The sequence below is a fragment of the Haemaphysalis longicornis genome, unplaced genomic scaffold, assembly GCF_048455015.1.
Source record: "Haemaphysalis longicornis isolate Haplotype H1 unplaced genomic scaffold, Haemaphysalis longicornis Haplotype H1 scaffold_5, whole genome shotgun sequence".
Classification (NCBI taxonomy): Eukaryota; Metazoa; Arthropoda; class Arachnida; order Ixodida; family Ixodidae; genus Haemaphysalis; species Haemaphysalis longicornis.
Genome location: NW_027526385.1, coordinates 116,802,235 through 116,873,571, shown reverse-complemented (window position 1 = coordinate 116,873,571; position 71,337 = coordinate 116,802,235). Strand labels below are relative to the sequence as shown.

Sequence of the window (71,337 nt, the reverse complement as noted above, 5' to 3'; positions counted from 1 at the left end):
CTCAGCCAGCAGCGGCTGTAGTGGCAACCACGTCCGTTATGGATGCCGCTGCATCCACTGGTTCCTTTCTACCGGCCCAAAGCACATGCGAGGGCATGGAGACGATGTAGACAGACGCACCCGCTGCAGTTCCCACCACCGCCGCACCGCCTGTGACACCTGGGGCGCTCCTGACGCACTCGGGGGTCGCGGCTCGAACAAACAGCACCGGAAAGGTTGCCAAGACCGGGGGGTCCAGTCCGCCAGGTACCCCTTCGAAATCGAGATGATGACATTGATGTGGGACCTTTCCTGTCTGCTTTTCAGCAGAAGGAGCGGGTCCCTCCATCTAAACCTCCAGAGAAGGTAAAAGAACCCTCCCAAGAGTGCAAACCCCGAAAGACCTTACGTAAATAGTCACACTCTAGTAGCTGTAACACACCATAATGGGAAGAGAAAATATCATTCAGTGGAACTGGAGAGGCCTTCTGAATATTCTTGACGATGTTTACGAGATCCCGCATGCTAATCAGCCAAGTGTGATATGTGTACAGGAAACAGTTGAATTCCAATAACACAAATTTCTTGAATAGTTACATGGTGTTAAGAAAGGACAAGGATGGCTGCACACACTCTTCTGGCGGTTTGGCCATAATCGCATAGAAATACTTAGAAAGCCACCCTGTCCCTCTGAACACTGTCGCTGAGGCTGTAGCAATTCGAACAATTATATTTAATAGGTCGATAAAGGTATGCTCCATTTACATTCCTCCTGATTTTACACTTTCGAGCTCTGACTTCGAGACCCTGGTTGACCAGCTGCCCGAACCATACATCCTCACAGACAACCTTAATTCACACAATTCTCTTTGGGGCTCTTCTCGCACGAATGCCCGAGGTCGCCTGATAGAGAAATTCGTTACATCTTCAGGAGCATGCCTATTCAACAAACATAAGCCCACATACGCTAATATAGGACACAACACACACTCATACCTTGACTTGGCTATTGGCTCCGCAGTCATTTTTCCTCTTCTTGGGTAGGGTGTGGGCACTGGCCCATATGGCAGTGACCACTTCCCCACATCACTAACATATATAGGTAACGGCCCGCACAGTCCATCTTCCCAGAACAGGTTCAATGAAGCAAGATCTAACTGGAATACGTTTACAGGGACACTACACTACACAACCATAAGACACCTACACATTGAACAAACTTCCCAACTACTCACGGCGCACAGCCTCGACGCCGCCGGAAAGTCCATTCTCCACGCCTCTGTTGCCCCGCGCAATCAGAGGCCGTGGTGGAATGAGGACTGTAAGCAGGCGTGAGAGGCCCAGAGCAAGGCGTGGGTTATCCTTCGTCGGTACCCCACGTCCGGTAACCTTTTATTGTTGAAAAGGGCTAAGGCGATGGGAAAAACTGTGCGCCGTGAAGCAAAACGTTATAGTTGGCGCTCATTCATAACATCAATAAACTCCTACACCGACGCACGAAAAGTATGGAAAAGAATACGCAAACTAAAAGGACAACAGACACACAGTCTGCCCCTGGTTAGTACAACAGGCGACACACTTGAAGACCACGCTAACACACTTCCAACACATGTCCAGCTCAGCACATTACACTAACACTTTCAAGCAACACAAAACATCTGCAGAGAAAAAGCCGTTACATGCCAAAGACAAATCAAAAACTTCCTACAACTGTGAGTTCACACTCTATGAGTTCAGAGCTGCCCTGAGCACGTGCAAACCTTCAGCTTCAGGCGCAGATAAGATTACTTATACCATGATACACCTACACCCAGACACTCTTGAGACACTCCTACACCTATACAACAAAATATCACTTTCGGGGCAGCTTACAAGGTCTTAGAGGGAGGCCATTGTAGTGGCTTTTCTGAAGGAAGAGAAGGATCCTTCCTCTCCCGCCAGTTATCGACCCATTGCCCTGACCAGCTGCATGTGTAGGCTTCTCGAGAAGATGATCAACAGGAGACTCATGTACTTCTTAGAGTACAATGGTCTTCTCGAGAGCTGCCAGGCTGCCTTCAGGGTGGGGAGATCCACCAACGATCAACTGGTTGCGTTGGAATCATATATATAAAGGATGCCTTCGTTCACAAACAGTTCTGTGTTACTGTGTTTTTGGACATCGAGAACGCCTATGACACTGCTTAGAGTGACAGCATACTTAGTGACCTCAAGCCATTCGGTGTTTCGGGTAACATGCAAAACAACTTTATGAGTTACTTCTCGAAGAGAACATTTCGAGTGAGAGTCGGTAGTGCACTCTCAAAAGTTCATGTGCCAGAATATGGCGTGCAGCAAGGTGGCGTGTTGAGATGCACTCTTTTCATAGCCAAGATTAACTCTCTTGGGAAGGCGCTGCCACCTACAATCTCTTATTCAATGTATGTGAATGACGTCCAGATATCCTTCGTGTCGTTTAATATGTCAATCTGCGAATGTCAAGTCCAGCTTGGCGTCAAGAAACTGGCCGCCTGGGCAGACAAGAATGGCTTTACACTGAATCCTGCAAAACGCTCTTGCGTGGAGTTCTCCAGGAAGCTTGGGGTCCATGCGGACCCAGGCATTACTCTTCATGGCGTGTCCCTTCCTGTGAACAAGTAGCACCAGTTTCTGGGTGTTGTGTTTGACCAGAAACTCACATTCTTTCCACACATCAAATAACTTAAGCATAAATGTCTGAAAACAATAAATATCCTTAAGGTTCTCTTCCACCGATCGTACGGCGCTGAAAAAGAACTCCTGCTGCGCTTGTATACTGCTTTGGTTGGGTCTCGTTTGGACTATGGCAGTGTGGTGTGTGGATCGGCGACTAAAACAGCGTTTCGAATGCTTGACCCAGTGCTACACTTGGGGCTTCTTCTTGCGTCCGGTGCTTTTTGCAGTAGTCCGGTCCAAAGTCGAGTTTAAGAACACTTTAAGAACTAAAGGAGTCCCACCAATTCCCAAAGGGAATAGAAACCCTTGTCCCATATACGATTCCCTTTTCCAGCATCAGGCAACTCCCTTTTTAGCAGAATAGCCTTACCCTTCACAAGGGAGTCGCAGGCCTCTCGCGGAGAGGGGGTCGAGGTATTCTCACAGGAGTTGCGGGAACCGCGTCCGGCAATTCCCTCACCACGGGTCGAATAATTCCTCCAGTCAGGGAGTTATACAATTCTTTACCAGAATCTTGCTATACCTCTGCCAAGAAGGTTAACTTACACCCCTCAGAATTACCTTATTCCACCAAACAGCATTTTGCAATACTTCACCAGGAAGGGTTAGCGTACTCTTTTCAGAATCATAGTATTCTTTCAACCAGAGTCCCATAATGCCTCCTCAAGGAGGGCTAGCTTACTCTTTGACCGAACTAATGTATTCCTTTGAAGCACGATCTATGCACTACCTGCGAGTTGCCGAACTCTACTATTCAGAGGCATTACGATGTTACCTTTAACAAGACTACACTTTGGCATCCACAACAGCATTAGTGTCAGCCCTCTTTACTTCATGTTTACAAACTGAAATACAGTAAAATTACTTCACAAGTAAACATAGCAAAGCGTCTTTACAAAACAAGCTGTCGTTTGTGCTTAGCCAAAAAAAAATAAGACAAATCGTTTTCACACTGCATTTCATGCTTTATTTTGACATCCTCACACACGTCGCTCCACCTGTATTGCAGTTGCTGCTTTTATGACCGAAACCATCTGCTCTGTCGGTGGTAGGCCGAGCATCATCTCAAAAAGCAGACAGGTCCGCTTTGTCTTTGGGGCATACTGGATGTTGAAGGTCCAGTAGACCGCCAAAAGCAAAGCGAACCCGTCCACTATGTCCATAGCCGTCAGCTGGAGCTCTTCGAAGTGCACGGTCACGGCTCCAGATTTCTCCGCAGTTTGGCCCGAGAACAAGATCCGGGGGTAAGGGGAAGTCTCTCCTGGCTCCTGCATAAAAAGCACACAAATGCAAGTACCAGAAGAAGCACAAGTAACAGTATTTTGCTCTTCTTTCCTCAGTGGACACATTCACTGCATGACCTGCCTTACCCAACCACTGTACAAAGCGATTTTCAGAAAAACGAATCGCTAATTAGTAGTCTATATACTTAAAGCTAACAAGTTAGTGACTATGCTAACGATTCATCAATGTGACATTCACAATTGTCTACTGATGAGGCAAAATGCTCCCTTTAGCAAATTTGAATTGCTGTGATGGTGATTGCTGAGCCTGATTCACAAGTACTACACTGGATTTCACTTACTCAACATACAGAAGAAAAATATGCATACCAGCTTTGAGAGCAAGGCCTCTGGCTTTTCTTTCACCAGCACTGCCACTGAAAAACCATCTGAAAAGAACGAGAGCACGGATTAATTTAAAGCATCGGGGTCCTGATCCCCTATTCAAATTTTAAACCAACAAGGTCCTCCTCCTCTTTTTTTCCAACCACTTTCAGAAAAAGCAGCCAGACCAACAAGAGAACCTGCAACCTCAGGCCAACCTGCAAGTACTTGGTGTTATCAAAAAGGGTGGCTTGAAGACAAGCAATATTACAGCAAAACTGTCAGCCTCTCATTATTGGAATTAATCATGGGATCAGTGAACAGTAACAAGGCCGAATCATGGAGAGTAACAAGAGGCAAGCAGAAAATAAATGCCGCACAGCTGCTTACTAAATACAGCACCTAGCACCAGTTTTACCACATGTCCGCGTGAAAATATTCAGCCTAAAGTTCTAGCTTGTCAACACTCGCTATGAAACAAAACGTACTGCAGTATTCATTTTTCAATACTACGTTTTACGGTAGCAGTTACTTGGCTCTTTCTTGAGAAAACAGTACGGAATTTCACCGGAAATGGGCTTCACTCTTATTGCAGTCGCGCGAGGTAATAAGAAAAAAAAGTCCAATAGACAAAGCAACACGCCAGCGGTTCCGTGAAATTTTGTTGTGGCTACTGCAGCCACATAAACAATTATTCGCGATGAAATGTCCTGCCGTCAACGTTTTATTAGCGTAAGTATTGTTTTCTAACAACACGGGACCAGAGGCTACAAGGCAACGCACTACACAATGGGTTCGGAACGTACAAACGTTCACGTTTCTTTTTTTTGCGAGACATCTATGCCAACTTGGCGTTTGAATTGAAACCTTGTGACCTATGACTGCGTTATATTTTAAGGGGTAACCAAATAAAGTGACGCTACCAACCTAACTGATTGGGTAATAAACTGGTTACGGTGTTGCTGTCGCCGTCGCTCACTTCTGCCTCTTCAGAAGCGCCAGATGGGAACGGAACCGACGGATAAGCCCGGCGGCAGTGTAATTACCTTGTCGCTCGACAATATATTTACGTTGCTCAAGAAGATAATGAAACGAAAGCCTAATTTATAGCTAGAGGTTAAAGCGCTGGACACAGGTACGATTAGTACACGCGATTCGCATGCGACTGATCGTTACGATTGATCGTTACGATTGATCGTTACGATTGATCGTTAGGGCCTGTTTTGGGTCGTTCGCTGGTCCGAGGAGGCTCACGACGTGCGACTGGCAAGCCAGATGCAGTCGTGCCATCATTGCGATCGTCCTGAGGCCACAGCCAATGAGAGTCCGCTGAGCCCCAACCGCCCGCGACAGGCTTGCGTTGCTCGGGTCGGCTCGGGTGTTGGAAATTTTAGGCTTAGCATTCTGGCGGACATTTGATCGCCGCTATCTGTGCAACTGCGGATGGCAATCCGTAACACAACTTTTCACCACACTATCATCCTTTTTCTCGCATGTGAAACTTTATTTGGGGTATAACGGCCGTTTGAGCGATCGGTGACCAAGACATCTGCGTAGCCTGTTTAGATGCTTCCGCGCAGGTATCGCCATCTCTCGGCCGCTCGGCGCACCGCGCGCCGCGGCATCCACGGCCGCTCAGCGCAGGCTTGCATAGCGGCAGATATCTGATCGCCGCTTTTAAAATAAGCCCTGACAACAATCCCTAGCACAATTTTTCACCACATTAACACCTACTTTTTCGCATGTGAAACTTCTTCTTAGCGAACAGATTGATTAGGGAGAGCAGCGACAAGCGGTTGCTACCGTGGTCTGCGCCGGTTCGAGCCGCTGAATGTGTCGAGCTGGCAGGCGTGGCCGGCGTGAGCGCGGACTGTTTCCGAAGGCAGAAAACGCTTCAAGATTGCTTGCTTTATCAATTTCTTGCGAAAAAAACGCGCGGAATCTACAAATTCAGCTCAGCGATCGTCGTAGTTGACTATGCAGCAAAAACAGTGGGCGGAGCGACGCCGACGACACATCGCATGCGCGCATCGGGCCATGTGTCTCAAATTCACGCGTACGGCTACTCGTGGCGACAGTCGTAACGATCAGTCGCATGCGAATCGCGTGTACCAATCGTACGTGTGTCCAGTGCCTAAAGAAGCCAGCTTAATAAATCCGCAACTCATACTGCACACGAGTCTTGTTTCAACGCATGCTGAACGTCGTGAACCTGCGATGGATGGGAGCACGGCCGCTTGTTCGAAAAACACAAAGCCGGAAAAAGGATAGCTAGAACTGGTGTCACACAAATGAAAGGCATGTATGTGACCACTTAATTCTTCGCAAGAACCAACAACGCTAAGCAGTACTCACGAGCGCCAGTTGTTATAAATACAGCTGAAGTTTTGGCGGGAACGAGCGCGAGCTCTCCCGTACCGCGCAAGAAAAACTGAAATGGTGACTTACGTTTTCAGCGGCGGCCGCAGCAGCCAAACGATGTTATTCCACCAGTCAGGTATACTTCAAACACAGCCACCGACACCAAAACGCACCTCACAGACACGTACAGGAGTACAACGGCAGTTTCAATGCCACAAAAAAAACGGAGACGTCGGAGAGACGCGTCCGTCCGCCAGCCCCGCCGCGATGAAAAGACCGCGCAAAGGTACAACGCTCAAGTAGTCCGACGGACACCGTTGTGTTAGAACACACAAATGACCCATTCCTAGAGGACGTGTAACACTACCTCGCACGCTCTTTTGAATACGCTGCGCTTTATTTTAGGTACGCTTTGTTTTATGGCCCGGTGCTGTGGCTGTTTAGGTAACTACTTTTTCATACGATTTCAAAGAGTTCGCGTCCGCCATAGAGGTGTCTGCCTTTTTGCACACCTGAACGCGTGCAGCTGAAGTTGATAGAGTCGATATACTGTTTTATTCTCTCTCGCGGAGGATATACGAACTCCATCGATGCGAGACAGAGTCGGTACGCTGTTCTATTCTCTCCCGCGAAAGGGGTACAACCGCCGCTTAGCTTCATCAAGAGTGGGGAGAGTTCGCCAGCAGTTTTATTCTGGTTTCCTAGTAGAGTGAACACGCCATCTAACGCCACGCGTGGTGCGGACGGTGTCAAACGACCCTGGCAGGAATAGGAACGCTGTTTGATTCTTCAACTACTCCCCACATTTCTTAGAGTGAAGCAGAGCCTTGAGAACCAACGGACGTGCATGAATTTGCTTTATGCATTTAAAATTTCATTCCTGAATAACCATCCTTTTTATCCAGTCTTTAACAATACATCCACATATCTGCTGTTTCTAAATCACCCATCCCTTCCCCTGCCCTTTTCACTTAGAGTGAGAGAGCGAGCCTCGGATCTGAGTGCTTCGTTTTTAGATGTGTACAGATCATCCTTTTTAGACATTTTACGCCTTGGAACGTTTGCCCTGTGTCCTGCGACCTTTCTTTTATGACGCTTGGCAAAAGTCGGGTACCACGAGCTGCAATACTGCAGCACTTTCTGTCTCTGCAGTTTAAATACGCATGTGCAGATTTTTACAGAGACACTTCTAAAACCTCCACTGTGGTGTCCTGCGCTGCTCATGGTCCGAATTTCAATGTAGCCAGAACCATGAGCGTACACACAACTATTTTTTAAGCCGAAGCATATGAAATGTGACTTATCGTACAGCACATTTTTGTAAATCAAATTCCCAATTCCGTCATCTACGCAGATTCCTTGAGTGTTGTTCGCACGCTATCATCGCGCAAACCCCCATAAAACCGCATAGTTAATCTTGTTTTCATCACTATTATGTTTGTGTAAGCGCAAAAGCATGACCTGCTCCTCTGCTGGGTCCCAGGACACGCTGGGATCACTGGGAACGAGTTGGCAGACGATAGGGCCGCTGCTGCTGCACTCAGGAACACTGTAGACATTACAACGCTGCCCTATGCAGACCTCAAGTCACACATAAGACAACACTTGCATAGAGCATGGCAAGCACTCTGGAGTGAACACAGACAACAAACTACATGTAATAAAGCCACACTTGTGACGGTACACAGCTGACTCACACAACAGATACATGGAAGTCGCCTTGGCTAGGCTACGGACAGGGCAACGCACTCCTATCTGCTCAAGGGATCTTCCAGACCCCAGTGCAGCAGGTGCGGAGCGGCCCTATCCGTAGTTCACGTACTCATTCAATGCGAGGCTTTCGACACCACACGACGCAAACATTTTCCTGAACTGAACCGACCACACATCCCGCTACACCCATCACACTTCTTGGCCGACAACCCAATGTTTTCTAAAAAGCGTGTTTTTCAGTTTTTATCAGACGTCAAGTTTTTGCAGCTTCTTTCATGTCATGCATAATCACACTGGTCCTATACACCAGCCATATTCATGCATTTGCTTCACATTTGTTTTTACACGACAATTTAATATTTCATTGCACATCTGTCCTCATCAAATAACTGTCTTAGGCGCTCTTTGCTCTTGTTGGCCTTGCGCCATTAAACTCAAACCATCACCATCATCATCGATCCTGATTTGACATCGAGAAATGACTAGGGCATGGACGGTGTTACATAGCACTTTTTTGTGGCGGCGAAATGTCTCTGATTGGCAGAGGGCGCATCGTTACTATACCACTACTACACGAGGTTATCAGCGCTTAGTTCACACTGAGGTGTAGAAGGGAACCATGCATGAACAAAAGGGACGATACCGCAACGTGTGGCGATTATCACTGGATAGACACAATTCTGATACAGGATAATACTGTGATAATTGTACAGTTTGCGCCCGAGGACACACGAGGCTTCTTTTTAAATAGCTCTGCTGGAACTCCGGAAGGTGTAGGTCTTATTTTCTATAAAGTTCGCCGTTCATGGACGCTCATACAAATTTGCTGGTGAAGGTATACGGTATACTCTAGTTAGTTCAGACCTGTAAGCCTAGCCGTACACGAGTGCTGCTCGAGCCGGTGCCCCTACGATCGCGGTTGTCGTCCCGATCTTCCAGTTGGCTCAGCTTGTGGGACGGCATGACTTGCAAAGCACTCACTGGATGTTGAGGAATTGAGTAAAGATTGTTGTTCGCTTCCCCGAAGTCCGGTAGCGATCAGGAACCCAACCGCCCAGGCTCCGGTTGATTTGGCAGGAGGCTCGCAGAGCGCTGGTGTTGAAGTTCTCGGAGATGGTGGCCGAATTGATGAACTCGAGGCGTTTGTAGTTGATGAAGGGAAACGAGGAGTTTATATACAGCTATTTACAGTAGCATAACTGGGTACATGAGCAATAAAAGGAAAGACTTCAAACTTCAGTTAGACGCTAGCTCTAACTGCGTACAAGTCACTCGAGCTTCTCAACTCCGTCTAACTCTCCTATGCTCGGAGCGTACACAAACCGCTCGAGAAACGACGGCTGGAACTCAGTTCCCGCCGCAGGACCCGTCTAGTTGCCCGGTACACAGCTGTACCCTAAACTTCCGACGCGATCCTAAAGACTACCTTTCGCTTAGGGGGCTTAGAAATCCCAACCTAGCTAAAGTAGTCGAAACTCCTTGTCTCGCCGGGAACTGTCTAGCTCAGAGCTCAGACGAGAACGCTTTCTAACGGCCGTTTCAGCCTTATAACACCTCGGTATTGCTCTCTCTCGGGAATCCCCTCTACCTTTCGTACACGCGTAAGGAAGGGCCCAAATTCGCGTGGCCAGCTGTCACTCAGCCGTTTTCGGAATATTCAATAAGGCACCACCCCCTTCGGGTCAAAAGCCGGCGCGCGGGCGAGCAAGCGCGAGGCGTCGAATACACATGCCTCCGAAAATGGGGAGGGGGGGGGGGAAGCGGCGGCTTAGGGGCGTACGGCTGGGCCAGGTGGCGCGCCAGAGCGATACTAGCAGCGCTGCGCGCGGCGGAGAACCGCCCTAGATTGTCGTACGCGCACCGAGCTGCCGTGCGGCCGCTGCTAGTTTTCAATGGCGACTAACACGGCATTCTACTGCGGCTTCCTTCCTCTCGAAAACTGTGAGCTATTTTAAACGCATAGCATTTTAGTAACTCACAATGTCACGCGGCGTTGGCGTGCGCTGTCGTAGTCCGCATGCGCGCCTTGTCGTAGTCCGCAGCCAGGAAGAAATAACAGTCTCCGGCGCCCGGTTTCGAACCCATGACGCCGCGGGCGGAACGCAAGGTGCCCGGCGCACAACCGACCGAGCCACGAAACCGACACAGACTTCGATGCACCGAACGCGCCTTATATCCTTCACTCATTTCTCGTTTGTTTCGAAAGCGCCACAAGTTGTCCCGCGCTTCCAAAAGATGGCGACACGGGTCCCGCGATCAAGAGATCCGACTTGCCGGCGCACCCCCTCGGAAATGCTGTGCATTTGATCGTGCCCCTCGCGAGGGGGATGTCTTTTTTAATTAGGCGCCTCACGAGATCAGTACGGGGGGGCATTCGCAGAAACTGCCGTCGATGCGGATTCGACAGTGCTACGGCGGCTCTGCTCTGTAACTGTGATATCCCTCCGACGGTCACGTGGTCAGCTTTGTTCACACAAAATCCACAAAATCCATCGTTTCGCGGCACTCGCTGAAACCGAAACTGCGACTGGCCGCATTGAAAATGCCTCTAATTAAACAACCGTCGCACGCTGAAGCAAATGAGGTTTCTACAGGTTATAAGTAGGTCACTAGCTACTTATCGCAACAAAAAAAACAAGATCCAAAATTTTTTTAGGTAGGCGACCCTGAAGAATGGAAAGCTACTCGTGAAACATGTATTCGCGGTGGAGGAGATAATACAAGCAGACGAGCATCAGCTGAACGCCAAGTGCGTTTCACAAGTGCAAGACAACGTCGTCTACGATGTGCGTCTGAAGGTAAACGCTCTTTCTCTTTTTTGTGTTCTTTCTACCGCTCCTGTCGAATGTATTCGCGCTCAGAGGCTAAGTACACAAAGGTGGTGATACTAAATTGACTTGTCGCATGCAGATCTGCGCTCACACACGGTCCGTAGCCTCCGGGACGTGCTCTTGCAAGGCGGGAATAACCGGCCGCTGTAAGCATGCCGCGGCTGTGTGCGCCTACGTGAATGAGGCAACTGACGATACCTGCACAAGCAGACCCCAGCAGTGGGGAAAACCGTCGAAAAAACCCAAGCGGGACGTGAACAAGACCATCGCGGACCTGTTCCCAGGTATTTTGATTAGGAATGCATTCGCTCGATTCCTCTTATCACCGTGGTTTCGTGATTGATTGATTATGAGGTTTAACGCGCCGACGCTACACAGACGACGAGGCGCGCCGTAGTGCAGGGTTTTGACCACCTGAGGATCTTTAACGTGTGCCGAAATCTCGAACACACGGGCGTTTTGGCTTTTCGCCTGCGTCATAAAAGCGGCCGCCGCGGCCGGGAACCGAACCCGCTTTCTTAACATGCCCTGGTTTCGTGAACTTCAAAACTTATCCTCCTCATATTTCTACTGTTAAACCGAGTGAAAGCGAGCCCTGCTCCAAGGCTTTTGATTGCGCATCCGCTTCTGGCGAGCAGTTGGCCTCCGACGCGTTCGACAGCACGTCCACGGGTGAGGATTCCTCGGGCGGATGAGGTGACGTCAAATTTCTAGCAGCTGATCGATTCCGCTTTGCCCACCTGCGGTAAAAGCAGGGCGAGTATAAGTCAGTGCGAAATCTGGCTGATTCTACCGTTCATCTTACCTTTCGTGTCTCTCACCGCTTACCCGCCGCTTTTTGTAAACATCCGGAAACAGAGTCGGCAGGTAGGCTGGGTTGGCCTGGCTCTCGCTCTTTGCATTGTTCACGAAGTGCCTGCTGCATATTCGTGTGTTTTTTTGGGGGAGCCACGGGGAGCCATCAGAGCTATTAGAAAGTAAGGTAATTTAGTGCAGTTCAGCTACTAAATGACAGGAGAAAGGCAGAGAAACGGTCATTCACTTTTTCCGCCGCACAGCCCTAATCCAGGCTTCTCGGCGGTCTGTCTCGTACCACTTGCCGGGAAACGAATAGAACTTGACGATGGGCTCTTTTCCCTTCGTGTTTGTGACGCTGTTGTGGCACCCAACTACACAATAATATTTAGAGCCCTGTCTTTTCCTCTTAGGCGCGCTAGTTTTCATCACGGCGAAGCAGCAAGCAGCGTACTCCAAGCGAATCTGCGGAAGAGCGCACCCCGTGTGCGGCAATGAAATGGGAGCAAAGGCCGCCAGGGGAAGAAACGGCGCTGCATGCGCGCGGCGAAACTTGAGCCGTACGCCCCTAGCCGTGCCGACGAGGGCGCGTAACAATGGTATCTCGCGGACAAGCCCCCGCACCGCGCGGTCAGACGACGATCACTACCCCTCCGTTGCTCACTATGTCAACAAATTCTGGCAACTTGGCGGGCCGTCTGCATTCTTTTAGGAGATTATTCCCGCGGCATTCCTCCGCCCAGACAAGCCGTCTCCCGAACGCCCCGCGGCGAATTGTCGACGACCATGGTGTAGTGTCGGCAGTGCTGTGCCGCTAGATTGGGCGGCGGGGATCTTTCCTTTCAAACGCGCGGCTGGGGCGCCTGGCCGCTGACCTCATGGGTGGACCTTACAAATGGAGTAAAGGTGCCACGCGCTGGGGATCACGCCTTCGCCAAAATCTCAGCATTTGGCTCGAGAACACGTACGCCCAGTGCGCTGTGCGGCTTCAAGCTGCATAGTGGCTTCTAGCCGAACAGCTAAGCCATGGTTGCTAGTCAAATGAAGTTTCTTTCCCTGTCTGTTTTTGGAGGAATGTGGAGGAGAAACGGTTGAAATGTTTCTAGAAAATTTTGAACCAAAACTTTGCAGCCAGAAATGTCGCTGCACAGACTGTCCTACCAAATTTGGAGACGTAATGTTCCTAGCGTAAAAATGGCGTTTATAACATCGGTAGGCAGGAATAACTGTTCAATGTTTTTGATGAATTGTCAATTTGTCAGCGTTAATTGACATTCTGCTGCTCTGAAGAAAGTTCTCTCTCTCCTCGTGTGTTGCAAACTTGTGGGGCATACAGCTTGAAATTATCCAGATATGTAGGAAGCCGGCCAAAATAACAGAATCACCAGAAATACGCTTTTTAATGCACTACAGCATCAAAGCGGGCGATTTCTAGCGCAGGAACTGCTGCCCTCACACGCGAAGTGTAGCAGACGACAGTGGCGCCAGTTCCTAAGCCGACGTCAGAGCCAGGGGCGCCACTCAAACATCTAACCGCCAATACCTCTACCCCCAACGGTTTCATGTACGTTGGCAAAAACGCCAAGGCGCCAAGAATACCCTTATACAGTGCATGCTTCGCCCCTCCCAAGGTTTCAAGTTATTGGAGATAGCCTGAAATTTTCAATTGTTTGTTTTTCAACTTACTTGGACATTTTATATCCACTTAGGGCTCATATGAGGACTAAATCTGCTAACTTCACAATCATCCGTTTTTTGTTCAAGATGAAGGGCGTAACACGCTCGTTCTTTTTCGCGACATTTTTTTTCCCCGGGATGTTTTTCATGACTGTATCATTTTAGTCGGCGACGCAATATTTCTTTTAATTGGTAGGTTTCTGCTCAATATTTTAAAATTATTGATATATTTTTGTTTTCAACTACCATTCTCAAGAAACCTCCATTTACATTATTCCAACCAACAACTGTGGGGGCCCTCTATATTTTTATATGCAGAATTGTTTGTAATCAAAAAAAAATAATCAGATCAAGAAAATTAAATAACCCAACTAGGCCATTGTTGCATATTTTCATATATAAAGGAAATGTGTCGTGGATGGTTTCTCACGTTTTGCTTGTGTTTAAGGTTAGGTTAGGGCGGGGGGGGTGCTTTTGGACTTGGTTGAATAAGAGTAGTGTACGGAATAGATATTCTTGGTTTGGTTACTTAATATTTTATAATTTTTACATTCAGGTTCTATGGTTGTTTTTCAATTCCGGTCGACCAATTACTTTCGCGTACGCTATTATAATGAATTTAACGTGGTGAACTCTGCTAATCATGAATTTTTCCGCAGGTACAGGGGGTTGCATGGTGTACTGGAAGCGAATTCTTATGAAATAAAGCAACCCCCGAGGACACTACTAACAAACGCCATCACGATCATCCGGTTATGTTCACTGCAGTATGGACGGGTCTTCCATAGACCACAGACGGCTTCAATGCTGTGATCTGTGAAGCAGTGGACCCTAATTTTACCATTATGTCTGTATTCTCCGACTTGTGCTGAATAAAATTTCAATTCTTACATCCTTCCATCAGTCTCTTTGTCAAACAATCAATCACTCAATGAATCAATCAATCAATCAATCAATCCATCAATCAATCAATCAGAGGTTGTTAAATGGTCTGGGTGTGACAGCTGTTTTAAATAAAGAAATGTTATAATAACCACACGGAAGTGACATAAAAGGCTAATAAATTATAAACCCCGGGCCTACTCTGTACTCTACGGAAGGTGTTTAGCGCTTTATTCTTCAACCACGTGTATAGCGCCACATATTTCTATACGCTTAGGAAACGGTTCTTTTGAAGAGGTTATTTTTGCACTCACTCACTCACCCAGTTTTTGTTTAAGCAGCAACAGCGAATATACGGTTCCTCCCTATAATCAGAAATCGCAGATTTTCATAGACCATACCCTTTCTTGGGCAATTTAAACCTGAAAATTTTTGGACTGTCAGTCTGCATGTCTCCCTCGGTTTAGCATTGCAGCAAAAGGTTAAGGCGACACTCAAAAAAAACATTTATATCAAATATGCATCGTTGCTTGATGTTTAGGATAGGAGGGAGACCAGGAGGAGGAAACATTAAGAGGGCGAGCCTAAGGTGCTGATATCTGGGCATCCGCCCTGTGGGGGTTTCCTCTAGCCCTGGATACCGTGGCCTGCGCTTGACACCTGTCCCTTATTACCGGGCTACTCTAGGAGGAGACGTCGGAGCTGGTCAGCTATGTGCCAGCCAGTGCTCGTATGTAGCTTGGGGATTCGGGGTAAGAACGGGGTTTGTTGACACCCCCATAATAAATGGTATAGGGTTCCAGAGTCGGGGCAGTATTTGCAAAAGGCGGGGTCGACGGTGCGGTACATTTAATAGAGTAAGGTATTGTGAAGATAAGAGTTTGTCCGTAGTCGTCGGAATATGAAAGCTTGGGTTTTGCATAGTGTGGGTGGGTTGCTGGGTATTGCTGGCACCCGCGCCGCCAGTAGGAGAGTATGTCGGCGTATTTTTGCCGGCGCGTGGGCTTGAGGATGTGTTCAGCTTGTCGGTTGTCTCCCTTTTTGTAAATAGCCCTGTGTGTATGGGTGCTGGCCTCTGTGTGTGCCGAGTCATTTCCTTTGATGGATTCGTCGCCAGGTGGCCAGACAATCCACATTTCTGCAAGTTTATTGTGTTTTAGAACACCAAAAGCTTAAAGGGATATTCGTCCGAACAGGAAATTGCGGTGTGCGGCTAGGGAGTCGGTCAGTGTAGCTGTATATACTTCGCAAGTGGTTGCGGCTATAGTGAAAATAATAAAAAACAACACGTGTTGAAAATAATGTTTTGACCCAAAATACCCGAAGCGCTCCCGCCCGTGAATGGTGACTCATGGCGACATTCGAAGAAGCCCTACAGTATCGAAAGGTTCCAATAGATTGGGCGCAATCAGTGGTGCACGGGAAAATTGATTTGAAACAAACCTCCTCCGTGTTTATCCTGGAAGGGGGAGAAAAGGCGCGAAAGTTTGGTGGGGTGAGAGAAGAGTAGCGTTCCGGGGCAGCTGCAGCACAAGAACATCGTCCTTGGAAGACACTTTCAGCAAATTTTCTTCAATTGGTCATGATTTGAAAAAACCGTCAACAGTCCTGCATGCCGCTGATAAGAACTATGCCTAATGGAATGCATATAAATTATAGTAGGTAACTCTGCAACGCGAATTGTGGAGCGGTAAATTGAGAATAACACATGAAAGAATGTTCTGGACATCGCAGAATAAAAAATTCGCGTGTTATTTACAATACAAAACGGTAAGACAAACAAATGGTCCGGCAATAGAAAGTACGTCTCAGAATTAGGCTCGGAACATCAAATGATAACGTAGAAGTAATAAATTTCTTATTTCCTTGAAAAAGGTACCAATTGCCATTTTAGGGCTTATTTACACTCGCGTCGCTGGAATATGTCGATTGATTGATTGATTGTAGGGTTTAACGCGCCAACGCAACGGAGCCGATGAGGCGCGCCGTAGTGGAGGGCTCCGGATTAATTTTGACCACCTGGGGATCTTTATCGTGCGCCGAAATCTCGTACACACGGGCGTTTTTGCTTTTCGCCTCCATCAGAAAAGCGGCCGCCGCGGCCGGGAATCGAACCCGTCGCTGGAATATGTCACTGCCCACAGCTGATTTGTTTGACAAAAGTTATGCTCGAGTCAAAACAGAGTACATTGTCGGTACATTGGAATTGCACAAAAGGGACGATGCATTCAATGGTCTTTATTTATTTCTACGAATTTTCTGGAAGCCCCTAAGTCGCTATTATTCCTTAAGCTTTCTCGTTTTTTCATGATCCCTGCACCCTAGCAAAACTGTGATTTACCCGGCACAGTAGTTACGACCCCTCTGGGTGTACGGTCCTCGGCTGACACTGTTATACAGCGACACCCTAAGTATCAGAAAACAAGGCGAGTATTCAGTTACTCCGAAATGTTTTTGTAGTGAGTAATATATTCGCGTACAAAAAAGGTTATTTTGTTCCTGAGTTTTATGGCACTTTAAGATATTTGCTTTGTCGACGGCATTCCGTCCGAAGTAACGTTTACTAGTTACATGGCCAGTGCCTCCGTCAAGAAAGGGTACTGAGCTTTTAAGCGGTTCCGTAATTTTTTTTCATATAATATTTACAAGTTTTTTATTGCGAAACGCGTGTAGCGTGATTCTATGTGCTACGGTTTCCAGGCCGAAGACGAAGACAATACCCTTTAGCATGCGAGCTGTGCGCGCGCACTTTTTAATCGGCGTAGCGGACAATATATTGTCACGTTGACAATGACGGCGCAGTTGTCTTCAAGAAAAGCAAGTTTATTGGAGCGAACTTGCGCTCCCCTAACAACTCAAAGAATACAAGGCGGCGATACAGCAATCAACCAAGTGACGTGCGTAAAAATGCCGTGGCGTCTGGTCTGCAGGCTTTTATCTCTTGGCGCGAGTGTTTCTAGAAACGTCGATTTACATCCAGATTTACATCCAGAACATTGTAGATAAAAGAAGATCATTCTGGGCTAGTGATGTTAGGGCGAGACAGTCTGCTGCTCTGAATGTGATAGCCCGTGCGGCATAAAACTAAAGAATGGAAGACGCGCTTCGCTTGCGACGCAGATAACACAGCCGGGCTAGGCCGGGCAGCAAAACCAAATAAACTTATGCATGGGTCGCGGCATTACCCCCCCCCCCTCTAAGAGTGCATCGACCCGATGCTAAAATAAAAGACAGTCCAAACAACAACAACAAAAAAAGTCCGTCACCTTGCATAGTAAGGTTTCAAGCGAACCATGTGGACGCCTTCGGGCCGCGTGCGTCGTCGTGATGTTCCGGAATCACCATCGGGGATCACCTCGAAGGTAAGTTGGCTGGCACGCCGTAGAATCTGGTAGGGTCCAAAATACTGTCGCAGAAGCTTCTCACTTAGTCCGCGTCTTCGGATGCGAGTCCAAACCCAAACACGATCCCCTGGGTGTTACTCGACGTCTCGGCGTCGGAGGTTGTAGCGCCCGGCATCCACCAGCTGCTGGTCCGTTGTACGAACTCGAGCGAGCTGGCGGGACTTCTCCGCACGCTGAAGGTATCCTTGGACGTCGGGGTTGAGGTCGTCGTCTTCTATATGAGGATGCATGGCGTCAAGCATCGCAGTCGGCTGTCTTGCGTAGACAAGCTCGAACGGCGTCATCTGCGTAGTTTCCTGGATAGCCGTGTTGTACGCAAACGTGACATACGGGAGCACTTCGTCCCAAGTCTTATGTTCAACGTCGACGTACATTGACAGCACATTCGCGATCGTCTTGTTCAGACGTTCCCTTAGTCCGTTCGTTTGGGGGTGGTACGCCGTCGTTCTTCGGTGATCCGTGTTACTGTAGCGTAAAATTCCTTGCATAAGCTCCGCAGTGAAGGCCGTTCCACGGTCCGTGATAACGACTTCAGGGGCTCCATGTCGCAGCACAAATTCGTTTATGAAGAACTTTGCGACTTCTTGTGCAGTCCCCCTCGGAAGAGCGGCGGTCTTTGCGTAGCGCGTCAAGTATTCTGTCGCAACAACAATCCACTTGTTCTGTGGTCGAGAAGGTCCATTCCAATCTGTTGAAAGGGCCTCGACGCGACGGCGATCGGTTGCAGAAGTCCGGCGGGTCTTGTCGGCGGTGTTTTTCGTCGCTGGCAGTCACGGCAACTCCGAACGTAGTGGGTGACGTCGGATAGAAGGCGGGACCAGAAGTACTTCGCCTTGATTTTTGCTATAGTGCGAGCTGTGCCGAGATGTCCGGAAGACGGGTTGTCGTAGCACGTTACCATAATTTCGTCACGGAGGTCTGCGAGGACAACAAGTAAATAATTCATTCTCGTTCCGGGGCTGAAATTCTTCTTCACGAGGATGGAGTTTTTGAGGGTGAATGCTGGTAGGTAAGTTCCGCTTGAACGCCCTAGGCACATCGACATTGCGTCCTTCGAGGTAGTCTATTATGACGTGAAAGTCGGAGTCGGCACGCTGCTGGGCGGCTAGGTCGCTCTATAGTCACGACTCCGAAGAACGCGCTGTCTTCATCGGAGGCTTGTGGTGGTGGGTCGAGGGAGGCGCGGGACAGGCAGTTGGCGTCGGAGCGTTTCCTGCCCGATTTGTAGACGATTGTAACGTCGAACTCTTGCAGGCGCAAGCTCCATCACCCAAGACGGCCAGAGTGGTCCTTCCGATTGGCGAGCCAACACAGCGCATGGTGGTCTGCCACGACCTTGAATGGTCTACCATACACGTATGGGCGAAAGTTTGAAATGGCCTATATCATGGCGAGGCACTCTTTTTCAGAGGCTGAGTAATTTTTCTCCTCCTTTGACAGACCACGGCTGGCAAAGGCGATTACTTTTTTGCAACCGCATTGCTTTTGGACGAGAACGGCTCCCAAGCCTATATCACTGGCGTCGGTGTGCATTTCGGTTTCGGCGTTTTCGTCAAAATGAGCGAGGACAGGAGGGTTTTGCAGACGTTGTTGCAGCTCGCAGAATGCTTTTTCTTGGGCGTTTTCCCAGGCGAAAGAGGTGCTATCTTTTGTCAGGCGCGTGAGTGGCCCTGCAATGCGTGCGAAGTTTGCGACGAAGCGCCGGTAGTATGCGCACAGTCCGAGAAATCTTCGTACGGCCTTTTTGTCTTTCGGTCTGGGGAAGTTCCCTATGGCTGATGTTTTCGCCGGGTCAGGCAAGACTCCTGCGGCGTTGGCGACGTGTCCGAAAAACTTCAGTTCCTCGTAAGTGAAGCGGCACTTTTCAGGCTTCAGCGTAAACCCCGACATGCGAATAGCCTCGAGTACAGACTCCAATCTTGCGAGGTGTTCGTCGAAATTTCGGGCGAATACCACAACGTCGTCGAGGTATACGAGACAGGTGTACCACTTCAGGCCAGCTAACACAGTGTCCATGACTCTTTGAAACGTTGCTGGTGCCGTGCACGGCCCAAACGGCATCTCCTTGAACTCGTATAGACCATCCGGGGTATAAATGCAGTCTTCTCTCGGTCTGTCTCATCCACTTTAATTTACCAGTAGTCGGTGTTCAGATCCATCGATGAGAAGAACTTCGCATGGCAGAGGGGGCTGAGGGCGTCGTCGATTCGTGGTAGGGGTACACGTCCTTTTTGGTGAGTTTGTTCCGTCGCCGGTAGTCAACGCGGAACCTTAAAGTGGCGTCTTTTTCTTCACGAGCACGACCGGTGCAGCCCACGGACATTTCGACGGCTGTATAATGTCGTCGGTGAGCATGTTGTCGACTTGAGTCCGGATGGCTTCGCGCTCGTGTGAAGAGATGCGGTACGGTGATTGTCGGTTAGCTCGGGCTCCATCTTCGGGTATTATCCGGTGCTTCGCCAGAGGTGGCTGACGTAATTTTGAGTTCGACGAAAGACACTCGCTGTAGCGACGCAGCAAATCCAATAATTTCCGTTCTTCTTGCGGTAACGCCGGATTCACGTCAGGGATTCGGTAGCTTGAAGGTATCTTTGGGTGAGCGCTCAAAGTCGGCGACCGCGATCACGTCACTTGTTTCTTGCATTTCTTCTAGGAACGCAAGTGCAGCGCCCCTGTTTAAATGCTGGTGTTCCTCGCTGAAATTGGTGACCAAAACTTGGGATTCGCGTTCCTTAAAGCGCGCAGTGCCTCTTGCGACGGAGACACCGCGGTCGAGGAGCAACCTTTGATCACTCTCTACGATAGCGTCGACGTCAGGACCAGCATCTTCACAGTAAACCATGATCATCAAGGTTGCGCGGGGTGGCAGGGTGACGTGATCACCGGCGATCCTTATAGCAGCACGGTGTTCGGGGTTCGGTTCCGGCATCATGGAGTGATCGGAGGAAAAAGGTATAGGCTTGGCCTGTAGATTAATTATTGCACCGTTGTCCGTCAAAACGTCCATTCCAAGGATGACGTCACGGGAGCAGTTAGGCAAAATGACGAACGCCGCAGGGCACGTTGTGCCGTCTATGGTGACGCGGGATGTGCACGTTCCACTTGGCGTCACGAGGTGGCCTCCTGCTGTGCGAATGTGCGGACCATCCCATCTGGTCATAACTTTCCTCAGCTTAGACGCAAATGGTCCGCTCATTACTGAGTAGTCGGCTCCCTTGTCTATGAGGGCGACTACATCAAAGCCGTCGATGGACACCTTGACGTCAGATGCCGCCTTCCTCGAGTTCCGGGTGCGTGGGGGCGTCGTATCTCGGCTTGTGCGTGTTGTCGGTCGCGCACTGGGCATCGCCGTTGTCGTCTTCTTCTCAGTGCCAGGTTCAGTCATGTCGGGTACGCGTCACGCCGTGTGGCTGTCGTCGTATTCGAGAGTCTCGTCAGGGTTAGGTCGGGTAGTCGGGATGAGGGCATGTCGTGAATCACTGTCTTCAGCGAGTCGCTCCGTCATTGGAGGGTTTTCATTTTTCCGCCGTTGTGCAACTTTACCTCCCGAAGTTGCTGCTTTTAGTTTCCCCTGCGTGGGCTGGGGGACCTTCCACGTGAGAATTCAGAATTGCTGCGGCGGCTCGGCGATTGGTATGGGTAGGGCGACGGCGAACGGTTGAAACGGGCTGTGCCACGGCTGGTTTGAGAAAGGTAGTCGTCGATCTCACGTGGTCGTTGCCCAGGGAGAGGACGAGTTGCGTCGACGGAGAAACCACGCCGTCCGAGTCTCTTGTATGGGCAACGACGATAGATGTGATCGGCCTCTCGGCAGTGGTAGCATAGCGGACGATTACCGGCGGTTCGCCAAACGTCCGTCTTTCTCAGCGTCTGGTTTTGGGCGGTGGACGGCGGTACGGTGGATGGCGGCGACAGTGGGGACCGCGGCGAGAGTGGACGGCGGTACGGCGGAGCTACTTGTAGATGGTCTGGAGCAATGCGGGGTCGACGAACAGCAGTGGTGTAGGTCATTGCCTGTGGCTCGCGGGGTGCCTCAGATGGCATAGAAGTGCCCAAAGCGTGTTGAACCTCTTCGCGGATGACGTCAGTCAGGGGAGCCACTCGAGGTTGCGGCGTCGTCGGAAAAAGCTTCCGAAGCTCTTCCCTGACCGCTGCTCGGATGGTCTCGCGCAGTGTGTCGGAGCTTGTAGCCCCGGCACCGATCGTCTTGGAAAGCAGCGCGTTGACCGGGCGATCGTACTGCCTCGTTCGAACTTCCAGCGTCTTCTCCATCGCGGCCACCTCATACGCGAATTCGGTCACCGTGTTAGGAGGGTTGCGGACAAGGCAAGCAAAAAGCTTCTGCTTTACCCCTCGCATGAGAAACCTTCATTTCTTTTCTTCTGTCCTCTCCGGATCCGCATGTCGAAACAACCTCTTCATCTCCTCAACAAGATCACTACCCCTTCGTTGGGGGGTTGCGTGCGCGTTTCTAGCAAAAGTGCGGCTCGTTCCTTTCTCACGACGGTGGCGAACGTTTTAAGGAACTCGCTCTTGAAGACAGTCCAGTCAGCCAAAGAGCTTTCATGGTTCTCGAACCAAGTTTGAGCTGCATCCTCCAAATAGAAGAAGACATGCTGAAACGTTTCTTCGTTATCCCATCTGTTGAAGATCCGAACACGCTCCACTTTCTCCAACCAGTCCTCAGGATCTTCTGTGGGTGATCGATGAAATGATGGTGGTTCACAGGGTTGCTGCAGAACTACAGGATGGCTCGTGGTCATCGTGGATGCGTTGTTCATGGCAACGGCCTTGACGTCTTCCTCCTTCAATTTATCTGGCAGTAGTCCAAACTCTGGCTCTAGGCCTTGCTGTCGGCGGCTGGCACGAGTTGGGCTTGCTTGACGACTTGAAGAGGGTTGAGGGTGCATGTACCCCGCACCTCTACCAGATGTCACGTTTCCAAGGACTACGCAGTTGTCTTTAAGAAAAACAAGTTTATTGGAGCGAACTTGTGCTCCCCTAACAACTCCAAGAATACAAGGCGGCGATACAGCAATCAACAAAGTGACGTGCGTAAACTGGTGTCGGCGATTCGAATGCCATGGCGTCTGCTCTGCAGGCTTTATGCCTTGTCGCGAGTGTTTCTAGAACCGTCGATTTACATCCAGAACATTGTAGATCAAAGGCGATCATTCTGAGCTAGTGACGTTAGCGCGAGACAGTCTGCTTGTCTGAATTTGATAGCCCGTGCGGCATAAAACTAAAGAATGGAATACGCGCTTCGCTTGCGAGGCAGATACCACAGCCGGGCATGGCTGGGCAGCAAAAACAAACAAAAACTTATACATGGTGCGCGGCAATATCCCAACGATGCTCCGTCCAACCCTTATCTAGCAGAGAAGGTCCTTTAAAAATCAATGTTTCGAACCACAAAAAAATTCCTGTTTGGTTAAGGTTCGCGTTCGGGTGAATATATTTCATTCCGGTTCAGTGCCCGTTCGGTTAAATCGTGTCCCGAACCGCTTCGCGAACCGGTTCGGAAGCTTTGAACCGGTTCGTGAGACGGTTCGACCACATCAGTTATAAGCGAAGGGAAACAATATTTATCAGTACATAAAACCCTTGCAAGACAATACAAGAAACAAACATTGAAAGTAATGTTTTCCCAATGACATTGGCGCAATCTTAAAAACAACATAAACAATTCGGCCTTATATTAGGCAAAACAGGTGACGATGCACAAGCCACTTTGTCGTCCGTCCTAACTCCTAGGGAAAGCAGGAGAAAAAAAATTACTTGGGAAACAGCGATTGAGGTTTGGCTACACGCGGGTCCCTCCTTCCATAGCCTCGTTTTCTTCCGCTCCTCTCTATAGGCTCAAAGAACCAAGTCCCCTGAACCCCAGCGTTGTAGCTTGTCAGAGCTGTCTCCCATAGCTCAAAATCATTTGAGGTGTTGGGTTCTGAGGGCCATATGATGGGGCCGCCCCAGGTTGCGTTTGACAATTTCGCTGGTTTTTCGCACTTATTGCATTTCTTGTCGTATATTGTCGAAACACCTGCGCAAGCCTTGTTTTACTAGTGAAGGCGTTGGTTTGACTCTGCCGAGGTAGGTGAGCTTCGGTGGCCGTGAGACGTTTGTCAGTCTTAAGGAGAGAGGCTCGAGCTTGTCTTTGGATCATAATTACAAGTGATCCCCGGGACTGGCAAGACTTGTTGAAGGTGTTTTCACGCGAGATTGAAAAGGTGTGCAGCGTCGACGTTTCTATATTACCGATGAAAAAGGACCATGTAGCTTTTTGCGGGCAGAGAAGATGCTATCTGGAGTTACTTTGGAGGAAAACGTTTCCCTTAAAAATATTCAAAGCTTTCCCAGGCGAAATTCACGCGAATTTTGATACTTTTGCCTCTGTAGAGCAGGAACTATTCCAGCTATCACCGGAAATGTGTTTTTCTGTCCAGGTTTGCATACTTCTAGATGAATGATGCTGCTTAGTTTTGGCTTGCAGCAAGGACTCTTTCCGATAAAAATTACGCCTGTCTCATCTTTGAAAATTACCAAAACGCCGGGTGTTGTTCTGCATCTAAACAAGACAGTGTGGTAAAGGTTTTTTTTATTTTTGTCTATCATTATTTCTTTGTGCCACTTTTGGTTCACATAAAATATGTCTACAACCCACGCTGTCAAGGTGATTGGAAAGCAAAGCTTCAAACGACACCCACAACCATTGCCCATGCGACGCCACTTGAATTCACACACGAGGCACTACAAAGGGTGAAAGCTGAGCTTCTTCCAGCCGTTTCCTGGAATTCGCAGGGGCGGCGTCCTGAACGCAGCAGCAGCGTCGGCCAAGGCCGGGATAGAGTGGCGAATGCCGCCGCTTAGTCCGGCCGTGAGCCCAGGGAAAGAAAATGGAGAGGACCGTCTTTCGAAAGGGGAGGCAGCGGAACCTAGCCATCCTGATGTGCTAGCTTGTGGCTACAACACCGGGCCACACAAGCGCACACATCGAAACAATTCGGCATGTGAGCTTAGCGATTCCCATTTACACCGATTTCAACTAGTTAGTTTTGTAAGTTTGAGAATTGCGAGAAAGCTGACGGAACTTTAATCATCGCTAGCTACCAGAACCAGTTGCTACTTCCGCCTTTCGTAATGCCTCTTATAACATAACCGAATTGGTATTCCCCAAGAGTCAAAACGGAGTCCCACTTGGGGCAAGCAGTGCGCAAAAGGTAGCGTTTGTCGAGCGTACAGATGTATGTAGGTGGTTTGTAGGTTTTGCTTTCCCGACTTGTAAACCAATCCTTAAGGTATGTTTGCTGTACGACTACTTAATTCCGTCGGGTGCGGGTTACTCTGGAGGTGCTGCCGAACAAGGTAATCAAGCCGTGCGAAGGCAGCGCGCAATGGACTCGAAGTTGCACCAAAACAGGCCCAAAACAACCGTCGCTAAACCAGACGACAAAGTCGTACCGCCGACGCCGACGCCGGCGATCAGGCACTTCCGCGCCGGGAACGCTGGGTGAATTCTCCACGCCATCTACAGTGTGCTCGGTGGTGAAACCCTCCACCCCCAGCCCTTCCTTCCGCTGCCTCCTCCTCCGCCGCGTTGGGAGTTTGTTGTCCCGTACGCCTCGAATGAACCGTTGGCTGGTAGAGCTAGAATGCTTTGCTTTAGAACTTTAACCTGAAAAGTGTACTGAGTTGAGGTAAGTCGTCAATTTCACTGAAATTTGATATCGAATATGCAAAGGCCATCCTTCATTTTTTTTCGAGGTTTCACATATTAAACACCGGGTTGTTCTTTACTAAAATTATACCAAAATGTTTCATTATTTGTGAAGTTTTATAGCTACAAAGCACAAAATATGACACTCCTGGCAGTATTGTGGTGACATGATGGTGTGGTTAGTAACAAACTTCCGACGTGAACGCAAGACGAGAAATGGCAGGTACCGACTTGTCCCCTCAACCACTCCTTAAAAACTAACTAATATATCAGGCATGATGACGCTCGTTGCCTTCATAGCGAAAAAGATTCGTTAAGCCAGATATCGGACATGGCACAGGACTTCTATAAAAAAAATTACACCATCTTCCCGTAGGGGAACCCTGAGTAGTATGCAAAGAAGCCATGGGGTCGATTCAAGTGCCCATTAGTTTTCAGTTCGTCGTTTCCGTTAGGTTGAGGTACGTAGGTACCGTTATATTTACAGTTTGGTTTCTATGGTAACTACCACACTTTTCATGTACCGGAGCTACAAAATGGGAAATTGCGTTGACCCCATGGCTGTTTCGCATACTACTCAGGGTTCCCCTACGGGAAGATGGTGTAATTTTATTCGATTCGAAGGGGCTATGTCCCTCCCTTGTCGTTGTTGCGCCGTCCACACCCCCACTGCGCATGCTCGGCTTGCTGAACGCCCGGTGGTGTCTTACCCTTTAATGGCTCCTGGAGCGACAGTGTTACCGGTGTCTTCCTGGGCCGGCCCGAGATGAGCCGAGCATGCGCAGGGGGGGTGTGGACGGCGCCACAACAAGGGAGGGACATTGCCCGGACCATGAGATGCTGGAGCGACAGTGTTCCCGGTGTCTTTCTGGGCCGGCACGAGAGGAGCACGCTTCCCCTAAAGGGCTCCTGGAGCGGCAGTGTTGCCGGTGTCTTCCTGGGCTGGCGAGTGGATGGACGACGGACGACGAAGCCGAGAGCAAGAGGTGCTTTGCATCTCAAAAAATTAGCGCGGCTTGCACTAGTCCTAGAACGTTGAAAAAGAGTGGAACTGGCCTACAGGCGGCTCCCTTAATAGGAGACCCCGCTGTTGCACCTCACATTTATTTCCCAACTTGCCGCTGAAAGTTCCCTATTACTGGCAGGCCCGGATCGTTTCGTCCGCAGGCTTTCATATCTCTCCCAAAGTGGACCTCGCAGCACGCGGTAAAACCAGCGCCCAAGACCACAGCGAACGCCCTCGCTACAATCCCAAAGGAAATGCTGCGGGCTCGGAATGCCATGATAGCTCAGTGCGAAAGACGCGCGTTTCATAAGGTGAGGGACCCAGGTTCGACTCCGACCACGCGAAGCATATGTTTTCTACATGTGCAATAAGCAATAAAGTGTCCATGTTATTGTTCCCCGCAGCTGCTTACCTCGTACCCCTCAGGCCTTTGGGGTGGTCGAGTAGTCATGCCGCCGGTTACTTGGCGTAAAGGTCCCGGATTCGATTCCCAGGACCTCCCTAACCAAATTTTCTCTCGAGGCTTCGATTTTTTTTTTTTTTTTTTGGTGCACCGGACGGAAAAAGCTCTGCCTAAACAACTCTGCCGTTAAAATCTACCGCTTAGTTATGTGGTTCTTTATTGGCTGAAGGCAGCAAAAAAGAGCCGATAATATTCGTGTACGTGCTTTGCACGGAATAATTTAAAGCCTAGGAGATAGGCCTTTTTATTTCTTGTGTTCCAGCGGAAACAAACATTCTAAAAAATATTGGCACGTTAATCCCAAACGCTATGCCTCTGCTGTGTGGCGCACTGTATATCACAGGGCGGCAAAGCATACAGCCGCAGTGAAAGGTGGGCAAAGGCGATATTTTATATCACCTGCAAGATGAAAAAGTGTGCCATTTCTTTCGCTCAGTCTCGCATTCTGCACGCGTAGACAGTTGCAACATACCAATGCATCGCGGCTGCGTATACGTGTCCACATGTTACGACCACACATAGAGGGTTGGCAGTGTTGTGATTGCTCTGAAGCAAAAATAAGCGTGAGAAGTTACACAGCTGATGTTAAATGATGAAAAAAATTTGAATGACATTGATAGAGCAGTCTCAAGCGCCTGTGGTCGAACCGTTTCCTCGTAAACCGGTAACCGTTATTTATTTCTTGGCTTCTATTCCGGTTCGGGTGTAGCCGGCTCAAAAAATAGCGGTTCGAGTTCGGGTTCAGTAACGGCAAAAATACAGGTTGGGTTCCAGTTTTCAGTTCGGTTCGGTTCCAGCCGACACCCTGGTAAAAATCTGGTTGGGGATACCAGCCTCCGCCGTCTGTTTCGTTCTTCAACGTCACAAGAATAAAAGCGAATAGTAAGTGAAGTTAGTACCGAAATCGTGCCTGCGTCATGCCAAAACTGAGCAATAAGATACAACGCGTGGGAATCGCGCAGACAATAATTAGAGTATCCATTGCCGTACGTTTAATATGCGTCAGCGCATCGTTCTTATCCCGGGTGAATTTAAGGATCCGTCCTATGCCCGCGCCTTGATCGGTTTTTAAAACTCCCCAGTACGGCGTTTCTGCCACGCCGATCCAACATCATGCCAGTCGGGCCCTGCGCTTTATGAACATGCACTAATCATGGTAGCCCGGTTATTGCCTGCGTGTCGTTCATTTCCGTTGTCCACCAGTATTACCATTTCATGCAAGTGATAATCTTAGCTTCATCTTAGCCCCCTAAACCGGCTGCTGACTGTGTTTTAGAACGCGGAAAAGCAGTCACTGGCGCCACGAAAACCGTCGACACGGCGTATGACGCGCGCTTCGCATTGGCAGGGGCGAGCGAAGATTCCCTTGACGTCTCGTCTCCATGGGAAAGTCCTGAGCGGTGCCAAGGCAACGCCACCGTAGCCATGTGCGCTCTAATTTACTGTTTTTTTTGCTCTGATAATAAAATGGCGCCCATATTTTTTGCCGCCACGCCGCAACTCTCGCTCACACTAAAATAACCGCATTTGCTCACCCACGTACCTGTAATACGCTACAGCGCAGTCTCATCTAAGTAGTGCCTCGCAACCAATACACGGTTGGTTACTAGGGTCAAATAAACAATCAAATATTTACTTTTATCACTTAACCTTCCCGAACCGGTTGACAAATGTAGGAAAGAAAGTATTTTATTCTATCACTTAACCCTTGCTGGGGTGGTTTTGATCATCCCAAAAATAACCGCCTAACATGTTGTCACCGGTTTCGAGAAAAGAACAGTAGCCTAAGCACTAAGACTGAGGAGAGCCAACAAACCCCACCGAATCGACAGGGCACAGGTGACAAACGGGGTGGCCGTCTGATGTGCGGCTTTCGCCGACCAGAGCGGCAAGAATGAGCAAGAGCCTTGCAGGAAAACAGCACAAAGATTTATATTTAAACAGGCAAAACACTGCACAAGCAGGAGGTAACGAATCGATAATGGCAGACTTCAAATGCAGAAAACAGTTCAAAATTAGACAAAATGGTACAATCAGGAGCGTTAACAAATGGGTATTACGAAGGGGAGCAGTTAACAAAAAAACGAACAGTTCGATGCATATGAGAGACAGAGTCCCACAATATTCACCGACCCGGCCGGACGATGCACCGCTGTCGGAGGCGATTCGGCTACCTGGGAAGCGTGGCTTCATTGTAGGCCAGGCCGTCCGAGACGATCACGGTAATTCGAGGCCCGGGAGTACGTTGGAGTCCTCCAGGGCACGTTTCTCCGATGGTGCGATGCACAAACTGGCAGGTGTCGTTGTCACATCACGACTTCCACACGTAGCTGGTTTGCTTAGGCGCGGCTTCTCTTTTTATAACCGCGCCGGCGCGGAGAGAGAGGGCACAACACACAACGGGCTCGCCGCCGCCAGTGAATAACTTCCCTCTTTCTCCCTTCTAGAATCATCGGAGCGCCTTAGCACTGGCAAGGCCCCGCGTGCCTCCTCGAAAGTGCTCGAAGCTTCGGTGTAAGCTGAGGGGCGGAGCTTTTATTTTGGTATTTTCTTGCCGGCGAGCCGGCGAGTGGTCGTGTTACCGCCTCTTCGTTCGAGAACGTTCCAGCATTGTTTACGGGGCGAATAGAACCGAACCAAACTGAATGAATCGGGCGACTGTAAAAAGAATTAGGCGCTGTACAATAAAATCAAAAATTTATACGATACTTTTAGACGTCCTACGCTCGAGTTTGTGAAACATGCTCTTGTGCGAACTTTTTCGGCTAAGCTGCCTGTCTGGTTCGCGATTATAAGGTGGCCATTTTTTATGAAAATATTATATTCTTAGCTAGTAGTCGTTGAAAGCGGAGGGTGTGAGTGCGTGGTAGGTTGCCAGAAATAAAGGGTCAGATGGCGCTCTAGCATTCATGATGTTTGTGAACAGGAAAATGTATTGATTGTTACATATGCTTCAGATTGTGACAGCAACGGTAAACTTTAGCATTGGCTTGGTGCCGAACAACCAAAGCGAACTTTGTGATCGTGGAAGTGACATTGTTTTTCCATACAACACTATGTTGCCTAAAGTAGACCACCCAAAGATTTTGTACAGGGCTCAGTTGAATGCGGACGTATCCCTGTTGATCGACTTTCTTGACGGGATTTTCAGAGTTGTATTGTTTCTGAAAACATGTGCACAATACATGCGATAATTCAAGGCATGGCTTTACGCGGGAAAATACTGGAAGGTTGACTGATATTTTGAATGTTGGATATAGAAAAATTTTCATTATGGGTGCAAAGGTTTACCATTTAGCATTTCTCCTCGGCGACTGTAGGAAGTGTTGAGCCCACAAATCAAAAAAGTCTCGCCTCTGACGTTACCATAAACAACACATTAGCATTTCTCCTCGGCGACTCTAGGAAGTGTTGAGCACACAAATCAAAAAAGTATCGCCTCTGACGTTACCATAAACAACACAAACAAGAGAATATCAATATTTATTTGTTTACAAGGCAGTGACGAGCGACGTCAACGTCCTGTAAGTAATTGCTCATTGCAATTTTTTACGCACATTCAACGTTTTGATATTTGTGCAAAGACACACGTCAAAGCATTACTGCGAACTTCAGCATAATCAGTGCACACTCAAGTGTCGTGTATTTGTACTGACAATAATGGAGCTCCGTTCTCCAGCATTACTCGTAACGTCATTGATACCACTTCTGTGCCATGTTGTGATATCACTTATACTGAACGAAGAACTTTATCTGATATTAGTCACGAAGTCATCGATTGTGTCTGTTGCCGATTTCTGTTGTCGATCGGCAGGAGACCGCGTGAAATAGGCGTACGCCCTATCGATGGTGGGGCACGATTGCTAATGGTCGTGAGTTAAATTTACCTGCAGGAGCCGACCGGAAGCAGGAAACAGTCATCCCGTTCACATTTCACCTTAGTGGGTCGTAACAATGGAGAAAATAACCAATGAACTATTGATGTATTGGTTCGAAAGTCAACATGAGCTACCAGGAAAAATGTCGGGCCTCCGCATAGGGCGATTTAACATGGACAGCATCACAAATTTGGTGACATTTTTTGAACACGAAAAGTCCAAAGGCGACATTACGGTAGCCATATTTCTAGTGAGAGAGAGAGAGAGGGAGAAAAACGTTTATGTTCAGACGTATTGTGTACCTATGATACGACTAGCCACGTCCACGTTTTGGAAAAATTGGCCCTATTAGGACCTGCTTAAAAGTAATGCCTCACAAGAACTGCCACCTGTCACATGTATAGTGTATGACTAGAGCTAGATTTTTTTAAACAAGCGGACGCACTCAGGCAAGCTCTCTTGCGTCCCTTGTCGCAATCTGTCCGTGCCGTCTTGTTAGACAACAGGAACTGCCCGTTATATTTGTAGCGATCGTATGACGAAGATTTCAAATTAACTACCGTAACTAATGTCAATATTAGGGGCCGAGAATATGAGCTTTTTAAGTTCTGTTTGTGGTTAGGTGGTGTATGAGATGGGATTCATCCTGGGGCGGCTTCTTTTAGGGTTTCTTCAAGCTGGAACACTCATGGGGTGGTAGGGGCTTGCGTTCTCTTTATTTAAAGAAAAACTTCTAGTATGTGTCAATACCAGGTATTTCCATTGAGCAAGGGAAGGCCGCTCCACGCCGTTTAGTACTTTGTGAGCGCTCCTTCGTCGACTGGACTCAACATGACTGACATAGCGCAGAAGTCACCTCCATTTTTTCCGGACCCGGGGAGGCCGGGCATTCCATGGAGCGAGGGGCACCGCTCGTCCAAAACGCTTCTTATCGCAGCAGGGCACAAAACTTTGACACCGCAACAGCAAGCAGCACCTGTGAAGTCTTTCTTAGGAGATGAAGCAGATCGCATCGCTCACATGATCGAGTCAACCGGACCGACGCGCAAAGATGCCCCCAGCAAGTATGACTACCTTGTTCACGGCCTCGCGGCTCACTTCGATGTCGCGGCATCACTGCGCATCAACCGCAAACAATTCTAAAGCTTACGGCAAGAACAGACCGAATCGGTGATCGCGTTTGCGCGTCGAGTTCAATATTTGGATCGACAATGCAACTTTGGCTCCGAAGAAGCCTCATCAATCATGGATCGACTCGTCGTGGGACTTACGTCAGATCGCACCGGGGAATGCGTGCTGGTACAAAGCACTACCCGGACGTTTCCCAAAGCCATCCGAGTTATCCAAAACGTAACCGAAGTCCAGGATGTAATGCACGATATCGACCACCTGAAGAAGGAATAGTTCAAGCGATCGAGGGGACTCAAGGAACTCGACCGGTTCAATTTCCACGTCGCAAATTTCAATCCACAACCTCCAAAACCAGCAGCCGATACTCACCGCGGTAACATGTGGTCGTTGTGACAGGACACGACATTCACTTCAACAGTGCCCAGCCTTCGGGAAAACGTCATTTAAGTACGGTAAACAAGGCCACTTCAGGAACGCCTGCCGTACCCCGCGTCCTGCAGCCACGCATACCAGTTCACCTCAACATCGTGCCCAAGTCCATCCTCGACCACGGATGCGACACCTGGGTACTACAATCGACTACGACGAGGAACTCGTGCTCGGATCGTCAATCAGCCTGGTCAAGATTCATCTCCATCATATCGCGGATTCTACGCCGACGTGAGGGTGAATGCAACTTAGCTTTCCCTTCTGCTAGATACAGTTCATACTTAATCACAGCGCGAAGGACGAAACAGACAGAAAGAACAACCACTGGACAGGCGCTGAGTCCAGTGGTTGTTCTGTCCCGTCTGTCGCGTCCTTCACGCTGTGATTAAGTATGAATACGTACCAACTCGCCCAACTTGCAACTGTGCTAGATACAGTATCAGCTGTTTAAATATTGTCCGAAGACATATTTCAGACGTACATTGTTTTAAATAGGACTTAAACTTTATCTAGAATCCTAAAGAACTACGCCGGTCGCATCATGCTAGTGTGTGGACGTTGTACAGAAAAGGTCATATCTCAAAATCGCCAAGAATCCCTACTATTTTATGTTGTACCAGTTATGTTGACATTGATACAATTTCTGCTCTCCAGTTCACTCTCGGAGAAGACCAGCTCCGATATTGGCAAACAGCTACAGAGAGCCAGTCTGAAATTAACCAACTGGGCGAAGTGGTTGAACAACTCCGCCTTGATCTACAGGGTCTTGTGTCTGATCTAGAAGAAAGCATACGGATAGAAGCGCAGCTTGCGGAAGAAATACGGCTGCTAAAATTGTAGCTGTCAATCTTCGGGAGAAACTGTAATACGAGCGAACGCGTCTGAACTTGAGGAGAGCAAAGTGAATCTCGAGAAGTTCAGTCGGTGAGGTTTCAGATGGATGACCAAGGTTCGCTGGCGACACAATGCAACGTCTTGAAGACGGACACAGAACACAACATGATGGTTACAAAATACGGAAAATCATAAACGGAACAAGGCGGCAATAATCTCTTGGAACGCTGCGCGACTACAAAAGGACGAGGAAATGAGTCCGCTGGCAGAAGGGACGCAGTTTGAAGTGTCTCAGCTGACTTCTGACGTTTATCAACTTCGCAAGTAAATTAAAACCAACTTATTTCAGGTGGAGGACAGCCGACACACGGTATCGCAGCTCATACGCGATGCACGTCCCCAAAGGACAAGAAGCCCCTCACGCCGGATAGACTACGTACGGCCATCATCCAAAACCAAGACCCACAACGAGGATAAGAAAAGTGGAATAGGTGTTATATGGGATCAGGGGGCGTGTCTGCAGTTATAACGGTGGGGGAAGTGGTCAATTCCTTGACGTGAAATACAAGTGAAGTTAAGAGCAAATGAAGTGAAAAAATGTACCTCTAAGGGTACTTTAAACTCTGCAACGGGCGGCTAGCTAACTGTCCCCGAAAGCAGGGTAGACAGAGAAGAGACTATACTGCTATTATGAACTCTTGTAGAGGCCATGATTTGTATCATGCATTGTCGTTGTTCGGAATCATGTTGACCTTTGTCTGTGCTCAGTGTACTTTATGTATGTTGGTGTTGTTCACACTTGTTACTTCGTTTCCTGTATCTGGCCTTTCCTCACAAGGGAGAGTTTGTTTCAGGGGAGAGGGGGGGGGGGTATGATGTAGTATCCCGGATTTCGCATCTCGGCGGTTCGGTGGTTCTACTACCACGGGTCTACGCCGGATGTAAAAAAGTGACGTCATCTTAAATAAACTCTCTCTCTCTTCCCTTCCATTCTTCAACGCGAGTACGCTTCTCTGCTTCGCCCCCTTCGGGGCCATCGACGATGCGACACTACAGGTAGCATCTGACTGTCTTGTGAATACTTTTAGGTGAAAGCCTCAAGTGCCCCATCGGGGCGAAGCTGTCGTTGTTGTAGCAGTTCACGACATTCACTTGTTCAGCAAAGCTTACCAGCGCAAATATACAGAGAACTTCGAGTTCGCTAAAATTATTCATCGTCTAAACATGCCTAGGTCCGTCTGTGGCTTCAACCAAATCACGGAGGCTAAATAAATTTTTCCAGTCCAACAATCGATCTCAGCTCCGCTGTAACGTAGGAATTGTATATCAAAGGTTTCTTGGAACGGGAAGCAAGTGGGCTGGTTATTGCATGTTAAAAACGTGGAAAGCAGCGCGAATTAATGGTGCCCAGAGTAGAAGACACGCACACCGCGCCGTAAGTGTGTCTTCTACTCTGCGTGTTCTACTCTGCGTCCCGTTATTTCGCGCTGTTTTCAACGTTTTTACCAAAGGTATCTTAATGGTTATGCTTCGCCACCACAGATAATTCCGTCCGGAAGATCTTTCACTCCGCAAAAATGTCGCGAAACAAATGCTGACAGCACCTAAGCCCCACCCCCCCCCCCCCCCCCGGGACAAAAACAATAAATTTTTTGATCCCACTTGAACAGATTTGAGTCGGAGGCAAGTTTTGAAAGACAGAAAGAATGAAAGAAAAAAGAAAGAAAGCAAGAGAGAGAGAGAGAGAGAGAGAGAAAGAGAGAGAGAGAGAGAAAGAAAGGGAGAAATAAAAAAGAAAAAAAGAACAAAAAAGAAAGAGAGATAGACAGAAAAAAAGAAAACAACAAAAGAAAGGAAGAAAGAAAGAAAGCATCACTGATAACCAAAACTGCGGCCCCAGTGTCCACTAACGCTGTTTCCACGATGTTTGCACTAACGTTGACTTTGCTCTTCGGCATTGTTACTGGTGAAAGAATAGGTGAAAGTCACCGTCCCGACCTCGCCCCATGGGTCGCAGCAGCTACTTTTGCAATGGCGGCGAGGTTGGTAAGACTTGGTGCATGCGTGGGAGACAGAAATAGCGGTCGGGCACTTTCGAATCGTTTTGCGTGTTTCTCCATTGGTTTAACCAATAGGAAGCAGAAGTTGGCACAGTTTTGTCGTCAGGCAGGCTGCTGTGCATTGCCGTAGATGATCCTCCAAAGGGCCCTTGAGGCTGCTGTTGGAAATCGTAACAAAATGAGGATATATGTTCGCGGAGACAGCAGGTGAAACAGACAGACAGCACACATGGCGAAAACAATGCGAGAAAGGTCGTCTGTACTCAGCACGGGCTCGGCGGACATTGTTTATTGTTGAGTAATGCACACGTCCGTGACTGGTACCGGTACGCGGCGCCCGGACAGCGTTTTTCTAATCGGCTGGCACCTCAAACTTGTGTACACCTAGACTTTCAAGACTCGTCTGGTGACCATTGCAATACGAACTGATAGTAGACGGAATGGACTGGAGCGACGCAATGGCGGCCCGGCAGATCTCATCAGGCACCCCTCTTGCTGGCCAAACTGTTTAATGTACTACAAATCAACGACGCAATCTCTCCGGAAAGACTGGAATCGAAGTCCGCGCTCGCTGCGGTAATGGCATTTTCCAGGCGGCAAAACATGGGTGAAGTGCGCCGCATTTTTAGTGCATCAATTCTGTGCAGTGGGCAACTGCGTCTTGTGGGGGCGCAAGGTCTCCCTTCGTTATTAGAAGGTTATAGACGAGCACAGCAATGCCCTTGAGCTGGTTATTTACCTTGTCCTGGGAGGTCATGCCACGGTTAACCAAGACGCCGCCTTTAAGCCCTTCCTCAGGTATGTACGTTACGCTAGCGTCTCTAGAATCCTACGACCATTGCGCGACGGTTTGTTCAGGCTTATCCTTTCTGGGGACTGAATCTAAGAAGCAGTTCTTCATCTGAGCGACCATGATATTCCTCGTAGAAAACGTTTCCTTCGTGTTTTTCAAACCTACAGGCTGCAGTTCCAGCGAGAAAGGAACCCACGTTTCCGAGATACAGCTCCGGGTCGCAGCGGTCGCACTTCCCGACCGTTTCGTAATGCTTGATTTAATCTTGTAAGTACTCTCTCAGAATAACCGAAAACGTGCGCGTTCCCTCTGGTGAGCGCAGGAACTGGCCTTGCCTGGGAAAGTGGCGCCAGTCACTTGATTGTCAGGGATTTGATCTGTCAGCGGCAATGCCGGGCCAAACGCGTGTTCTGTGGTAACTCGTGGGATGTTTCCAGGGCAATGGTACCCGGGTCTTCAACCAAGTAACACGGCCGTAAGGATGAGATGGGCCTTATTGCAGTTAAAATGGGGTTGCGCAGGGCAGCAGGGGTGGGGCGTGGCCCCAGCACATAGCATGTCACACGTACAACCTGCCTCTTTGCTTCTCTTTCACCCTGCTGGTTGGTTCTTTCACGCTGTATTCTCACATTGAATTTCGAGTGGCCACTTTTCCTTTTTAAAGGTATAGAAAAACACGAACAGTCAATCAATTCAAACAGTAAGGAAATTGAGAGTAAGCAAATAGGCGAAAATTGTAACTATTGTTACAAACTTCAGCGACATTTGGTTTTGTTTGACTTTGTCGGCGAAATTGTAAAGCCGTTTTTGATGGCAGCTTAAACAAATGCAGAAATCCACGAACTTGTAAATTAATATAAAAAAGACAAAGGTACGCTTACCTAGCTCCAACAGGCGTGTAACCGAAACAAAAAATTGAATTTACGAAATGAAAAATTGAAAGCCAACTAGCGATATCGCCAACCAAGCCTAGGCCAGCTACAGCGGAATTTCCCAATTATTATCAAGAAAACCAAAACTTCAGAACTGATAACAACCCACCGAATAACAAAAGCCTGCTTTACCCTTAGACGTAAAAGGTCACAACTAAAAAAAAGAAAAAGCATGTAAACATAGACTGCTCCGTGGACATCTTCCTGCAAGCGTTACCGTTGAAAAGTAGGGTTGGTGAAGGGAGGAAGTCGCGTAAAAGCGTTGATGTATTGTAGAGCAATTTTCAAAATCTATGAATCATCATTTTCTCTCGAGATGTAACAAGTGGCCCACATTGTTCTGCAATACATATAGCATCTTTGATGTACTAAACCAATGGTCGGCAACCTGCTGCCTGCGTGCCCGCGGGTTGTTATGCGGCCCCGGCACGACCTCAGAACACCCCCCCCCCCCCCACCCCTCTCCTTGTGCCTTCCTATCTTAGGACTGACATGGCAGTTATAAACTCAAATGGGGTTAGAAAGGAACAAAGATCGTTTTCACTTGGCATTTTCCTCCATCTTCCAGTGTTGTATAATATTGTCAATCTCCCGAATTTTTTCTCTTTGCCTACAGATCATCCCCCCCCCGCCCTCGCCCCCCCCCCCCCCCCCCATTGGCCAGCTGGCCCCCACCGTGTCGACTTCATGCAACTCGGCCTTCCACCTCAAAAAGTTTTCGACCCCTTTTTTAAGAAATTAAAAAGCCTGACTGTTTTACAAAGCTCCGCTTTCGGCAACTTAGCTCACTAAAGTATACTTCGCTGCGCAAAAGTGCCAAGTGTGTTATTGCCATGAGGGCAGCGATTTCTCTCTAGTGCGCGTATTCTCTATCAAAAGCCCTAATTGGCGTCTCGAACGGAGGAGGCTAGAGCAGTGACCAAATTAAAACAACGCCAAATAATATGCTCAAAGCTTTTAAGAAAGCTCACAGAGGTACTCGCCCCTTGGGAGGTGGCAGATATACTAGTGCTAAGAACGCTGTTATGCTTCGTATTGCACACACAGGAGCCATGCTTAAATACTAATAACTTCTTGTTTTCTGCTAATAAAGGATAACCAATTTCAATTATCTGTCATAACAATATTTATTGTTCAAAACCCGATCAAACCTTTCAGACTCTGAGCTGCTACCACATGAAATACAGGGGGTAAGGTATTTCTATTCTACAATAACAGCGTTTCCCATCATTTTCCTAGTAAACACCCCTTGAGACAAATTCTTGATCACCTGGTACCCCGACATCACCATACACACTTGTGAAAGTAAGCAATACGAGTAGCTTTGAACAAATATCGGTGCTCAAAAAATTGACGTTTTTATTGAACAAGCTAAAATAGGGCAAGTCACTTACTTTGGTATAATAACAAAAAATACATTAACTAAATTATTGCTTCGTTGTTTTAGTGGCACCAAAGTATGCGCCACAGCAAAGTTACCTAGGGAACGATACAAAGACGAGCATTCCGGAAGATAGGCTCCTCTCAGTTTTCGCAGTATGGTTCATGTGCATACGTTCTGAGATATTGAACTCCTCTTCCGGGCGCAGTCACACTGAAATATCCCATCCGACCACTATTCCAGGGATCGATTCTTCGGGGGCAGTCTTGGGCCAGAGCCTGCTGGTAGCCACGCGGACAAGGCCACGATGTGAATCGACATCTGGGATACTTTAGGGACGCCACAAACAGCCTGGTGGCTCTTCGGTGGCTGCAGGGGTACACTGCTAAAAGAGAGAGAAAGAAAATGTTAGTCGTTGAGCGGAATGCGCACACACCTACACTATTTCTGCTGTGGTGTAGTTTACGGTCTTATTAGAGCATTACGTAACCATTCATTTACATAAAATGTCCTGACAACTGATTAACATTCATTCAGAAAAATGTTTGACACGTTGACTATCGTCCCAATGATTGTTCAAAGCAAGTAAAGGAGGGTTATATATCGACGTAAGTAACATGTACTATTCAGGGTTTTTATGTTTTCCTCTTCTAGCAACGCAGTTTGGCTATGAAAACCGCGGGTAACTCAAAAGTCATAGTACCCAACCTTTTTCCTGAAAATACCATTCTACTTAAGTGTAATGATATGGGTTCAAAGTAATCGCTTTTATTAAGTACCTAGGCTTTCAGTCTTGGCATCAAAACTCTGTAGACAGTGCTTCGCATTACGTCGATGCGTTACAAGCAGTTTGCGTAGAAATGAGCTACTGATTGGCACAGTGTTTCTAAAAAAATTCCCCCGCATTTCCCCGAGGGGGAGAATGTGAAAGTGCGAATGCACGGTTGTCGGCCCGCTTGCGGCGCTTGCGCTCGGCCCCCGCAGCCCACCGCCTCGCCGCCTTCTCTTCCATCTCTTCCATCGGGTTTGTAGTATCACGTGTACACCACGCAGTTATCAAGCCGCTATAACGCCGCTGAGTCGCCAACGCACGCCGCTGACGACGTAGTTTGAATGCGTTAAAGATATAAGGCGCGTCACTAACGCTGATATCACGTCGCGTCCGTGGCTTGGTCGGTAGAGCGTCGCGCTGCGGCCGCAAAGTCCGCGGATCGAAACCTGGCGCCGGATGCTGTTTCTTTATAGAGGAGCACTGCGGACGCCGACGCCGCCGCCGCCGCCGACGCCGGCGGTGGATGGTTTGGGGTCGCTTATAAAGTGCATTCGCACTTAAAACATCCTTGCAGGGAGTGTTTTAAGAAATAAATCCTTTAAACGAGAGCCTGAACATATTCTAAACATTACTGAGATGTCCAATTTTACCGGCAATACCTGGAAACAGATTGTGTAGGTTCATGTGAAAACAAAGCTAAAATTAGCGCATCTGGCTTTCAAAACTCTTTCGGAAATATACGGCATACTTGCACAAAACGAACGTGGGCTGTCACGCACATTACGGTCGGAGCGGCACCGCAGCTCGGTGCACAGGACCCGTAAAGAAAATCGGTAAAGATCACCTCCCTCTGGAGGCTCCATAACCCCGCAGAGTTCCGGTAAAGTGATTCGCGACACTGCTGCGATCAAATATGTCACATTGTTGAATACTGTCTCTATAGAGACAGTATTCAACAATCTGCAAATAGAGACAGTATTCAACACGTGCAAATCTTTCGAATTAGCCGAACTGTTATTTGTTCGTCATGACCTCATGAAACACGAACGCTTCGAGGCCGCCACGTAACCAATACGGGAACAGCCTGGCACCCCAGTATGAGGTCATTTCCGGAAGGCAAACCACGACGAGTAGAAACGGGAGACCGGAGTGCAGCTTTGCATCCCCCTTACCCTCCCCGGCCCGCTTACTCCGCCTTCCGTCCACTGAAGTCGGATACAATGGCTCCTATATTTTTTTCGTCATTGTCTTGAGTAGTGTTTCCAAGCCTTGCCTCAAGTCTCCGCCCTGCAGGGTTGAACAGAATGCTGAGAACACGTGCCCCTCTATCTATTAGTTATTTTTTGTTGCATGTTAGCACCCAAGGTGAACTGAAATTGATTTAATTGTACGGAGCCACCTCGCTTTCTGTTGTATAGCCCTCTGCACGCGGAACTTCGCAAATAAAGCCACAAGCACTTGGCTTAGGAGAAAACGGAGCACAAGGGCGTCTCGTTTAACGTGGTTTCTGCTTCGATTGTGTCGGAAGTGCTATCTTCGCAGTTTTTCGTGAAACACCGCTCAGCGCAACTGGACATAACAAACAAAAAAGACCACGTGCCGCCATACCTCTCATTAACAAGCCAATACGTAGTGGCCGTGAAATTTTATTTTTTAAGGCGAAATACATAAGTGCCCCATTTTCCGAAAAAGCGCCATCGTGGTTGCTTTCGGGTTAAGAAAATGACAGCCACTCGACGAAGTAAATAAAATAACACGTGTTCTCCAATTATACTTAAACAAGACTATCCAAAGTATCATCAGATGCTCTACCGACTCCGTTCTCCCAGGGCGTTGCTAGTGGTGAAACAAAGTTGTTTGTTCCTTTCTTTCCATCACATGCTCACGTGGGAAATTCTCGGAATCGGCAGCTTTCTGGGGCTGATATGCCCGCTTGACGAAATTTATAAAACTGAATCTCAAGCGTAAAACTTGTAGAATCGCGCATCCCGCGTGACACCTCGACGTGATAGCGCGTGAGTTTCCAACATAGGTGCACATCAGCCACGCAGAACCCTGACTCCAAGGTGGCCGTGGCGTGTGCCAGCGTGCTTGCTGACGTAAATTGCGGCGTAAGACCACGAAATGAAAGCAAAGAAACAGACGTATGGACGGTGAAGCCTCACAGAAGCCGGTCGAAGTAATTTGTATCAAGCCACCATAAACGAAAGCAAACAATTGACGCAAATACGATTTAGCCATAAAGAAGTTGTTAATAAGTATCACCATGCCTTCAACTTCAAAATACATGAGCCTACGTAAGGGTCCCGAGTAATTTTGTATCAGTAAACGCCAGTTGTATGATCACCAGCACATGTAACTGTGCGCGTGTTTTTATTTTATACTGCCAAGGAGTACTCATAATCGAGATCTCCCCAACACCGTGAAAAAAACTGCGTGCACGGTGCACATCGCGCACTTAAACAGCAAACGTTAGGGATCGCTGTCCATTGTTAGTCATAATCTTGCACACTGTTCGAGAAGAAGCCAGCGCCAAGCGTTTTCTGTTGACCGAGGTTTTCAAAACGAGAACCTTTGATTATTACGATTCAAGTCTGTCCAAATACCCTCAAGTACAGCTATACGTACAGTTATTATTTACTGTATATTTACTGAATACCGAACCCACCACTCATAGTTCTGTTTCAGGGCTTCTTTTCTTTCAGAGCGCTCAAATCATTTTTTTTACTTACGGCTCCATCTGCACCCTGGCTGCCAGCTTCCTCCGTTTGGATAAAAATCGACGTGTCCCAGTGGTTTCGCAAATCCAAGCTTCAGTCTGGCGAGGCTGTGTCCCGCAGATGTGTGGATGACATCAACAAAAAGAGCATCATTCTTGGTTAAGTGCCCAATTTTTCCTTCGAAATATACCGATGCCGGGTCCAGTCCTACAAGCAAAAAAAAAGAAGTGAGGGCGACTGGAAGCAATAAATTCTAAATCGGACGTGAAACCTTGTACTTTTTTTCGTACGAGCAGGCTGATTTATTTATTTATTTATTTATTTATTTATTTATTTATTTATTTATTTATTTGCTTCTGGCGATACGTCCAAATATTTGTTGTATTGGTTTCCAGGTGCGCTCAATGATGTTGCTTAATGAAAAAAATATTCCAGGCCATAGACGGCCCAAGAGTGACTGGCAGGTTAGGACGTTGAAGTGAACCTGTTAAGAGACTCAAAGCAGGACTATAGCTTCATGGGCGTATTGCTTCTACGGCTGTAGTAAAATACTGAAAACAAGACCGCTTGCTCGTGGACGTGTTTGTAAATGTTTCGAATTTCGCATTAGCATTCGGCATTGCAACACAGTTTTAGCACGGCTGGTAAGAAGAAACGGCAGTACAGCGGAGAAGAAATAGGGCGCGTGTTTTCAGCCCATGACGTCTCTCCGCAGTAGGGTAACAGGGTGTTGCGACGTTGTCATCCCACCGTTGACAACCCGTTGCTGCGTACGGGAAGGCCGTTGCAGCCGTGAAGAAATCCAGAAGCCGTAGCCAAAACGTAACTTGCTTACTTCATAGCGAGAGATGAGTCGAAGCCAAAGAACAATGCCCCGACGGGCGAGGTTACAGTACAGGACTCGAGCAGCGAGCAGAGTGATGACAGCATTGAATCACTGCTCAAACAGGAATGATCTATAGCGCTTGGGGGGGGGGGGGGGGGGTCGCATTTATACCAAAAGCGCCAACGGTCGAAACAAGCGTTCCCTCTAGATTGTCCACCCGATACTAACGACACAGACGCACACACCACTCTTTCCAGAGTTTGTGAGCAGTCTGCAGTAGTGGCGCGCGCTAAGTCCGAGAGAGGGGAGAGAGGAGGTCTCCTCAGCGGACGCAGGGCTTCTGCGTGCGTCCTTTGGGCAAGTCTCGGCCTGTTGCGTCGGCACGCCACTGAAGTTTGATCGCGCCGATAGATAGGCGCCCGAGATCCAGGCTTGTCGGAGCTTGCTGCAAGCGTGAGCCATCGACAATGGGGGCGTGCTTGAAATGCGCACGTAGTCGTGGCTTCGCCGCACAGATGAGGAGTATTGAAACGAAGTCCAGCGGCGGGCTGATTCGTAACAGTTTCTCCGCCGGGGGTCCGAGATTCTGATGGATAAAGGTCTTCAATTGTTGTCCTGAGGGATGCTTTCGGAGAGAAGTGCTCGCCATATGCTCGACTCCAGGCCTGGGCTGTACGACACCATGCTAGAGCTTCACTGGGGCCGGTCACTGGATGAATAGTGGCCTGCCAACAACGTCTCTGGCTTGGTCAGGCAAGCAACCGAACAACACAGGAAGACACAACCGCAGCGCCGGCAAGTGCGAAGACAAATCCACACTGAAGATCTACCATGATTTTAGTTGCGATAAAATACGCTAATAACTAACTACACTAGTTATATTTTTGCCCAGCCGTACATTAGACAAGCCCACAAACTTGAAAGATGACATTTCGTGTGATTGGAAATGTCCCACAAAAAGAAACGTAATCGTAAGGGCGAAACCTACTTCAGGAAAAACAATGAAATGGGAAAGGCAGGCGTCTACAGGTTCGCGCTGAGAGCTTGAAGTGAGCTCTCGTCATTTCCCCGAGCTTTCCCCCTTTTGATTCGCACCTTAGGTGCGCCCATCCTCTGAACACTGCTGCGACCGGTCGAGAGGACATCGGCCTTCTTCCGAGATGTGCCTCGAGCGCGCGGAGAAAACTGCTCTACTTTCCACCGCTCGAGCAAGGAACCCGCTTTCGTTCTCGGCCGCTCCGAGGTCCACTGAGACCCGGCGCAAAGCGTGCGTGCGGCGCTGCCACTCGGCAGGCCCGCATAGGAGCGCTTGTCGCATTTTTGCTATACTGTCGCTGAGCGAGCACCAGAGGGTGTTTTCGCTCTTTTTTCCGGCTGTCAACGCCAAGCTAGGTACAGGCGGCCCGGTCTTAGAAGACGGCTCAACCCCAGGCGACACCGGAATCGCTACGTGCTCGGCTGGCCGTGGCTCAACATCGAGAATGTGAGTTGCGCTAGCGACTCGCTCAGTTGCGGCGGCGTCGTCAAGCTTACCTGCACCGTGAAAATCATTCAGTGTCTCGACTTCCGGCTCTGCCCCAGCGTAGCTCGGTTCAACGGACCCGTGTTGCCTCCTTTCGCTAACGTCACGGTTTCGGCTTTCCCGCGGAACGTCCTTCGCCTGCGAACTGCGTGCGTTTGGGTCGGTAGCTGTTTTCAAGGCCTCCCGTTAACCTGAGCACTGCGAACACGACGACGCTTATACATCTGCGCTCACAGTACGGGCCTTACACACAGTGTTCTAACGCTGCCCTCTGTCGTGAGCCTCCGGAAATGCCCCATCCTCGCTATCTGTCTGAGTCTCCCCATTCCTCTCCGAGGTGGCGACACTATCGTTACTTGAGCCCTTTGCAGCGACCCCAGCTGATTCTTTCCACGGCAGTTTCTCGAAATTGTACCCTTTTCCGTAACAGCTGATCCGACCTGTTCGAGAATAGGTACCTGTATTCCGGAAGAAGTTGTGGGGATACTGCTGCCTGCGTGACAAGTTCACCAAACGGACCTCCGATGCTGATCTTAGCAATCGGCAGGCGCACGTTTCGTGCTGCCACGGCCTGCTTCACCCAAACACTCTGTCCCGTCAGCTGATCCGGTTCAACGTACGAAGGGTGGATCATGTCTACCGTCGCCGCGGAGCCGCGAAGAACTCAGCATGGTTTACCGCTGACCACGAGCTTAATACCCCGACGGGCGAGGTTACAGTACAGGACTCGAGCAGAGTGACAGCACTGATTCACTGCTCAAACAGGAATGAACTATAGCGCTTGGGGAGGTCGTATTTATACCCAAAGCGCAAACGGTATAAACAAGCGTTCCCTCTAGATTGTGCACCCGACACTAACGGCACAGACAAACACACCACTCTTTCCAGAGTTCACGAGCAGTCAATAGTAGCGGCGCACGCTGAGTCCGATAGAGGGGAGAGGGGAGGTCTCCGCATCGGACGCAGGGCTTCTGCGTGCGTCCTTGGGGCAAGTCTCGGCCTGTTGCGTCGGCACGCCACTGAAGTTTGATCGCGCCGACAGATAGGCACCAGAGATCCAGGCTTGTCGGAGCTTGCTGCAAGCGTGAGTCAACTGCAAAGGGGGCCTGCTTGAACGGCGCACGTAGTGGAGGCTTCGCCGCACAGCCGAGGAGCATTAAAATGAAGCCCAGCCGCGGGCTCATTCGTAACAAGGGCGATGGTCAGGTTAGTGGGATGGGACGCGGTTGTTGACGTGTATGTGTGCCTCCGCAACCATCAGAGACGTGAAAGAAGGAAGAGGGTAAGAGGCTACAGGCGCATATAATAAACAGTTCGGTGCAGAGACTTGTAGACAGCATGGATGATTTACTTGGGCCCGCCCAATGACAAAAATGAGGAAAGTGAGGTGTGCATACACACATGAAATGAATCTTCAATACAACGTCCCATGATTTTGTGTGGCTTGGGAACCATGCGGCTTCACAATGCTCCCTGTATCAGCTGAAATGCTGTTAGCACGGGCAAAATGCGTATTTTGTGTGTGTAAAATACGCGGATCAAGTCAGTTCTATTGAACCCACTAGAACTCACAGTCATTTACTCGTGCACTGATTGCGTGCTTGCACTTTTTTTATTGTGGCCGGGATAATTTTTCACTAACTATTCCAAAGCCAATCTAAAGAAACTGTCATTCTGATCTTGTAATTTTAGCATCGCTTTATTGTCCTATGTTAAAAAGATTTTACAATTGTCCGTAAGCTGATGGACCTATTTTTCACTAATTTGTTCTATGTATTTCGTGGTTGATTTATTTATAAAAAATTTGTTATCTTCTTCGGGTTAGGTACATGTCCGATCAGAGTGTAATATAAAACAAAATATATAACAACAAAAGGCACAGAGCTAACACTACAGGAGAAAGTAAGCAGTAAATCATACCCACAATGCTGACCTAGACCTGTTTAGCGAAATAAAACTGCGATATTCTCTGTATGTTGCTCCTCTTGACAGTATTAGAAAGTAAAGTAACAGTAGGCGCTTTAAAAGCGCCCGCTACTACTTGTAATTATTGGACAGTGCAAATAATTGTGTTGTTGGGCAAGCAATCTACAAAACCGTGCAAAAAACAAAGATCCCATAAACGCTATTCTGCTTGCCATCATCAGCTGGAAGCTGAAGAACACCTCTAAACTTTGAGAAAACATACCCTGTAATTTAGGTATGGCATTTATTTGTCACTCAATCAAGGTTATGACATCCCTCTAGGTCTTGAGCGCTGCAATCTCGTTTGCATTGATAACAGCCCACCTAGTTTGCCTAAAACTGCAAACTGTTGGTCTCTCGTACACCTCTCTCGCCTGTTTACATGGAGTCACAACACGGCAGAATACTATGCATTCCAGCACCAACAAACTTCGGGCAGCTTAGCTGATATGCTCTAAACACTTCCCGACAAAATCTTCTCAAAACAGTCAGTCAAAGGTTTTTCTTTTCCTCCGGCCCAATTTTAAAATCAGCCTACCTGTTATCCTTCCGATCTTTTGTCCCGTCATTGCTGCGAAATGTCGACCGAAGAATCCGGCAGCGTGAGCTCCCATGCTGAATCCGATTGCGTGTATCTGATATGCATGAATCCACCCTGGGTAACTGTGCATGAGCAAACGCACCACCGCCGATGCTTGCCGACCAACCATCGCCGTGTCCTTAGCGCTTTCCGAGGGTTTTAGCGCGCTTTGTCCGGACTCCCAATCGACCACTATGACAGTGTAGCCCTGCAGGAAATTCAAATCGAATATATTCTCCCTTGTTCCTAAAGTAAATCTAACGATACAGAATATTATTCGATTTAAATAAATTTAGGCAAGCTCATTGCTCCACGTACAAAATCAGTATGCCCTGTGGCGTCCCTCTCAACTTCAAGCTCACCCAAGGTCAATCAAGTGCCTCGTGTGGTTTGGCGGATCTGACGAGAGCACCACCGACCACCGTTAGGCCATCGACCGAACCATCAACTGAACTACCAAATAGTCTTGTGGCCGTGCGATAGCAGCACGTTTTGTGGCGATGCGAAGGAATACTTCACACAAATTTGTGAGGGAAGAATTCAAAACAGCATGCAATTTAACCTTCGCTTCCAGTCGATCCCCACCCATGGGTAGGATTCGTCAATTTTTTTTTTTAGGAAAGAAGGGTACAGAGTACAACGTATAACTGTACTCTGTCGGTGCTTCCGAGGTTACGATGGAATGCAACCCTAGTGCTTCGCAGAAGATGTGCTCCTATTACGGGGTGCGTGGTGAATTTGTAGACCACAAATAATGCCTTACAATCTACGGTAAGAGAAACTCAGTCCAGTTTCGACGGAATACAATCTCGTTAGGCAAAAACTTGCAGGCAATAAAAACTACAGTGAGCAAGTAAAACCTTAACTGACGACGCTTCGAAACCCCTACGGGTACCACGTTTGCCATCATCAAAGACTGGGAATTATCTAATACAGTCAAACCCGTTTATAGCGAACTGCAATATGCACCGCGATTAGTTCGATATATCCAAAAGTTCGATATAACCGAACCCGCCTATAACGAGCCTATTGTTACGAGTTCGCAATCCGAGCGAGCCCCCCGCGCCCTCCCCAACTCCGCCATCAGCGTATGCAGAAACGAACACAGTACCGTAGCCATTACCAGACCAAAATTCATTTATTGCAAATATCAAATCTACTTTCCGCCTTAACTGCCCACGTTGCAAAAAAACGGTGATTTTTGTTTTCACTTTCGTTTTGGCGGCTTCAACTAGCATAGCATTCTCTACACGAAACATTGTTTCCACCAGTTCGAGTCCAAGTCCTCAAAAATCCAAGAAGCATTGGCGGAGCACATCGACTGCCGAAAGCGCTTCATTATAAGCGTCGGACGGATTTAACTGTCGACATCATCGGAAACGTTGGCGAGCTCTTCCCACAGTTCACCGATGCTGCTGTCTTGGTCCGCCCTCACTGAATGGGTGAGTTCCGTCGCGAGTCCCGCGCATCGGAAACAGTTCCGGAAAGTATTGGGCGTCACGTCGCTCCGTGCGAGGCGCAACGTCTCAGTCGCGGTTCTTGCTCCGAGGTCGCGGCCGATCCACATCTCAATCGCCGCTCCGAGATCATGCATTTCGTTGGCCATTCTAGGCGCCCAGAGTTCGATATATCGGATGTGAACTTCGTTATAAGAAATATGTTTCCCATTGTTTAACTGAATTATTTTATTTCGATATATAGCGTAATTCGCTCTATCCGGGTTCGTTATAGCCGGGTTTGACTTTATATGAATCATGTGGAGTGTTCACGGCATACCTGTGGGGCCGACTGCCCTCCATTCTGTTGTATTTTTTGGAGTTATCGGAATGAGGGCGAGTTAAGCAGCAAAGTGTAAAGGTGACTACGCTCAGTAGTCAAGACACTCAACTCATCCCAGTCAACGACCAGTCCAGTCTTTTGGAAATGCTCCGTAATCGGGTTTGTTTTCGCGTAGTCCTCGATAAAATCATTCCGATGCTTTGTCTGCCTTCTGTGCATGTAGCCTGCAGAGAATTACACTCTCCGCGGCAGGCTTAGAAGGTGTCCTCGTCGACATCGTTGAAGGTGTCCCTGATTTCTGGTCATAACTTTGTTAGCCTCTTTGGGTATAAAATGCATAGGGTACCCATTTAGTTGCAGGTCCCTTTAAATCGCTGAAAATTTTCCTTACGAGCGATTTTGTATGTGCGGAGATTTGTAAACTTGAAAAATCAGCGCATTGTTCCAATCTACTCGCCTCAAATACATAAAGAATTCGCTATTACAAGCCTCGCAGGAGTGTTGCCGACAAATATTTAGCCTTTAGACATTTATTTTACGCACCTATATACATCAATTGATTAGCAACTGAATTTGAAATTTTTAAATAGTTTTTATACTAAACTTAATCGAATATCGCTCTATTCGCTTCAGTATTCGAGAGTTTCGAATATTCCCGCAGCCGTATTGCAATAATTTTTCTACGATGTAGAAACTGTCGTGCGAAACGCTTTGAATGCTACCAGCGTTCGCTGATTCGCCTTCTGCGGTGGAAACCATATTTCCCCAAGCTGTGGTTTTCCGTCTCCCAAGTAAGAAGAGGCAAACCCAGGCACCAGGCATCCATTTCAGTGAGCGTCTTGTTGTTTGAAATTTACAAAGAAAAAAGAACAAAACGCTTACTGACATGGGTGCCTGGTTTTGCGTCTCCTTCCTTGGGCGCCACAGGAAGCCGAGGAGCGGTTTTCCAACATCGATTTTCCAGCAAAAACCCGGGAATCGTCCTTCCCCCTAGTTCGCGCTGAGATTCCGCTCCTTTCTATGGATACTGTTTCAGGAACAGACACCGACCGCTTGTTATGGGGCGTCAAAAGTGACAGGAGAACGAGTGGATCTTGACGCCTCTCGTAGGACCTCACTATGACGCGTATAGAGGGCATGATCTGGACAAAACGTACGCTTCAATTCTTCTATGCGGACATCCTTCTGGTATTGCTTCTCCTCATTGTCAGACGCCCTTATCGCATCTTCATTTGCAGAAAGTCGTGGAGAGAACCTATGATATATGAAAAGGGTATTCTTGCTTTTGTCAGCCATAGAGACCGGTGCAGACTTCTGTGAGAGTTGTGCCTCAAGCCCCCATTTTCAGGCCCAATTCAATCGGTGGATTTGCGTAAGACACTTTCACTGGAATGCAAGGCCGGAGTGTTGATAAGGCCAACAGTGTCTACCTCCCGAAACTGCCGAAAAGAGCTACAGAAGTCCTCAATCCCACGTGCGCTCATGCGTAAAACGCAAGCCTGGCAACCGCTTTTGGTTCTATTGCTCTCTTCTCGAGATAAGAATACTTGCAAAGTCGATCCCAGGCTCGTATTGGCGGCGAATAAAGCTTAATTCTTCTCTTTCCCTGGTATTTCACTCGATTTCGGGACGAAGTTTTAGATATGGAGCGATACAACGAGAGGGCTTTAAACTCCGTGCTTCGAAAAGCGGCGGTGTCGGCCCGTCACTTCCTTTCTAATGCAGGTGGAACTATAAAAGGGTCTTTGTGTATGCATGTGCGGGTGTTTTTTCTGTGTGCGTGCGCGCGCGTGTGTGTGCCTGTACGAGTGAACGTTTGCGTGCGTGCGTGCGTTCGTGCGTGTGTGTGTTTGTGTGTGTGTGTGTTGTGTATGTGTGTGTGCGTGTGTGTGTGTTGTGTTTTTTTTTTTTGTGCGCGTGATGATTATCCTCATTTCGTCCTGCGTGATGAACGAAGAAGCGCTGTAGAGAAGTAATTGATCTGAGCGGTCTTAGTCGGAAATAGGGTTTGTTAAAAAGCTACTTCTGGGCACTGTTTTGTTTGCTTCTTTGTTAAACAATAAATTACCTATGTTTGTGTCCATTCTTGCTATGTTATATGTGCGCTTCTTTCGTACACTGACAACATCAACCTGTAATCTCTGTTTACTAAATTCACATAGTTCATTGTTCTTTCTTCTGGGTTACTGTGAAAAGCCTAAAACATTGCATATTTAAAAACAAAACAAAATGCATATTTAAAACAAAGGCCATATTTAAAACCTTTTAAATATGAATTTTGTCAAAGAAGTATTCATTACTGGAACAGTTTATCTGAACCTATTGTCGTCGCCCCACCTACATGTTTTTTTTTACTAATTTGCAGCGTTTCATGCTTAATATTTGAATTTTGTCCCTTGCACCATTTCTGTCCTATCCAAATGAACCTTTCGCGGTTTGTGATTGTTTCGTGTATATTTATACTTTTCTATATAGGGTCATTTCTATCAATAAAAGTATAAAATACCGCTGCTTCTCTGGCGGCATTGATAATTGCGATGATTATCTGGTACCGCTGGTTCTTTTGCTATCTTCATGTACTCGCACATGCTTTGCGCGCGCATGTGCGGTGTCTCTGAGTGCATGCCTACGTTGTCTGCTTTTATCACACCGCGTTAACTCTTGGCAGTCATTATATCCATTTGTGTGCGCCGTCCCCCTGAACTAATGATAGGTAAGAGCGATGTAGGTATATGAAAAAATAAAAAATGAATACGCAGCAACATTGCCAGAAATTAATGCACGATTTTCTTGTCCCGAAACTTACCGCTTTCATAAATATTGCGGTGATTTCTTTTATCCACATGTTACTTCCGTCTTGTTTGAATCCATGAAAGACAACCTTGAGGCCTTTTGTCGCATCCAATCCTTCTAAACTATAAAATGAATTTTTATCCGTGTAGCTAAGAACACGAGGAGCCGATCTGCCTAAATTCGTGAAAATGGTTGTCACAGTCTGTACTTGGTGTGGCGACCTTGGGAGTCCATCGCCATGAGTGAGATCATTTCCAACTTTAAAACATCCCAGACCGTCACCATAGCATTCTTGTAACTGCGAAAATAAAACAGCAATTTTAATACCTCATAATCTATACTGTATGGTAGGTTTCATGCAACACTGTTTATTACTTTAGGACAGAAAAGAGTAATTGGCTAGAAATATGTATTTTCAAGTGACAGTACTAGAAATAGACGCGTTAAACTCACAGGACGTAGACCACATAAAAGAAATCAATAAAATATAAAGCAGTGAAGGTTGACTTTTGGATTGCTAAAATAGTACAAAAGCCATGCCAATCGATCCTCAAAAATGGCTACACAATCAGCCTTATGCAGCCAACTTATGCAACCGAGAAATGAACGTAAAAATACTGCGTATAAAATCACCAATTCTGCACGAACTATTAAAAGAAACACAAAACGGGGAAAACAATTTGGCCTTATTGATAGATTACTCTGTCCAGAATCTAAATCCAGAATCTAACTAGCAGTTTAATAAAACAGAAAAATTCAGAAACATTAAAACAGGGATGACGCCCTGCATGCCTTAGGGTGCTATGGTTTATGACGTCACAAAGTTGTGAACGGCGAGAGCTCATGTTGTTGAGCATGCAAAATAAAGGTTGATCGAAGCTTTCTGTGAGCTCATCGCATTTAAAAAACAGACTACAGCTTTTATACACTGTGATGCAGGCCCCTTCTCTCACTATTCAGTCAGCCATAATTTTTTCAGTTTCGTTTTCAAAAAGTAGTGGCGCGAAATTAGCGAATAACCTACGACGGTGAACACCCGAGTTTCTGAAAACGCAAAACCTGGCACCAAGTGGCTGAAGACCCTTCATTAGAAGCAACAAAAGGAACGAGATGAAATGCAGGCGGTTAAGCGACCCGCGTGACTTTCCAATCTCCTGTTCTCAACACGCGGATATTGCTACCGGTAAAGCATGCCCGCGCGCCCCTTTTGAACATTATCTTCCGTGAAATGAACTTACTTCGGGTGGTTAGCTGACCGATTCGCTCATGTTCTAATATATTCGCCTCGAGACGTCGTCGATGCTCCGTGAAGCAAGCGTCTCTCTTCACTTTTTTCTTGGGGGGGCGCAGAGGGAGCGTGGGCACTGACGACTACCCGACACAGCTGCCATGAAGAGACTGTTTATTTAACACTAGGTTCATGCCTCGCGAAAGAAGATAATATGAGATGGCAGTGATTGCCAGACGAGATGAAGCGAACGCGCCAGCACGGGACGCCATGCTTGATATCTGAAACGGCGCTGGTCGCATCATAAGGGGCTTCGCTTGCAGCCGGCTTGTTGGGGTCTGGGACGCCGGTGTAGGCTGGCAGACAGCCGCTCGAGCGTCTAGAATCACTCCTCATTCGTTGGAGAAAATTATAAATGTCGAATCCAGCCTCCTTTGCCAGGGAAACGTTTCCGTAGAAGGTCATGACTTGAACACGTAAAACCTACCGTTGCTAGCGTTTACGCTCTGGACCTCACCGGTGCTGAAGTCGAACTTTGTGACGCAATGACTACGTCACAGAGGAATAAAATGGAAGCGGGAGAGACAAATACCAGCTTTATTTACTTATTTCTCAGCAAATAACCATTGTTGCTCGTTGAGCAAAATTTCAGAGAGCTACGAATCCTATGACCTCTAAGTTAAAACAGCATTTCATTAATCTTTTACTGTCCCTTTTTCATGTTATGTCCTCACGTCAAACTTTTTCTGCGTACGACTTGAAATAACCTTGTGGACTGTGGAATAAGCATTAAAGGCATTCACGCTTGTGGGCCATATCTATTGTTTTCAAGCTCTCTAACTATGGGTATTTCGAAATATTCGGAACATTATTTGCATCACTAACAAAGCCACGTTTTGCAAGCAATATTTTTTTCCTGCTTGTCACCGCGGTTTAAAGCACACAACGCAAAAAATCTCTAGAAATTAAGAGAGCTAGTTGCCTACTAATGCATAGGATTCTTGTCTAGATTGTGAGTTCTTACAGACAGATTTGGCTCTGAGTAGTAAAATACGCTTGGCCTATCGTTGTAAGATTTCTTGTGTTTCGTTTCGACAATGATGTATATTTACACCAAAATAGCGATTAAGGCCCTTTCCCAAACGTTCAACTAATAATCTCCGTTTATGCCATTATAACGATAAATGTGTGAATTACCGCCAATTATGCCTTTTTTGTGGAAATGCTTCGCGTTGCACTGTTGACTACGTCCGCTAGTTTTATTCCGATTTCCAGCGGTATTTTTTTTCGGGCATGTTTAGTTTACTCTTCGTTTTTGGAGTAGATGCATAACATACACATTTTTATTGCGTCAGTTTATTTTGGGGCAATTTTGTTTTTTGTATTTTTTTATTTATCCAAATTCTGTTCGGGCAATTATCCGCAGTTACGTTATTATTGTATGGTTAAATTTGTTACTTTCGCAAATAATTTATTTTGTGCTAATGCAGCGCGTTGCACCATCCTCGCCGCAGGGGGACTCGGCAAAGAATGCTGTGAAATAAATATTGGTTCCCGAAAAAGGCGGCTTCTGCCCCGCATAAATCGATCAGCGTGAACACATTGCGGCATTCTGATCAACCTTACAAAAAACATACCATCACGTTCATTTGGCTGCGCAATATTTCTTTTCGCATGAATGAGCAATCCTATAAATACTATTGAATGATTAGATAGCCTCTGTTGGTCCCCATCAATAACCAAGGTAATTTTGGATGAACCGTACCTGCAGCAATGCAAATAATTTATCCTACATCTGAGCGGCTGCTTTGACGCACCAATCAAACCGAAAATGTAATTCTTGCGCTACGCAGAGAAGGCCTCAACCCAACCCACCGCTAGAACATGCATGTCGTAAAAAGTGTAGTGCCGAAGTGTAAGCATACACAGGTGACAAATGTTTGAGTCGGCCGTCATACGGAAATTTTACTTGCGCAACGTCACTCTCACAGCCCTGAAACAAAAGCCAACACATAAATGTCTGCACAGGGAGACGCGGTATAGCAAAACACAGGGCTATGCCCTCATTATAGAATACGGCACATATTCAGAATAAACACGGTTGCTTGTGCTTCACCTTATATCTCTTAATGAAGCCAGTAGCTGCTTCAGTCATGCTACTTCGGCGCCATTGATAACTATGGGGCGTACAAAGTAGTGGCACAAAATGTCGAGTGTGAATTGCTCTTCCGAACAATTTTCCCAACAGCTGAAATATTTTAGGGTTCACAAAAAGCACAGCATACTGCATTTCGAGGTTACACGACCTGTAAAACTAAAAAAAAGGTGTAATATTTCTCTCAGCGTTCTACACCCGATATGTTTGTTCCCCAGACCCAGCTTAAGTACCAAGCAAGCCTGAAATTCCATCTTGTCCTCGGGGTATTCCACTAAACTCCACCTTTGTATTATGTGGCCCTTCATTTTGTGTAAAATAGCTACCACCGCCTCAAACAGCATGTTTATATATGCATCCAATCCTTTCCTCTCATATAACATCTCGCATAACGTTCTTTTACACATAGACTAAGAAAGTGGCCCATGCACCCTTGCTGCTTGGTACTCTTTCATGAGCTCCTTATTTGACTACTACCAGTGCTGGTCAGTCTCAAACCACAACAGATTTATGTAGGTCATCCAATTAAAACATGTAAGCTCCACGCCGTACAAACTCGCACCGAGATCCCCCAATATACATGAAGACCACAACTTTCTCTCTTGCTTTCGCCCTTTGCACTCAAAAGTGAACTAGCCGAATGTACTAGCCGTCGCGTAAATCTCTAGCTGTGAATTCAAGAACTGATTTTTCTTCCCAGGATCGCAATTAAATACCCTTTCTTGAACACCTCTCTCTTCCCTTTTCGCCGCATCTCCCCCTTCCGACCCTGTCCCTCGTTGTGGTAATAAAGGACTTTCACTCACTCAGTCACACTTTGATTTTGTTATTACTTTCCTGACAGTCGCTTTCTCGTCCGACGGCACGTACTTTACGACAAATGGAGCGTGTTAGCGCATGCTTCTTAATTTTTGTTAGACTCGGAGACTCACTGGAACAATTGCGAGAATGTAAGTGTTCTAAAATGAATTATCGTCGTATGTGAACATAATGTCTCAGCATTTTTCCACCTTTCACAACGACCACAGCTATATTAAACATTTCAAAATGGCCAGCCAACAACTCGGCGTTGACTCTGTGCCTTACCTGAACGACACTCCGTTGCAGCAATCGAAAAAACAGGTTTGTTATATTCAAGTTTCTTTTTACACACTAAATACCGCAACGCCTGTAACCCTTAAATCTACACGCAATAATAGCAAGACCTGGGGTCTCTAACAAAGAGGGTGCCTTAACACAGATTGCCTAGGCACAACCAGTCGTGCGTCCAGTTCATTCACTGTACCTGATAATATTTTTGCAGTTTAAGTACGCCGCTTCGCTGGACAGAAGCTAGACATTCTTTTGCAGAATGCTTACAAGTCGCTATTTACGTAAATTTTACTGGGGTCTTGTACGTGTTTTCAACCAGTCGCGCGTCCAGTGCATCCAGTATGTGTCCAGTGTGCATCCAGTACATCCAGTGTAAACCACCAGTCGTGCACTTGAGCCGCGATTCCCGCTTTCTGTAAACCAATTACTAACCTATGCGACAGCATCGGTGAACCACTTTTGTAGAGTAATTTCTGCACGCTTTCATGAGCCGGGGCCAAACCCTTGTGACTATGAATGCCGGCATCATGGTCTCGATAGCCCTCTTTCTACCCCGAGATTGCCAAAGGCTTTGTCACGAAAAAATCTCTGGGTGGTTTTAGAGCAATTATTCTCCATTTTCTTAACCATACTAATGTTCATCCCTTTCAAAAAACGTCATTTGATTGCTCTCCCGGTACCCTCAAAAATTTTTACAGGTTTTTGACACTCTGTAGCCCACTACATCGGATCAACGTTTAGGTTGTAATGCTCACACACGTTTAAATAAAATAGGCTTAAATAGTTCCAACAAGCTTGAAAGACCGTGCAAGACCCCAGTAAAATTTACGTCAATAGCGATATATCAGAAGTTCTGCTGCAACTGCGACATCTGTCTAGCAAACTTCCCCCCCCCCCCTCTGAGCCTCTCCCAGCGGGTGCTTATGTTACCAAATACTTTCACTCGGTTACACAACTGCTCCTTTCAAAGTTTTTGGTGCAATTAAGATAAAGGTAACAGAAACAAACTCACACCAGTGCCACCGTGTGTCTCCCTTCGTTTAGCTTCTTCATTCAACTGAAATGACGCCTCCGGAAGCTTACGCTGGGCTTCACACCATGGGTCTTCCCTTGGGTCAAGGGCTAAGGATACCGTGAAGTGCAACACCACCAGTGCCAAAGCTGTTATAACTGCTACACTTTGAAACCGAAGCACCATAATTGCTTCTGGAAATGCTTGGCAGCTGCAAAATAGGCTCGGTTTATGTAAACTTGCGCAACACATTAACTTTCCGTATAATCGCCAGCGTCAAATGTGTAAGGTAACATTGCCCCTCTAAAGTTAATTTTTTCATAGTTGAGAATATATTACGCCTTATTGCTGAATCTGCTTTGAGCAAGATAGTGTTTAGTGTCCCGCTAGTAAAACATACCTCTCTAGAAACGTGCGTTTGAATGTTTTACGCGACGATATAAAACAAGAAAATACGCGCACTCCCCAACTTTTGTAAGTTTCTAATTGGTGCTGTGTATTTTCTGATGCAACTGTAAACTCTTCTTTGTCCCATCGGGTGCACGCGACTCATCCAAATTGCAACTTCCTCCTTTTTGTTTCTTCTAGAATTCAAGTTAAGCAACGTCAGGCCGTTTAAAACGCAACACTGAATTTGTTGTCACGGCTCCGAAGCCTTTCAGCCATTCTATTATAGTGGACGCTAGCAAGTGGCAAGCACCTGATGAGAAACAACAGTACTCAAACAGCCTCAGATGTAACTAGCAACTAAGTATACATACTTAGCACCGCTATAAATGCGTCCAGCACAATTGCAGAGGTTATGGATCGCACTTACCGGCTAGACCAATGTCACAGCCCCTCAAAAAGATTATGGCAACAGGTTGTGTAGCACCCCTAACTACGATGGTCACTTGTAAATCAACCATGCATTTGCCGTATCCTGTAACGCAGACATACGGCGATTCAGAAAAAAGTTAGAAAAGGCATTTTAGTGAACTTTGCTCAAGCAGCTGTTCTAAAGGTAGATGGCTATTCAGCCGAAATGAAATCAAAGTTCTGTCGCGCGAACTTGTGCTCGCATCTTAAAGTTACAGAAAGAACCTGGAGATGAAGCGCTCAAACAAATTGACAAACGTGGACGCAGCCGGGGAAATGTATTCCGGAGCGTCCTGTCAGCCGTGTTTTTTAACACAATGGAGTGGTTTTTAGAACGACCTCAAACTGTCAGTTACAGGTAACAATTATTCAAGTGTCATCCGTGCAGGCTAGGCCAACAAAAAGAAGCGAGCATGCTGGGTTTCATAAAACCGTAACAGTGCCACATCTCCCCCGACACAGCATAAAATATGACCCACTTTTTTTAGGCTTTATTTGGAGCAAGCGACCGTTGTGAGTACCTTATTTGCATTGAATGTAACCACCCAGGAGCCCTCTTTATGGAAATACGGGTGAAGTTTTTTTGTCTTGCTTTATTAAACGCCCTGGAACGTCCCTTACATCTCCTATAATTTTACAAGACTTCAAACCATGATTGCTTGGGTTCCATGAGCGTCACACAATAGCAATTTCGGTCTGTGCACAGGATAGCAAATAACAGCCAAAATATAAAACGTAAAAGGTACTATAAGAATTTTTATGGTCTCAACATGCTAGCTTTCACTGTCCCAGTCCGACTGCCACCCAACTAGTTTTACAATTGCAGACTGCTCACCTAGAGATAGTCGAAGATTAAGATAAGGGATACATGATTTGTGACGATAACCTCGAACCGGGGTAAAGTTTTTAAATGACGTATTAGGTTAGGCATAACTATATTGATGCCTGATATTCGGCGGTTTTTACGTGCCGTGACGCGGGCCTGACGTAGGCCTAGGGCTTGCTGCTTCTCTGCACAGCGTCAGCGGATCCCGTTACCGGGTCGCCCGGTCTGTGTTTTTCGAGCGCACCCCGGGCATACGGACGGCCCAAAGCTGAACGTCCTTGTCGCTACTCCGCACAGCTTCTTGGAGTTTCGGCGGATATGGATATGGATACGGCTTCTTGGAGTTTCGGCACCTTGACTTTGCTTCGTCTGGAAACCAGACCCAGTCTCAGAAGATGTGCGTTTGCCAGACCCACTTCCCACACTTCGCAAACACCACTCAAATAAAGTCCTGGATGTAACATGTGCATCGTTACTAGTGCTAGGATGGATCCGGTTTAGAGCTACAGTAGTAACAAGGCCTCCTCCCGGCTGAGTCCGTGGTGTTGGGGGGGGGGGGGGAGGACGGGGGGCGACATTACCTGTCGAGCCAGGCCGTAAGCCTCGGTAATCTCGCTGTAGCTTGCTAGGCGGTCTTTGCTCTCGGAACCCCACGGACGGTTGGTCTCGGGGGAGTTACAGGAAAGTGCCCGCGCCTCCGAGTGAGCCATCTCGTTGTGGTTGGAGGTAGTTGAGCACTCGCCCATGTGCGCCGGGAACCACTTGATGCGGACTTGTCTGCCTTGTAGCTTGGTCTTGCCGATGATTGCGGCCGCCTGGGCGCGCACTCAACCCTTGGCGAAGTTGCGCACGGTAGTTCTTGAGTCGCTGAGCACGGTGCGACACTCGGCCTCGGAGATTGCCACAGCGATGGTGGCCTCCTCTGCGTCCGCGGCGCCCGTGCACAGCACGCTCTCTGCCGCTGTCGTGACACCCGTGGTAGCCTGAACAGCCACCGCGACAAAACTTTTCAGGTGGTGCTCCGCCGCGTCGTCGTACCGCGCGTGCTCGTCCTTGGCGTGCTGCTCGACGAGGTTCTTGGCCCGCGCTGCTCGCCGCTCTTTGTTGTACTCCGGGTGGACGTTCTTGGGAATCGGGTCCACTCGTATGCGAACCCGCGCATCGTCGCCGATGTCGCGCGACTGTCGGTCCGCTGCTGGGGGGTTGTAACCCAGGGCCTTGAGAATCTGGCATCCCGTCTTGGTTGCTGAGAGGCGCTCTAGCTGTGCAGTCAGGTGCGCCTCCTCAATCTCTTCGAGGGTGTTGTACATGGCGAGTTGAAGTAACCGTGCCGTGCTCGTGGGTTCCGTCAAGCCTAGCGCCATCTTGTAGGACTTGCGTATTAGCGCGTTTATCCTTTTGGGTTTGGTGACCCACCAGTGGTGGTCATGCCTGCTCTACGCGTGGAGAATCGGTGTATGAGGAGGGTTGCTCCCGCTGCCTTGCCGCTGAGCTTGGCCAGGGCTTCGCTGTTGCAGCTGTTCCTGCTGATGAGAATACCCAGGACCCGGATTCTTGCTACCTCGGGAATTTGCTGCCTCAACGCGGTGAGGATCTTGATGTGGTCGCAGTCTCTTTGGGGGATCTTGCCCTTGCATCTCAGTGATATCACCAAGAGCTCGGGCTTACTTGGCGAGCAGACCAAGCCCGTGCCTTCGAGCTGCTCCTCGATGACGGTGACCGCCACCTGCAGCTGGTTCTCGATGTAGCCGTCGCTACCGCCGGCAACCCACAGGATGGTGTCGTCAGCGTAGATTGTGTGACGGACGTTCGTCTCTACCAGTGCCTCCGCTACCCCCATCATGACTAGGTTGAAGAGCAGTGGCGAGATGACCGACTCTTGCGGTGTTCCCGTGCTACCGAGCTTCTTCTCTTTGAGTTGGAGGTATTCAGCTTTAAAACACATTGCTTATTCCCGATGTCTCCTTTCTTTAATTAATGTATCTCTATGCAAATGATACACTGGTTTCGAAAATATGTTTTATGAAGCAATAAAATTAAGTGCATAAAAATGAATCTGGTTAATAAGTCTCAACCGCAATTGTCTAAACTCAATCTGAATTTCGTCATTTGTTCCGACCTTAAAATGCCCCACCGGCGCACCTGCTTTATTCACATGCTAACGAACAGCTCCGGGAAAGGTGGAATAATCAACGTGATTACTCAACGCTCTTCAAATACGGGGTGCCACTCATCGCCGTCCATTTTGAAGGAAAAACTCAGCTCCTCGCCTTTAGCTCCAGTGGCTGTAGGGCACGTGACAAAGGCGGGGCAGGTTAGTGATACAGCAGGTTGTATTGAGAATCTCTACGTCAGGAAAGTGTGCTCAGAAATTTCAAGCCAGCCGCGTTCCACACTACAGCTCAGTGAGTAAAATCAACTGTTCTGCATCAACGCGGAAGCCTTGAGGCTTCAAATTGCATGATGCATGGTAGTCCGAGATTACAAAAGAGGCGAGAGCTTCAAGGAATTGATTAGTGACTATGATGTGTGGTGTTGAGGGCCCGGAGAAAGGAAAAAGGTTTCGGTTTGCTTCGTGATGCAGCAATAGCAAGTAATCTGGAAAAATTGTGCATCAGTAGCATCGCTGCTGTTGGGATAAAACGTAGTAAATACATGCCAAATGTAGTACAAGCCTTTATACAAACGTTAGCTACGGATAGATTCCTACCTAGTACTTGATAAGGATGTTGAATTTCAACCCAGTGGTCGAAAAGAACCAGATAAGCGAACATGCAAACTGGAACGTCTTAACAGGAGTGGGAAGCGCCGAAGTGATACACTACTCGAATTTGCAGAAAGACATCAAGGAAAGGTAAGAAGTATAATGCTATGCGAACGACGGCATACAGAATTCGAGTAAGAAAAGCGCCAACTGGGCAACAAATAATGCTGTCGACATCTTTTCAAGTTTAAATCCCGAGTTTGGTCATGTTGTTGATTTGCGAGGCACCCTTAAACGCGCAGTCATTCCGGACCGAAGTTTAATGTTATTTTTGTGGTAGGTTTTAACCACCAGTGTACAAGATCGTTGCTTGTGATAGATAGTTTGATGCAATACCTCCCGTGCAGTGAATAAATTGCGAAATATTAACTTCCAATGTTCAAACCGTGTGGCGCCCTAATCATTTTTGACAACCCATCAAAATCATTCTATAAAATTAGTATACTGCAGGAAACATTCTTGGTCCCCGTGCGTTGTCCTGCAGCTCTTGGTCAATAAATCCTGTTTCAGAATAATAGCGACGCATATGGTGTACTTACTGACCTTGCCCGAAAGGTTAACATCGCATCTTTTTTAATTCATTCTCTCTCAACGCTATTTCCTAATGATCACTAATCACCCTGAAGTTTCGGCAACACTTATTAGGACAGTGTCCACAATGTGACCACAATAATTTTATATTGAGTAACGTGACGCATTGGTTTCCGTGCTGTTTTACCCTACGTATTCACACATCTAGGTTGATACCCTGTGTAGGATTTGCATATTATTGCTGACTTTAAAAGGCAGGTCCAATTGCGTCTGTTATGAAGGCGTCACCTCCCGGCCTTTCGCCATGATATCAGGGGTACCTCAAGGGTCTACACTGGGCCCTCTCCTCTTCAACATTTTTGTTAATGACATCCACTCTGTCATTAGACACTGTTCGCTCTCTCAGTATGCCGATGATATGAAGCTGTATCGCGTGGTCTCCTCACCGGATGATCGCGTCCTGCTGCAACATGACATCAATGCAGTTTCGGCATGGTGCGACAGCAACTACTTAAAGCTTAATCTCTCCAAAACAATTGTGCTATCTTACACTCGTAACACTGCCCCGCTCACTTTCCCGTACTCTTTGCTCGGTTTTGCCATAAAACGCGCCACTGTAGCGCACGATTTGGGTGTATTGATGGACGCAAAACTACTCTTCAACTCGCACGTGAACCATCTAATGAACTCCTGTCTCCGAATACTTGGCATGATTTCCCGACCCACCAGTGAATTCACGAACCCATCATGCTTCGCATCCCTTTACCGCGCCCTAATTTTGCCGAAGCTAGACTTTGCAAGCGCAATCTGGAATTGTTTAAGTGCTTCGTCGTCTCTTCGACCAGAAAGGATTCAGAAGCGCTTCACCAGAACCGTATTTTATCGATACTCACCAGTGGGCTACTATCTGCACGTTGAGGTTCTCAAGCTCCTGAACCTTGATGAACTATGTATCAGGCGTTCCAGGCGTGACCTGATTTTTCTTTTCAAGTGCATTCATTCTAAGTTTGACTGCCCTTGCCTTGTGAGCTCTGTTCTCCTGCGAGTGCCAAGCAGGCCACTGCGGCCGCATGGCTGCTTTCATGTTGACAAAATTCTGAGCTTGGTACCAGCTAACCGATGCCAACATGCCTTTAACTGTCTTTTTTTATCTGCCATTTGACATTTTTTGCAACGCCATGGTTCTTTTTAAACGCTCGTTGAAAAATTTTCCATCTTGAATGCACATGTTCTATAGCGCGGTCGCACATGCACTTCTCCCTCTGTTCTTGTGTGTCGGAGCGAAGAGAATCATCACGATTGTGCTTGTATTTGTCGTTTAGTGTACACACAATCTCCGTGCTCTTGTTGCTTAGAAAATGTCTCTGTCTCTTTGATAACTCTCCTTCTTTGTGTATATATACCCATATAATTGTACTGTTACTTCCCCTTTCATATTCTGTCTTTTGTGTGCCTTATATGTCTGTATTTTATGCATCACCCGAGAAGGCCATTGCGCTGTTGGTGAGCATTTCAAATAAATAAATAAATAAATAAATAAATAAGTGCAGTCGTTACATCAAACCCGTTGATTTCTGGTGTGGGCAACACCATAACTCTCTTCTCCTGTAAACTCAGCCAGTAAATTAGTGCGAAGGCTAATGACCCTATCAGGCGGACGATCCAGCGTTGTCGGTCATTTTATGGTTGAATGAATCTACGTGACAGGTACATTCCTCTCACTAAAAATTAAACCCTAAAGCCGGCGCGAGGCCCTTCTGGCTCTAATGCGGCCAGGGTAAGCCTTAAGTCTTTCTGCTCTTCATCCGGCTGTCGTAAGGATTGGCCTTGTGCTGAGCAGTGCTTCGACGTACGCTGTACGGCCAGTGTTTGTATGGACTAAGCAAGGTAAGCCACACAAGTGCGCCAAAAAAGTTCAGAAAGCACGAGCCCTACAGTAGCTTTTTTTTTTAAAGAGTCAAACACTTAAAACGTGGCCGCGTTTCTTCTAACTCCGTCGTAAAGTCGTCAAATACAGATACTCATCTGCCGCCCCTGACAAGTAAGTGACTGTTCCCGTTCTCACCCACCTGTCACACTTTTCCCTCTCGTCTTGCTCCTTCCCCTAAACACAGGGCGGAGGTTCGCTAACGTGAATTCAATTTTCCCTCATTTGCACTGCTCGCGCCGCATCTATTGAAATATTTCGCCTCTGTTGGATTTGACATACTTCCTGGAGGCCTACTCTTAGTCGCGAGCATTTTGAAAAGTCATCAAAATCATTGTTTTTAATGTCTTTTGTTTTTCGTTTGCTATCGCAAAGACTAGGTATTTCTCAATTTTTAATTCGCGGAACAGTGCTATCCCACCCTTGAGCTCAAATATGTTGACAAGTATAAATTGTGGTGGCAGGATTAGTATGCGGTAGTATGCGAAATGGCTTTGTGCATATACACTAGTGACTCCGATATTCTATTACGTTGTCGCTGAATCAAGGAACAAAGAGACAGCCGAACGGACATACCTACAGGCCAACCGAAATGGTAGAGTATAAGTAAGGTGGCTACTTGGGCAAGTTGGTACGGCTTCATAACTTCAACGGGGCGGACATGATACCAAAGAAAGGTAAACAAGAGGAGCGCTGGCTCTCAACTGAAAATTTATTCAACAATTTGTTCTATTTATACAATGAGCAACCATCAGTATGCGCCTATGAAAGTGAAGACAGAAACACACAAAAAAACAGTCAAAAAATCTACACTAAAAACAAGAACCTAAATAGAATACTACCGCATAAAAGGCTTGATCTAACGGGCATTAGCAATTTTTGTAGTTGCAGTGATATTTCAAAGACGACAATTTATTCTTGTCTCGGGGCTAAAGAGGGCTTAGAAGCGTCTTTCCTATGGATAATATGATGAACCTAAAATCTTCCGGTATCTTTGGGATTGATGGCGTGATAGCACGTTCGTGCCGTGCGGTACTGGCTCGCAGCCATGCTCCTGGCAGTGCGAAGCCAGAAGGGAAGGCGTGACTTTGCCTAACAAGACCATATGCTCTATGATCCTTGTTTTGAGGTACCTCACCATCTGGTCCACGTATGAGGCCCCACAGTTAGGAAGAATTTTCTAAATGATACCTTCCCAACATCACTGAAACTGCGAGTCATATTTAGGCCGCACAATTTCACACAGAAGCCTCCGCGACTACAGCGGTGGAAAGGAAAGCAGTGGCCATTGGGGCTCGAGAAATTTCGACTTTTGCAGCACAGCGTCAGGTAGCCATTCCTATGAGTTCTAGCTATAAAGTACTGTGTATGCTACACAAATTTTCCATGCCGTTTATTGCGATCAATCCAACCAAGTTTGCTCAAATCTCAAATACTACTTTTACTACAAATACTACAAGAATATAAAACTGCATAAAGCAGATGTGGAGCAGATGCAGCTTCCCACAATTACTGTAACGTCGGCCTGGCCAGAACATGGAGGAGCTGCGGACGCGAGCGACCGCCAAGCTGCTGATTCGCGTTCCATCTCCCCCTGAGGCGCGTGGCCAAGTCTGACGCGCCCCTCCTGGCACCGGTGATGATGATGCTGGTGATGAATACATTGACGATGGAGTCGCTACACGGCTTCCCTTTTGCGCAGCGGGTCAAGATGAAAAATGGATGATGTATGTTACGCGAAACAAAAAGCGATGTACAGGTATGTACAACAGCAGTTACCTGTAACATTTGCTGTCAATGCCATTACACTGTCTTAGTCGGTCGAGCGAGGGCGTCCGATGAGTGAATTTTTCTTGAGTGGCCTTGCCTGGGAGTGTCGGGAAGCGAGACGTCTTGCCCAGAGGGGAGAGTTATGTCCACCAAAGCACGAGTACATTCTCCGAGCAACAAAACCAGCGACGGGACTGGAAGGAAATAGCGTACGAACGTTGGGCGGCTCCGCCTTGTCGACAGCTTTGTTGTTGCGCGGAGCATGACCATGTGTGCGGCTTAAGTGGCGCCGAAGCCGCGGCATTCGTCTAAGGATGGGCGACTGATAGGATATTGACCGTCATTGTGGCTTGAAGTGCTTATATTTTGTGAAGGCAAGCAACAGATGTAGAAGAGTGATGAATTACCTCCGAACTCGAACAAATCGTCGATGAGGACAGGCGAAAAGTCGCCTCCGCAGAGCTTGTTATGTGCGCACTGTCGTGGAAGGGTTGGGTTGATGTGGAGCGACGAGTCGGACGCAAGGGGCACGGCGTTTGTGCGCTTGCGTGTAGCTACCCTTACTCGGACAACAAGACACGGCGTCGTTTGGCGAAGGACCAGGCGAAAGTGCATGAGGTGGATAGGAAGGAGGAGGACGAATGACATCTTCAAGGTTCTGAATTACCGTACTCGTTAAACTTTTTGGCGCAAGTATAGTTCAGGAATGTCCATCTTCGCTCTTTCAGAGGCAACCCCGCTGGTGTCCTGGTTGTCAAGCAGATCGCTCCAAGGCATGCACAGCAGTTGTGTACACAATGTTGTTGCAGCTGAGGATCTCTTTCTGGGAAGACTCATGCTGCTGCTTTGTTTTCACTGAGACGGAACACCCAATGTTCCGACGACAGATGGTGGGTGCGTCGATGCGTGTCTCATCGGTGGACCACAGTGCCTGCTATGCAAGCTGACATTGCGAAGCCAGCGTTGTGGTGGACAGGTCGTGGGGCGATGTCGGGGAATGGAGGAGGAAGTGAGGTCGTCGCTTCAGTATTGCTTGGTCTCACCGGCGCCTTCCCATGGCGTAAAAGAAGCGGGCGAGGCAGGAGGTGGTCGCTGAGCCCGCGCAATGTCGTCGAGTTCAAAGCCTGCCGGGGAGGTGCTGCTCCCACGCTAAAGATGGAGACCAGCGTGTCGGAATCGGTGATAGAAGACTCCTCCGTGCTGGGTGGCACGGAGGATACCGTATGCGGTGGCGTAGCGTGCGGAAGCCGTGAGGGTACCTCGTGTGCTCCAGGCGGTGCCGGGTCGTCCCCATAACCGTAGTGTGCGAGCACGGCAGCCCGAAGGTCACCGTAAGGGGTGGCGCTGGGTGGTGGTATGGCGAGGACGCAGCTGAGTTTGAGCGGAAGCGTCTCCCAATAGATTAAGTGCTTGATCGGCTGTATCGTGACGCAGTGCAGCTAGAAGGTAGCCTATAGATTGAAAAACCAACCTCTACGGTCGCGTGGCTCGAATTCCGGTATTGTCGGGTCCCCCTACGTCGCCATGTCGGTGTGCCTCTGGCAGGATTACAGGCCCGGAACCTCCGGGTCACCAATTTGTAGGAAGCGGGCGTGGAACGTATCCGGCTACCCACATTTAGAGGAGCCATGAAGACAAAACACAAGTTTGATTCATTCAAAAGATTGCCTCCTTAGAATCATACTGACACCTCTATTATTGTACACTGCGTTCAAATAAGCTATATAATTAGGAAAAAAAGGGAATGGCCATGCGACCCACCAGGTCATTTCCCGCAACAGAACCTATGATGTCATACGAGCCTCCTCTGCGATTTGAGGGGGCCGGCAAAAGCAAACGCCAATTAGGCAGAGCTTATACGCTTCCTGAATGAGCTATTTGCGCCTAAATGTAATGCATATCCATTTTACAGCAGTAAGACTTGTGCGGGAAACCGCAAAAGTTACGAAAATACACGTAAACATGGAAGTACCGATGCACCTGCTGTTGGTACTGGGCGCACTATGCTTGTTTTTGGCTGCACAGCCGTTCTACGCTTCGGAGTTATCTTATACGACGCCAGCCGATTGGCGTAAGCGTTGTTGCCTTATGTGACCCTGTTTTTCAACCATACCCCAGGTTTCACGAAACGACTACTTTCTACAGTAACAAAAACAAGCCAGGTGTAAATACGGTCAAAAACAAAGCAACGGCGGAGGGCTGCGTATGCTAGCGCCATCTGGGAGATTTGATGGCAGCAAGGCTGCAGAGCCGAATGGCACAGTGGAAGTGTTTGTATATACGCGCCGTTATAACTTCATTGCAGACGTCACCAAAACACACGATTTGGCGGGAGAATCAATATTTCAACCTAAATTGATTATTTCTCAGTGAATACGGCATCATTTTCTGCGGCGCAAGCGCTGGGGACGCTAGAAAACACAATATCTTTCGAACAAAACAAACTTGTACTTTGTCTTCATGGCTCCTTTAGTTAAACATTGGAGGGCCTGCGGACACAGGCGACCGCCCAGCTACTGAATAGCGTTTCATCTCTCCCTGAGGCATATGGCCAAAACTAACGCGGCCCTCCTTGCACCGCTGATGCTGATGATGGCGCTGATGAATACGATGACGAGAGGGTCGCTTCAACACAATGGTGCTCATCCGCAGCTCCGCTGCGCCTTGTGACAATGACAAACGATCATAACCGAACCCACGCTCAGTCTGCTCTCAGTTAAAATCTGAGGATATGTGGAGGAGGACGTCTCAGTTCCCATGGACAACAAAAGTGTCGGTGACCAAAGCATGGCCGCGAGAAATTTAGTACCCACTTTTCCCACACTTCAAAACACAACAGGAGGAGTGACGCGCCGAACACCTACTGCATCTGGCGTCCAAGTAAGAACTGTCGATATCCAACTCCTGGGCCCGTTTGCCCGTACGCATAAGTTCCCACCTACAATAAGACGGCGACCGCCGACTACGATAAGTAGAAGACAGCCGACTACGATAAGTAGAAGGACAGGGGCTGTCCTTTCTGCGCAAGGACAGCCCCTGCAGCAAAGCTCGTAGCCGATGTGGGCGAGCGGGAGCAACGGCAGCCATCCATTAATTGTAAGTTCGCAACTTATCCGCGTACGCTCGCCGGGTCCTTCCTATGTAAACGAGGCTTATCCGCGCGTTTGTTTCGGTTCCGGGCAAAGGACGTATTTCCTAGGGAGCGCATAAACTTGCGACTTCGCTGCGTAGGCTGGCCGGGACCTGCCTACCACTATAAGGTGGGGAATAAGTCGGCCACCTTATTGGCGCGCTTGTTTCGGCTTCCGGCAAACGACTTAAGCGCATAAGTCGTACTTGAGAACTTATTCTCCAACTTATCACGTTCGGGCAAACGGGCCCTGGTATGGAGGTTTACGCCGTACACGCAATGTCAGGGATGTGCCTCTTAACCGCCAAAATAAAGCTAGACATACTTATTACGCTTCATAGCCCACTATTCTCAAATTAACCTCTGGCTGTAAAAACAAAAAAGCATGAATACCCACGGTGGCATATCACTAACGCCTGACGGATGATAAGGGTAAAGCTCCCGTTAAAGTCATGGCCGACGGCCTTAACACCGCATTAGTGAGGGCTCGTTGGTTGCCTGAACTATGAAACATGTTTAAAACAGCGTAGGAAGGACTCTGCTTATGGCAGAGGGCGCACAGGACGAGCAATGGTTCAGCACTAGTAAGGTGTTTCCTCTACCTCTAGTCCAGTACTCACTGTGCTTTTATATGTTTTGCACTGCCACTGCCTTACGTTTCCGCACTGAAATTTTTCATTCAAACCCACGTTTCAAATGAACACTTTCTACAAGTCTGTATATAAAGTTGGGCTGCGTTTAATTACGATACTTTCTGGTTCCCCTCGTACGTGTGATCCCCGGGTGACATGTACGTATCTGCGCCTTCACAAAACGGCTAATTTTTAAGTTTTTCTCAATTTCAAAAGACTTATCCAGGTAAAAAATGCTTACTAACCGTTGAAATCCTCAACCACCAGTTACTTTTAAGTTCACACACACGTATGAAAATGTACTTCTAATTTTCCCATGTCAGTCTATCGCCCATTGCACGGTTGCTAATTTGTGCTTCTTACATCAAGGACCATTACTCTATAGTTAAAGGAGAACTCAAATATGCTGCAGACAACTCAAATAAACTTATTTTCGTCTTTATAACTGAGGTAACAGCTAGTATATGAGGCACGCGGGTTTCTAATTATGTGATGTCAGCTTCCCTTTTCTCCTCTACCCCGTCCCTGTTGTTTCAATAAACATCTCTCTCTCTCTCTCTCTCTCTCTCTCTCTCTCTCTCTCTCTCTCTCTCTCTCTCTCTCTCTCTCTCTCTCTCTCTCTCTCTTTGTAGCTGTGTTTTTTTCTCCACACCAAAACCTGTTAAAACATAAAACCGTGAGCAAAAAAGCATGAAAACACGGCACGCTAAAGCCCAGCTATAGCCGGGACAAATAACACATCGTTTGTTTATGTTTACCGATACGTCTTAAGAATTCGTTTAGAAATGTTACATTAGTTGGGACGACGTGGGCCTATTAGCCCGACTCTTTCGGCCAATTTTAAATCGCGGCGTGAAATTTGAACAGGCCTCTCTCGCTAAACACATTTTGCTTCCACCAAATACTCTTAGCCTGTCAGCCGCAGTTCCTAACACGGCACAGCAGCATCTCCAGCAATGAACCAATAAAATCCATTTATTCTGAAACTGCTGATAATTGTTCATCTTTAGTGGCACATCTTGAGTTAAAAACCATTAGTTCAAGTTTCTAAACAAATAGCTTAAAAGCATGCCTGAACCAAAACTGTGCTTACATCTTCCACGCGCATCCTCACAACAAACACCGGACTGGTACTCTGCCACGCAGTATAGCACAATTGCATATCATACACCTAAAAAGCAACCACGTAAAAATTATCCTGTTTTAGGTAAACGTACAATACAAAATAATGCTAGCTGCGAAGCGACCATGTAGAAACATGTGATCAAATTGTGCAGAACAACGTAATGAAGTTATTCAGGCCCCAAATTACAAAGCTGACGTTCATTTTTATTTGTATTGATACAGCAGTCATTCCACTCAATGTGTATTTGGCGTTTGACCGTGGCACGGCCAATCTTCCAGGAACTAACGTGGCGTTCAAACTTTACTCCCACCAATGCGGCGCCTGTAATCAGCAGGCTATGCTGAGTCGTCAGCCGGCATCCCAAATTACCAGCCTTTGCCGTGTGACTTGGGTCCATGGTGTCCCCGTTTTTTTCCTTTGGGACGCGCTTTGAAGTCGATAAGGCCAGTGTAGTGCCCTCTTCCGGTAGTAAGCTGCGCGAAAAGGACAGATCAAAAGTTAGCGACATAGGAGTGCCCATAATTGCTAGCTGACTAACACATATCTTAAAGCTACTTTTATTCCGTCGGGTTGACAAAATTTTAAGACAAGAAAAATCTCTCTGAACAGGTAGCGGCTACTTAATTTAGAGGGAAGGAGATGATGTTATTTCTTTTATTTATACGTAAGTCAAAAACCCTTAAGGGCCAACAAGAAAGCACTTAAAAAACAAACGCTTCTCCATCATTGCCTGACGCACCTCGCCGGCAGGCTATGGTGGTGGAA

At 47.7% G+C, this 71,337-nt stretch overlaps 2 protein-coding genes and 1 long non-coding RNA gene across 4 annotated transcripts; all 3 read right to left on the bottom strand.

Annotated features, from left to right (window-relative positions):
* Positions 1-3,631: 3,631 nt before the first annotated feature.
* LOC144139870 (uncharacterized) lies at positions 3,632-9,317 on the bottom strand. The gene is made up of 3 exons (XM_077672115.1): positions 9,266-9,317; positions 4,287-4,345; positions 3,632-3,941 (listed from the first exon to the last, which is right to left on the bottom strand). The coding sequence occupies exons 1-3, from the start codon at positions 9,315-9,317 to the stop codon at positions 3,654-3,656; spliced, it is 399 nt and encodes a 132-aa protein (XP_077528241.1). The 3' UTR covers positions 3,632-3,653.
* A 2,427-nt stretch (positions 9,318-11,744) lies between these two features.
* Positions 11,745-12,461, bottom strand: LOC144139869 (peroxynitrite isomerase THAP4-like). The gene is made up of 3 exons (XM_077672114.1): positions 12,228-12,461; positions 11,991-12,152; positions 11,745-11,925 (listed from the first exon to the last, which is right to left on the bottom strand). Exons 1-3 carry the CDS (start codon positions 12,407-12,409, stop codon positions 11,745-11,747), a joined length of 525 nt encoding a protein of 174 aa, XP_077528240.1. The 5' UTR covers positions 12,410-12,461.
* Positions 12,462-42,128: 29,667 nt separating this feature from the next.
* On the bottom strand, positions 42,129-58,130 carry LOC144139379 (uncharacterized). 2 transcript variants are annotated; one of them, XR_013316166.1, is made up of 5 exons: positions 57,826-58,130; positions 57,009-57,219; positions 51,535-51,819; positions 46,908-47,157; positions 42,129-42,263 (listed from the first exon to the last, which is right to left on the bottom strand). It is a non-coding gene; the product is annotated as an uncharacterized LOC144139379 (long non-coding RNA). The 2 variants fall into 2 exon arrangements; XR_013316167.1 differs by having other exon boundaries at positions 57,009-57,118.
* Between the last annotated feature and the right edge of the window lie 13,207 nt (positions 58,131-71,337).

What these genes read in the sequence shown, in the direction of transcription:
- LOC144139869 (XM_077672114.1), bottom strand. Translation starts at nt 12,409, where the DNA reads ATGAAAACTAGCGCGCCTAAGAGGAAAAGACAGGGCTCTAAATATTAT. An exon ending in AGGGCTGTGCGGCGGAAAAA is followed by an intron (nt 12,153 to 12,227) that starts GTGAATGACCGT and finishes ACTTTCTAATAG; the next exon opens with CTCTGATGGCTCCCCGTGGC. An exon ending in AGCGGTGAGAGACACGAAAG is followed by an intron (nt 11,926 to 11,990) that starts GTAAGATGAACG and finishes CTTTTACCGCAG; the next exon opens with GTGGGCAAAGCGGAATCGAT.
- LOC144139870 (XM_077672115.1), bottom strand. Translation starts at nt 9,317, where the DNA reads ATGCCGTCCCACAAGCTGAGCCAACTGGAAGATCGGGACGACAACCGC. An exon ending in TCGGGACGACAACCGCGATC is followed by an intron (nt 4,346 to 9,265) that starts GTAGGGGCACCG and finishes CGTTCTTTTCAG; the next exon opens with ATGGTTTTTCAGTGGCAGTG. An exon ending in AGGCCTTGCTCTCAAAGCTG is followed by an intron (nt 3,942 to 4,286) that starts GTATGCATATTT and finishes CTTTTTATGCAG; the next exon opens with GAGCCAGGAGAGACTTCCCC.